Genomic DNA, 72089 nt, shown 5'->3' on the forward strand with positions numbered 1-72089 from the left:
CGCCGGCGACCACCGCCCCCACCCTAAACCCTAAGATAGATAGTGGGGTACCTCTCCGGCGAGCCCCCCTCCCTGTTGCGGCTGGTTCTTCCTTAACTCCGGCGAGCCCCCCCCCCCCCCCACCCGCTGAAAATCGACTGACCCAAAAGTCGATTCAGTCGACTGAAGTGTAGCTAAATCGGAGCAGCATCGCAAGCAAGAGCAAGAGCGAGAGCAGCAGCGCAAGCAAGAGCAAGAGCAGACCAGGAAGGGGACCGAGAGCAAGAGTAGAGCAGCAACGCGAGCGAGAGATAAAGCAGCAGCAGCTCCTACTGATGTGGACGTCGCTGCCGAGGAAGCGACGTCGTGGAGGAAGTGGCCGGCGACGCCGCCGTGGATGGAGCCGTGCCATGTCGGCTTGGGACCGAGCGCCGGCAGCACCGTGAGATCGAATCAAGAAGAAAATGCAACGATTAGTGTACAACCTCTTTGGTGGCGCCGATTAGGCCTCAGCTTCATCCGAGGAAACGGTGATGATGATGCTCTTTCGGTGGTGCAGGTGAAGACAGCGGTGTGGGAATGGAGGTGGTGCGAAAGACGAGGGGAACGTAGGGGCAGCTCCTTGGAGGTGGAGGACGGGGTGGCTAAACCGGCGGGATGACGAGATCGATGACGGATCCTCATCCGGTATGGTGGATGAGGGACGTCAAGGTGTTGCTACGGACGACGTCGTCGGGGAAGAGGCTCCGGCTGGGTGGCGGACGGAGGAGGCTGTGGGGCTTCGCGGGTTTTCGTGGCCTCGGTGTACGAATGGGTGGGCGGATGAGATGGGAGTGGGGAACCATGGCTTAGGGACGCGCTTGTCCGAAATGTGGGGTAAGTTACGAAAGTACCCCCACCGATTTGAGCTAGGAGGTTCTTTCGGTTTAGGGGTATCACGGGCATTTCGTGTGTCGGGATTTCTCAGGAGGTGGGAGTTTACACGCACGTTGTAATTTTGGGATAGCAAGGCGCGGGTTGAGATGGAGGAAGTTTTCGGAGCACAACGAGACAAAGATATATCTTAAATATTTCGGGGTAACAAGGCGCGGGTTGAAGAGGTGGGAGTTTTGCAGCACGATAGACAGAGATGCTAGCTTGAAATTTCGGCATAACAAGGCGCGACTTGAAATTTTGGGAGAACAGGCTTAACGTGTAAAAAAAAAGACAATTCGCACCTCATCACTAGAGAGAGCCATGTCCCGTTTTACTATATTACTAGAAATGCATTCAAATACAACAACAACAACAAAAAACTAAAAAAATGGGACAACAAACATAACGTGTACAGTACCAAAACAATATGCACTTCCCTCAACAATAAAAAAGCAATGTGTGTTGTCTAGCATATGGACTAAATTTGAGTACATTTTCCCTGTTTGAATGGGATTGTACTCGGGTTAGTTATACAACCATCTAAATATTATCTTCACAACACATGACATGAATATAGGAGAAGTAAATTCCTATATAAATACGAACTACATGTACATACGATCTCAAATTCAAATATATGTATCCATTTTATGTTGAATTCAAATCATAGTACATGTATGCTCTAGCTAGATGTTCGGAATCTAAATCATGTATGATACTACGTACAATGTGTTTAACACGCACAACACACACAAACACCATTTAGACTAGTAAGGTACACGTGCATTGCACGCATGAGATTTGGCAACCAAATTATGAATAAATATCACATTATAGAATGTAAGCTTTGAGTCATATATGCATGATGTAGATGTTCGTTTAATTCTTATAGTTCATTTCATTCAAAATCATCTAGTTTTTATAAGAAAACTAATCTATTTTAAGATTCATGGAATTGTGCGTTGTAAAGCATGAAGTTAAAACAAATAATGGCAAATCATGTAGAAACACATTTGGGCAATTCTGATACGGAAGATTCTAGAACAAAGAAGAAGTGCTTGTGTTTTGAGGTTTGTGCATTATGCTTAAGTTCAACCATGGAGTCTTCTAGATTGTACATGTGGCAAAATCTGGTGGAATCTAGATGATATCCAATGGCCAATAATGCTCGAATTTGCCATCTCTGCACCATCGGATTGGCTTCATCCAACGACCATCTTTCAAAGTTAAAGTTATCCGCACACTATATAAAAATATAAAATATAATATATAGGGTTATAGATATAGATATGTGATGCGAAAGACACCGATCGTCTCCAATTAGAATAGTGTGTCCATGCACGGATGCAATGTGGCCAAGCGCTGTCTGCCATCGGTATCTCGAATTCAAATCAGTCTGACCTTGTTCAATGTGTATACAGTACAACATGCTCATTTCCAAACCACACCGCGCACTCAGTTATATTCATGCATGTATGGGTTTCAAACATCATGATCTCTTATTCAAATATTTGAATTCAACTTTTCATTGATTATGACCTCACCTAGTCTTTTACACCCACACAGTCATCTTCTCTTTATAATTGTACCACTAACTTTCTCTCGTGCATGCATGCACACACACTACCACTCGGCATTATCCATCGCACACATGCAATCTTTTTCTTTAGGTCGGTCTCCCATGCATGCACACACACACACCTCCCCCTCTTCATCATATTGGGCATTCTTTATCTCTCACGTGAATGCGCAACGATCAATGTTCCTCTATGTGTGTGTATATATAGCTAGGTCTTTCCCAGTTTTCCACACAAACCGATCAATCTATATATCTAGTGAGGTGATACGTCTCCAACGTATCTATAATTTTTAATTGTTCCATGCTATTATATTATCCATCTAGGATGTTTTATATGCATTTATATGTTGTTTTATATGATTTTTGGGACTAACCTATTAACCCAGAGCCCAGTGCCAGTTTCTGTTTTTTCCTTGTTTTTGAGTATCGCAGAAAAGGAAAACCAAACGGAGTCCAATTGACCTGAAATTTGACGGAGATTATTTTTGGACCAGAAGAAGCCCACGGAGCATCGGAGATGGACCAGAAGAGTCCCGGGCTGCCCATGAGGGTGGGGGGGGGCTCCCACCCCCTAGGCGTGCCTCCCTGCCTCGTGGACAGCCCGGAGACCCCCCTGACTTGTTTCCGACGCCAACACCTCTCATATATACCCAAACTTCCAGAAAGAAACCTAGATCGGGAGTTCCGCCGCCGCAAACCTCCAGAGCCACCAAAAACCAATCTAGACCCGTTCCGCCGGAGGGGGGGTCCCTCTCCGGTGGCCATCTGCATCATCCCGGCGCTCTCCATGATGGACGAGGAGGGAGTAGTTCACCCTCGGGGCTGAGGGTATGTACTAGTAGCTATGTGTTTGATCTCTCTCTCGTGTTCTTGAGGTGATACGATCTTGATATATCGCGAGCTTTGCTATTATAGTTGGATCTTATGATGTCTCTCCCCCTCTACTCTCTTGTAATGGATTGAGTTTTCCCTTTGAAGTTATCTTATCGGATTGAGTCTTTAAGGATTTGAGAACACTTGATGTATGTCTTGCCGTGCTTATCTGTGGTGACAATGGGATATTCACGTGACATACTTGATGTATGTTTTGGTGATCAACTTGCGGGTTCAATGAACTTATGCATAGGGGTTGGCACACGTTTTCGTCTTGACTCTCCGGTAGAAACTTTGGGGCACTCTTTGAAGTACTTTGTGTTGGTTGAATAGATGAATCTGAGATTGTGTGATGCATATCGTATAATCATACCCACAGATACTTGAGGTGACATTGGAGTATCTAGGTGACATTAGGGTTTTGGTTGATTTGTGTCTTAAGGTGTTATTCTAGTACGAACTCTATGATAGATCGAACGGAAAGAATAGCTTCGTGTTATTTTACTATGGACTCTTCAATAGATCGATCAGAAAGGATATCTTTGAGGTGGTTTCATACCCTACAATAATCTCTTTGTTTGTTCTCCGCTATTAGTGACTTTGGAGTGACTCTTTGTTGCATGTTGAGGGATAGTTATATGATCTAGTTATGTTATTATTTTTGAGAGAACTTGCACTAGTGAAAGTATGAACCCTAGGCCTTGTTTCCTAGCATTGCAATACCATTTACGCTCACTTTTACTACTTGTTACCTTGCTGTTTTTATATTTTCAGATTACAAAAATCTATATCTACCATCCATATTGCACTTGTATCACCATCTCTTCGCCGAACTAGTGCACCTATACAATTTACCATTGTATTGGGTGTGTTGGGGACACAAGAGACTCTTTGTTATTTGGTTGCAGGGTTGTTTGAGAGAGACCATCTTCATCCTACACCTCCCACGGATTGATAAACCTTAGGTCATCCACTTGAGGGAAATTTGCTACTGTCCTACAAACCTGTGCACTTGGAGGCCCAACAACGTCTACAAGAAGAAGGTTGCGTAGTAGACATCAAGCTCTTTTCTGGCGCCGTTGCCAGGGAGGTGAGTGCTTGAAGGTATATCTTTAGATCTTGCAATCTAATCTTTTTGTTTCTTGTTTTATCACTAGTTTAGTCTATAAAAGAAAACTACAAAAAAATGGAATTGAGGGTGCCTCATATGCTTCATCTTTTTAATGTCTTCCGTGAAAATAAGGACTCCGATAATTGTGCTCAATTGCTAGAGGAAGAATGCATTAAAATGTTTGGTACTAAATCTTTGAATGATGAGCATGATTGCAATGTTCTTAGTATGAATTCTTTGAATACCCATGATGCTAATGATATGCAAAGCCACAAGCTTAGGGATGCTATGTTTGATGAAGATGATATTTTTTGTCCCCCAAGTTTTGATGAGCAAATCTATTATGATGAAAGAATGCCTCCTATTTATGATGATTATTGTGATGACACGTATGCTATAAAGAATAAAGATAACCATGAAACTTGTCATCATGATTTTAATTTTCAATTGGATTATGCTTCACATGATAGCTATTTCGTTGAGTTTGCTCCCACTACTATTCATGAGAATAAATTTGCTTATGTGGAGAGTAGTAAAATTTCTATGCTTGTGCGTCATGAAAATAATGCTTTATGTGATGGTTATATTGTTTAATTCATTCATGATGCTACTGAAAATTATTATGAGGGAGGAACATATGCTTGTAGGAATTGCAATAATGTCAAGTTTCCTCTCTATGTGTTGAAAATCTTGAAGCTATGCTTGTTTTACCTTCCTATGCTAGTTGATTCTTGTTCCCATAAGTTGTTTGCTCACAAAATCCCTATGCATAGGAAGTGGGTTAGGCTTAAATGTGCTAGTCATATGCTTCATGATGCTCCCGTTATGTTTCAATTCTTATCTTTTATGTGAGCATCATTGTCATCATCTTGCCTAGCTAGAAAGGCATTAAAGAAAAGTGCTTGTTGGGAGACAACCAAATATTTACCTTTACTGTTTTTGTGTGTTCACATGATTATGATACTGTAGTAATCATGTTTTATAGCTTTTGTTTCAATAAAGTGCCAAGTAAGACCTTTAGGATAGCTTACGGTGATAGTTGTGTTGATCCTGCTGAAAATCAGAAACTTTTGCGCGCACGAGATTAGTTTTCATAAATCACAGAAACGTGATTTGCAGTTGATTATTTTTGAAGAAGATTAATAAACAAATTTCTTAGGACTTCCTAATTTGGTAGAATTTTTGGAGTTCCAGAAGTATACGTTTGATACAGATTACTACAGATTGTTCTGTTTTTGACAGATTCTGTTTTCTATGTGTTGTTTGCTTATTTTGATGAATCTATGAGTAGTATCGGAGGGTATGAACCATAGAGAAGTTGGAATACAGTAGATATTACACCAATATGAATTTAGAATGAGTTCACAACAGTACCAAAAGTGGTGATTTATTTTCTTATACTAACGGAGCTTACGAGTTTTCTGTTGAGTTTTGTGTTGTGAAGTTTTCAAGTTTTGGGTAAAGATTCGATGGACTATGGAATAAGGAGTGGCAAGAGCCTAAGCTTGGGGATTCCCAAGGAACCCCAAGGTAATATTCAAGGACAACCAAAAGCCTAAGCTTGGGGATGCCCCGGAAGGCATCCCCTCTTTCGTCTTCGTTCATCGGTAACTTTACTCGGAGCTATATTTTTATTCACCACATGATATGTGTTTTGCTTAGAGCGTCATGTCATTTTATTTTGTTTTGCCTGCTGTTTGAATAAAATACCAAGATCTTAAATACTTAAATGTTAGAGAGTCTTCACATAGTTACATAATTATTCGAGTACTCATTGATCTTCACTTATATCTTTCGGAGTAGTTTTTCTTTTGCTCTAGTGCTTCACTTATATCTTTTTAGAGCATGATGGTAATTTTATTTTGAAGAAATAGTTGAACTCTCATGCTTCACTTATATTATTTTGAGAGTCTTAAACAGCATGGTAATTTGCTTTGGTTATGAATTTAGTCCTAATATGATGGGCATCCAAGAGGGATATAATAAAAACTTTCATATAAAGTGCATTGAATACTATGAGAAGTTTGATACTTGATGATTGTTTTGAGATATGAAGATGGTGATATTAGAGTCATGCTAGCAGGGTAATTATGAATTTGAGAAATACTTGTGTTGAGTTTTGCAAGTCCCGTAGCATGCACGTGTTGGAAATATGCCCTAGAGGAAATAATAAATAGGTTATTATTATATTTCCTTGTTCATGATAATCGTTTATTATCCATGCTAGAATTGTATTGATAGGAAACTCATATACATGTGTGGATACATAGACAACACCATGTCCCTAGTAAGCCTCTAGGAGACTAGCTCGTTGATCAATAGATGGTTACGGTTTCCTGACCATGGACATTGGATGTCGTTGATAACGGGATCACATCATTAGGAGAATGATGTGATGGACAAGACCCAATCCTAATCCTAGCACAAGATCGTGTAGTTCGTTTGCTCAGAACTTTTCTAATGTCAAGTATCATTTCCTTAGACCATGAGATTGTGCAACTCCCGGATACCGTAGGAATGCTTTGGGTGTACCAAACGTCACAACGTAACTAGGTGGCTATAAAGGTGCACTACAGGTATCTCCGAAAGTGTCTGTTGGGTTGGCACGAATCGAGACTGGGATTTGTCACTCCGTGTAAACGGAGAGGTATCTCTGGGCCCACTCGGTAGGACATCATCATAATGTGCACAATGTGACCAAGGAGTTGATCATGGGATGATGTGAGTTATGGAACGAGTAAAGAGACTTGCCGGTAACGAGATTGAACAAGGTATCGGGATACCGACGATCGAATCTCGGGCAAGTAACATATCGATAGACAAAGGGAATTGTATACGGGATTGATTGAATCCCCGACATCGTGGTTCATCCGATGAGATCATCGTGGAACATGTGGGAGCCAACATGGGTATCCAGATCCCGCTGTTGGTTATTGACCGGAGAACGTCTCGGTCATGTCTGCATGGTTCCCGAACCCGTAGGGTCTACACGCTTAAGGTTCGATGACGCTAGGGTTATAGGGAAAGCATGTACGTGGTTACCGAATGTTGTTCGGAGTCCCAGATGAGATCCCGGACGTCACGAGGAGTTCCGGAATGGTCCGGAGGTAAAGATTTATATATGGGAAGTCCTGTTTTGGTCACCGGAAAAGTTTCGGGTGATATCGGTAATGTACCGGGACCACCGGGAGGGTCCCGGGGGTCCACCAAGTGGGGCCACCAGCCCCAGAAGGCTGCGTGGGCCAAGTGTGGGAGGGGACCAGCCCCAGGTGGGTTGGTGCTCCCCCCCACCAAGGCCCAAGGCGCATGGGAGAGTGGGAGGGGCCAAACCCTAGGTCCAGATGGGCCTTAAGGCCCACCCTAGTGGCGCCCCCCCCCCTCTCCTCCCCTTGGCCGCCCCCTTAGATGGGATCTAGGGCTGGCCGCCAGCCCTTGGGGGTGGAAACCCTAGAGGGGGCGCAGCCCCTCCCCCCCCCCCCCCCCCCTATATATAGTTGAGGTTTGGGGCTGCCCAAGACAAGAGAACGTCTCTCTTTCGGCGCAGCCATACCCCTCTCCCTCCTCCTCCTCTCCCGCGGTGCTTGGCGAAGCCCTGCGGGATTGCCACTCTCCTTCATCACCACCACGCCGTCGTGCTGCTGCTGGATGGAGTCTTCCCCAACCTCTCCCTCTCTCCTTGCTGGATCAAGGCGTGGGAGGCGTCACCGGGCTGCATGTGTGTTGAACGCGGAGGCACCGTTCTTCGGTGCTTAGATCGGAATCAACCGCGATCTGAATCGCTACGAGTACGACTCCTTCATCCGCGTTCTTGCAACGCTTCCGCATCGCGATCTACAATGGTATGTAGATGCACTCCCCTTCCCCTCGTTGCTATATTACTCCATAGATTGATCTTGGTGATGCGTAGAAAATTTTGAATTTCTGCTACGTTCCCCAATAGTGGCATCATGAGCTAGGTCTATGCGTAGTTTCTATGCACGAGTAGAACACAAAGCAGTTGTGGGCGTAGATGTTGCCAATTCTTCTTGCCGCTACTAGTCTTATCTTGTTTCGGCGGCATTGTGGGATGAAGCAGCTCGGACCGACCTTACACGTACGCTTACGTGAGACAGGTTCCACCGACTGACATGCACTAGTTGCATAAGGTGGCTAGCGGGTGTCTGTCTCTCCCACTTTAGTCGGAACGGATTCGATGAAAAGGGTCCTTATGAAGGGTAAATAGAAATTGGCATATCACGTTGTGGTGTTACGTAGGTAAGAAACGTTCTTGCTAGAAACCTATACAAGCCACGTAAAAACTTGCAACAACAATTAGAGGACGTCTAACTTGTTTTTGCAGCATGTGCTATGTGATGTGATATGGCCAGAAGATGTGATGAATGATATATGTGATGTATGAGATTGATCATATTCTTGTAATAGGAATCACGACTTGCATGTCGATGAGTATGACAACCGGCAGGAGCCATAGGAGTTGTCTTTATTTTTTGTATGACCTGCGTGTCATTGAATAACACCATGTAAATTACTTTACTTTATTGCTAAGCGCGTTAGCCATAGAAGTAGAAGTAATCGTTGGCGTGACAACTTCATGAAGACACAATGATGGAGATCATGATGATGGAGATCATGGTGTCATGCCGGTGACAAAGATGATCATGGTGCTCCGAAGATGGAGATCAAAGGAGCAAAATGATATTGGCCATATCATGTCACTATTTGATTGCATGTGATGTTTATCATGTTATGCATCTTATTTGCTTAGAACGACGGTAGTAAGTAAGATGATCCCTTATAATAATTTCAAGAAAGTGTTCCCCCTAACTGTGCACCGTTGCGAAGGTTCGTTGTTTCGAAGCACCACGTGATGATCGGGTGTGATAGATTCTAATGTTCGAATACAACGGGTGTTGACGAGCCTAGCATGTACAGACATGGCCTCGGAACACATGCGAAACACTTAGGTTGACTTGACGAGCCTAGCATGTACAGACATGGCCTCGGAACACAAGAGACCGAAAGGTCGAACATGAGTCGTATAGTAGATACGATCAACATGGAGATGTTCACCGATGATGACTAGTCCGTCTCACGTGATGATCGGACACGGCCTAGTTTGACTCGGATCATGTATCACTTAGATGACTAGAGGGATGTCTATCTGAGTGGGAGTTCAATAATCAGATGAAATTCATTATCATGAACATAGTCAAAAAGTCTTTGCAAATTATGTCATAGCTTGCGCTTTAGTTCTACTGTTTACGATATGTTCCTAGAGAAAATTTAGTTGAAAGTTAATAGTAGCAATTATGCAGACTGGGTCCGTAAACTGAGGAGTGTCCTCATTGCTGCACAGAGGGCTTATGTCCTTAATGCACCGCTCGGTGTGCTGAACCTCAGCGTCGTCTGTAGATGTTGGGAAACATCTGACATACACGTTTTGATGACTATGTGATAGTTCAGTGAGTAATGCTACCGGTTTAGAATTGAGGCACCAAAGACGGTTTTTTGAAAATGTCGCAGAACATATGAGATGTTCCGAAGACTTAAATTGGGATTTCGGACTAGTGCCCATGTCAAGAGGTATGAGACCTCTGACAAGTTTCTTAAGCCTGCAAACTAAGGGAGAAAAGCTCAATCGTTGAGCATGTGCTCAGATTGTCTGAGTACTACAATCACTTGAATCGAGTGGGAGTTATTCTCCCAGATGAGATAGTGATGGTTCTCCATAGTCACTGCCACCAAGCTAGTAGAGCTTTGTGATGAACTATAACATATCAGGGGTAGACATGATGATCCTTGAGCTATTCGCGATGTTTGACACCGCGAAAGTAGAAATCAAGAAGGAGCATCAATTGTTGATGGTTAGTAAAACCACTAGTTTAAGAAGGGCAAGGGCAAAAGGGATACTTCATGAAACAGCAAGTCATTTGCTGCTCTAGTGAAGAATCCCAAGGTTGAACCCAAACCCAAGACTAAGTGCTTCTGTAATGAGGGGAACGGTCACTGAAGCAGAACTACCCTAGATACTTGGTAGATGAGAAGGCAGGCAAGGTCGACAGAAGTATATTGGATATACATTATATGAATGTGTACTTTACTAGTACTCCTAGAAGCACCAGGGTATTAGATACCGGTTTGGTTGCTAAGTGTTAGTAACTCGAAATAAAAGCTGCGGAATAAACGGAGACTAGCTAAAGGTGAGATGACGATATGTGTTGGAAGTGTTTCCAAGGTTCATGTGATCAAGCATCGCATGCTCCCTCTACCATCGAGATTTGGTGTTTGCGTTGAGCATGATTGGATTATGTTTATCGCAATACGGTTATTCATTTAAGGAGAATAATGGTTACTCTGTTTATTTGAATAATACCTTCAATGGTCTTGCACCTAAAATGAATATCGATCGCAGTGATACACATGTTCGTGCCAAAAGATATAAAATAGTAATGATAGTACCACATACTTGTGGCACTGCCATTTGAGTCATATTGGTATAGAACGCATGAAGAAGCTCCATGTAGATGGATCTTTGGACTCAGTCATTTTGGAAAAGATTGAGACATGCGAACCATGTCTGTTGGTATATATGCATGAAGAAACTCCATGCAGATGGATCGTTTGGACTCACTTGATTTTGAATCACTTGAGACATGCAAATCATACCACATGGGCAAGATGACTGAAAGTCCTCGTTTTCAGTAAGATGGAACAAGAGAGCAACTTATTGGAAGTAATACATTTTGATGTATGCAGTCCAATGAGTGTTGAGGCATGCAGTGAATATCGTTATGTTCTTACTTCACAGATGATTTGAGTAGATGCTGAGTGTATTTACTTGATGAAACACAAGTCTGAATTATTGAAAGGTTCAAGTAATTTCAGAGTGAAGTTGAAGATCGTCGTGACAAGAGGATAAAATGTCTGTGATATGATCATAGAGATGAGTATCTGAGTTACAAGTTTGGCACACAATTAAGACATTGTGGAAAGTGTTTCACAAGTAATACCGCCTGGAACACCATAGTGTGATGGTGTGTCCGAACATCATAACTGCACCCTATTGGATATGGTGCATACCATGATGTCTCGTATCGAATTACCACTATCATTTATGGGTTAGGCATTAGAGACAACCGCATTCACTTTAAAAGGGGCACCACGCAATTCCGTTGAGACGACACCGTTTAGAGAAACCTAAGTTGTCGTTTCTTAAAAGTTTGGGGCTGCGATGCTTATGTGAGAAAAAGTTTCAGGCTGATAAGCTCGAACCCAAAGCGGATATATGCATCTTCATAGAATACCCAAAACAGTTGGGTGTACCTCCTATTTTAGATCTGGAAGCAAAAGTAATTGCTTCTAGGAACAGGTCCTTTCTCGAGAAAAAGTTTCTCTCAAAAGAATTGAGTGGGAGGATGGTGGAGACTTGATAAGGTTATTGAACCGTCACTTCAACTAGGGTGTAGCAGGGCACAGGAAGTTGTTCCTGTGGCACCTACACCAATTGAAGTGGAAGCTTATGATAGTGATCATGAAACTTCGGATCAAGTCACTACCAATCCTCGTAGGACGACAAGGATGCGTGCTACTTCAGAGTGGTACGTGATCCTGTCTGAGATATCATGTTGTTGGACAATACTGAACCTACGAGCTATGGAGAAGCGATGGTGGGCCCATATTCCGACAAATGGTTAGAAGCCATGAAATCCGAGATAAATGGATCTTTGAGAAGAAGACGGACGTGGACGGTAATGTTACCGTCTATGAAGCACGACTTGTGGCAAAGAGTATTTCCACAAGTTCAAGGAGTTGACTACGATGAGATTTTCTCATCTGTAGCGATGCTTAAGTCCGTCGGAATCATGTTAGCATTAGCTGCATTTGTGAAATCTGGCAGATGGATGTCAAAACAAGTTTCCTTACCAGTTTTCGTAAGGAAAGGTTGTATGTGATACAATCAGAAAGGTTTTGTCGATCCTAAGGATGCTAAAAGGTATGCTAGCTCCAGCGATCCTTCCATGGACTAGAGCAAGCATCTCGGTGTCAGAATATACGCTTTGATGAAGTGATCAAAGTTTTTGGGTTTATACAAAGTTTGTTAGAAACAGTTGGGAATCGTAGCATAATTTAAAATTTTCCTACGCTCACCAAGATGCATCTATGGAGTCTACTAGCAACGAGGGGAAAGGAGTGCATCTACATACCCTTGTAGATCGCGAGCGGAAGCGTTCCAATGAACGTGGATGACGGAGTCGTACTCGCCGTGATCCAAATCACCGATGACCGAGTGCCGAATGGACGGCACCTCCGTGTTCAACACACGTACGGTGCAGCGACGTCTCCTCCTTCTTGATCCAGCAAGGGGAAGGAGAGGTTGATGGAGATCCAGCAGCACGACGGCGTGATGGTGGATGTAGCGGGTCTCCGGCAGGGCTTCGCCGAGCTTCTGCGAGAGAGAGAGAGGTGTAGCAGGGAGGAGGGAGGCGCCCAAGGCTGTAGGTTGCTGCCCTCCCTCCCTCCCCCTTTATATAGGCCCCCTGGGGGGGCGCCGGCCCCAAGAGATGGGGGGGCGGCAGCCAAAGGGGGGAAGGGGTTGCCTTGCCCCCCAAGGCAAGGGGGAAGTCCCCCCACCCTAGGGTTCCCAACCCTAGGCGCATGGGGGAGGCCCATGGGGGGGCGTCCAGCCCACTAGGGACTGGTTCCCTTCCACTTTCAGCCCATGGGGCCCTCCGGGATAGGTGGCCCCACCCGGTGGACCCCCGGGACCCTTCCGGTGGTCCCGGTACAATATCGGTAACCCCCAAAACTTTCCCGGTGGCCGAAACTGGACTTCCTATATATAATTCTTCACCTCCGGACCATTCCGGAACCTCTCGTGACGTCCGGGATCTCATCTGGGACTCCGAACAACTTTCGGGTTTCCGCATACATATATCTCTACAACCCTAGCGTCACCGAACCTTAAGTGCGTAGACCCTACGGGTTCGGGAGACATGCAGACATGACCGAGACGCCTCTCCGGTCAATAACCAACAGCGGGATCTGGATACCCATGTTGGCTCCCACATGTTCCACGATGATCTCATCGGATGAACCACGGTGTCGAGGATTCAATCAATCCCGTATGCAATTCCCTTTGTCAATCGGTATGTTACTTGCCCGAGATTCGATCGGCGGTATCCCAATACCTTGTTCAATCTCGTTACCGGCAAGTCTCTTTACTCGTACCGCAATGCATGATCCCGTGACTAACGCCTTAGTCACATTGAGCTCATTATGATGATGCATTACCGAGTGGGCCCAGAGATACCTCTCCGTCACACGGAGTGACAAATCCCAGTCTCGATACGTGCCAACCCAACAGACACTTTCGGAGATACTCGTAGTGCACCTTTATAGTCACCCAGTTACGTTGTGACGTTTGGCACACCCAAAGCACTCCTACGGTATCCGGGAGTTGCACGATCTCATGGTCTAAGGAAAAGATACTTGACATTGGAAAAGCTCTGGCAAACGAAACTACACGATCTTTTATGCTATGCTTAGGATTGGGTCTTGTCCATCACATCATTCTCCTAATGATGTGATCCCGTTATCAATGACATCCAATGTCCATAGTCAGGAAACCATGACTATCTGTTGATCAACGAGCTAGTCAACTAGAGGCTTACTAGGGACACGTTGTGGTCTATGTATTCACACATGTATTACGATTTCCGGACAATACAATTATAGCATGAACAATAGACAATTACCATGAACAAAGAAATATAATAATAACCATTTATTATTGCCTCTAGGGCATATTTCCAACAGAAACTTGTATTTACAATAAAGTGAGTGGGAGCGCTGCAACATTTCTGATAAGTATATGTGAATGACATATTGTTGATCCGAAATGATGTAGAATTTCTGGAAAGCATAAAGGGTTGTTTGAAAGGAGTTTTTCAAAGGAAGACCTGGATAAAGTTGCTTACATATTGGGCATCAAGATCTATAGAGATAGATCAAGACGCCTGATGATACTTTCAAAGAACGCACACCTTGACATGATTTTGAAAGAGTTCAAAATAGATCAGCAAAGAAGGAGTTCTTGGCTGTGTTACAAGGTGTGAGTATTGAGTAAGACTCAAGACCTGACCATAGTAGAAGAAAGAGAAAGGACGAAGGTCGTCCCCTATGCTTCAGACGTAGGCTCTACAGTATGCTATGCTGTGTACCACACATGAAGTGTGCCTTGCCATGAGTTGGTCAAGGGGTACAATAGTGATCCGGGAATGGATCACATGACAGCGGTCGAACTTATCCTTAGTATCTAGTGGACTAAGGATTTTCTCGATTATGGAGGTGAAAAGGAGTTCGTCGTAAAGGGTTACGTTGATGCGAACTTTGACACAAATCCGGATGACTCTGAGTAGTAAACCGGATTCGTATAGTAGAGCAGTTATTTGAAATGGCTCCAAGTAGCGCGTGGTAGCATCCACAAGATGACATAGATATTCGTAAAGCACACATGGATCTGAAAGGTTCAGACCCGTCGACTAATAACCTCTCTCACAAGCATAACATGATCGAACCAGAACTCATTGAGTGTTAATCACATAGTGATGTGAACTAGACTGTTGACTCTAGTAAACTCTTTGGATGTTGGTCACATGGTGATGTGACCTATGAGTGTTAATCACATGGTGATGTGAACTAGATTATTGACTCTAGTGCAAGTGGGAGACTGTTGGAAATATGCCCTAGAGGCAATAATAAATAGGTTATTATTATATTTCCTTGTTCATGATAATCGTTTATTATCCATGCTAGAATTGTATTGATAGGAAACTCATATACATGTGTGGATACATAGACAACACCATGTCCCTAGTAAGCCTCTAGGAGACTAGCTCGTTGATCAATAGATGGTTACGGTTTCCTGACCATGGACATTGGATGTCGTTGATAACGGGATCACATCATTAGGAGAATGATGTGATGGACAAGACCCAATCCTAAGCCTAGCACAAGATCGTGTAGTTCGTTTGCTCAGAGCTTTTCTAATGTCAAGTATCATTTCCTTAGACCATGAGATTGTGCAACTCCCGGATACCGTAGGAATGCTTTGGGTGTACCAAACGTCACAACGTAACTAGGTGGCTATAAAGGTGCACTACAGGTATCTCCGAAAGTGTCTGTTGGGTTGGCACGAATCGAGACTGGGATTTGTCACTCCGTGTAAACGGAGAGGTATCTCTGGGCCCACTCGGTAGGACATCATCATAATGTGCACAATGTGACCAAGGAATTGATCACGGGATGATGTGAGTTACGGAACGAGTAAAGAGACTTGCCGGTAACGAGATTGAACAAGGTATCGGGATACCGACGATCGAATCTCGGGCAAGTAACATACCGATAGACAAAGGGAATTGTATACGGGATTGATTGAATCCCCGACATCGTGGTTCATCCGATGAGATCATCGTGGAACATGTGGGAGCCAACATGGGTATCCAGATCCCGCTGTTGGTTATTGACCGGAGACGTCTCGGTCATGTCTGCATGGTTCCCGAACCCGTAGGGTCTACACGCTTAAGGTTCGATGACGCTAGGGTTATAGGGAAAGCATGTACGTGGTTACCGAATGTTGTTCGGAGTCCCAGATGAGATCTCGGACGTCACGAGGAGTTCCGGAATGGTCCGGAGGTAAAGATTTATATGTGGGAAGTCCTGTTTTGGTCACCGGAAAAGTTTCGGGTGATATCGGTAATGTACCGGGACCACCGGGAGGGTCCCGGGGGTCCACCAAGTGGGGCCACCAGCCCCAGAAGGCTGCGTGGGCCAAGTGTGGGAGGGGACCAGCCCCAGGTGGGCTGGTGCTCCCCCCCACCAAGGCCCAAGGCGCATGGGAGAGTGGGAGGGGCCAAACCCTAGGTCCAGATGGGCCTTAAGGCCCACCCTAGTGGCGCCCCCCCTCCTCCCCTTGGCCGCCCCCTTAGATGGGATCTAGGGCTGGCCGCCAGCCCTTGGGGGTGGAAACCCTAGAGGGGGCGCAGCCCCTCCCCCCCCCCCCTATATATAGTTGAGGTTTGGGGCTGCCCAAGACATGAGAACGTCTCTCTTTCGGCGCAGCCATACCCCTCTCCCTCCTCCTCCTCTCCCGCGGTGCTTGGCGAAGCCCTGCGGGATTGCCACGCTCCTTCATCACCACCACGCCGTCGTGCTGCTGCTGGATGGAGTCTTCCCCAACCTCTCCCTCTCTCCTTGCTGGATCAAGGCATGGGAGACGTCACCGGGCTGCACGTGTGTTGAACGCGGAGGCACCGTTCTTCGGTGCTTAGATCGGAATCAACCGCGATTTGAATCGCTGTGAGTACGACTCCTTCATCCGCGTTCTTGCAACGCTTCCGCATCGCGATCTACAATGGTATGTAGATGCACTCCCCTTCCCCTCGTTGCTAGATTACTCCATAGATTGATCTTGGTGATGCGTAGAAAATTTTGAATTTCTGCTACGTTCCCCAACAGCACGTATGGTAACCGTTGTGTGACAAATTGGAAGCATGAGATATTTCTTTGATTGTATTCCTTTGTGTGGAGGTCGGGGGCGCTCGATGGTTAACTCCTACCAACCTCCCCCCTAGGAGCATGCGTGTAGTGCTTGGTTTTGATGACTTGTAGATTTTTGCAATAAGTATGTGAGTTCTTTATGACTAATGTTGAGTCCATGGATTATATGCACTCTCACCCTTCCATCATTGCTAGCCTCTTCAGTATGGTGCATTGCCCCCTCTCACCTTGAGAGTTGGTGCAAACTTCGCCGGTGCATCCAAACCCCGTGATATGTTACGCTCTATCACACATAAACCTCATTATATCTTCCTCAAAACAGCCACCATACCAACCTATTATGGCATTTCCATAGCCATTCCAAGATATATTGCCATGCAACTTTCCACCGTTTCATTTATCATGACACGTTCCATCATTGTCATATTGCTTGCATGATCATGTAGTTGACATCGTATTTGTGGCAAAGCCATCGTTCATAATTTTTCATACATGTCACTCTTGATTCATCGCATATCCCGGTACACCGCCGGAGGCATTCATATAGAGTCATATCTTGTTCTAGTATCGAGTTGTAAATGAATAGAAGTGTGATGTTCATCATTCATAGAGCATTGTCCCAATAAAAAAAAGAAAAAAAGGAAAGGCCAAATAAAAAAGAAAGGCCCCAAAAAAAGAAGGAAAAAAAGAAAATAAATAAAAAGGGACAATGCTACTATCCTTTTTCCACACTTGTGCTTCAAAGTAGCACCATGATCTTTATGATAGAGAGTCTCTTGCTTTGTCACTTTCATATACTAGTGGGGATTTTTCATTATAGAACTTGGCTTGTATATTCCAACGATGGGCTTCCTCAAATGCCCTAGGTCTTCGTGAGCAAGCAAGTTGGATGCACGCCCACTTACTTTCTTTTGTTGAGCTTTCATACATTTATAGCTCTAGTGCATCCGTTGCATGGCAATCCCTACTCCTCACATTGATATCTATTAATGGGCATCTCCATAGCCCGTTGATACGCCTAGTTGATGTGAGACTATCTTCTCCTTTTTGTCTTCTCCACATAACCCCCATCACTATATTCTTTTCCACCCATAGTGCTATGTCCATGGCTCACGCTCATGTATTGCGTGAAAGTTGAAAAAGTTTGAAAATTCTAAAGTATGAAACAATTGCTTGGCTGAAACCGGGGTTGTGCATGATTTGGATATTTTTGTGTGGAGAAGATGGAGCATAGCCAAAGTATATGATTTTGTAGGGATGAACTTTCTTTGGCCATGTTATTTTGAGAAGACATGATTGCTTTGTTAGTATGCTTGAAGTATTATTGTTTTCATGTCAATATTAAACTTTTATCTTGAATCTTTCGGATCCGAACATTCATGCCACAATAAAGATTACATTGATAAATATGTTAGGTAGCATTCCACATCAAAAATTCTGTTTTTATCATTTACCTACTCGAGGACGAGCAGGAATTAAGCTTGGGGATGCTTGATACGTCTCCAACGTATCTATAATTTTTTATTGTTCCATGCTATTATATTATCCATCTAGGATGTTTTATATGCATTTATATGCTGTTTTATATGATTTTTGGGACTAACCTATTAACCCAGAGCCCAGTGCCAGTTTCTGTTTTTTCCTTGTTTTTGAGTATCGCAGAAAAAGAAAACCAAACGGAGTCCAATTGACCTGAAATTTGACGGAGACTATTTTTGGACCAGAAGAAGCCCACAGAGCATCGGAGATGGACCAGAAGAGTCCCGGGCTGCCCACGAGGGTGGGGGGGGCGCCCACCCCCCTGGGCACGCCTCCCTGCCTCGTGGACATCCCGGAGACCCCCTGACTTGTTTCCGACGCCAACACCTCTCATATATACCCAAACTTCCAGAAAGAAACCTAGATCGGGAGTTCCGCCGCCGCAAACCTCCAGAGCCATCGAAAACCAATCTAGACCCGTTCCGGCACCCTGCCGGAGGGGGGGGATCCCTCTCCGGTGGCCATCTTCATCATCCCGACGCTCTCCATGACGAGGAGGGAGTAGTCCACCCTCAGGGTTGAGGGTATGTACCAGTAGCTATGTGTTTGATCTCTCTCTCTCTCTCTCTCTCTCGTGTTCTTGAGGTGATACGATCTTGATGTATCACGAGCTTTGCTATTATAGTTGGATCTTATGATGTTTCTCCCCCTCTACTCTCTTGTAATGGATTGAGTTTTCCCTTTGAAGTTATCTTATCGGATTGAGTCTTTAAGGATTTGAGAACACTTGATGTATGTCTTGCCGTGCTTATCTGTGGTGACAATGGGATATTCTCGTGACCTACTTGATGTATGTTTTGGTGATCAACTTGCGGGTTCAATGAACTTATGCATATGGGTTGGCACACGTTTTCGTCTTGACTCTCCGGTAGAAACTTTGGGGCACTCTTTGAAGTACTTTGTGTTGGTTGAATAGATGAATCTGAGATTGTATGATGCATATCGTATAATCATACCCACGGATACTTGAGGTGACATTGGATGGTTTAGTGATGAATCTAATTATAGTAAAGTAATGCACCCCTTCCAATTAGAAACAGTCTGAAAAAACGAGTCATGTGAAAAAACAGAACACCAGGTGTGATACCTCCTAGATAACACTACTTGATATATCAGATGAGATCAGATTCCCCACTAATTAACTGCTGGTACTAGCTAGAATTTTGCACTCAAAAGCAAAAGCTACAATTTCAAGATAAAATCATCTCAAACTTAACTTGTTTCACCCCTAAAACATGCATATAATATACTCCCTTCTGTTCCTAAATATAAGTATTTGTAGTGATTTCACTATGAACCACATACGGGTGTATATAGATGCATTTAGAGTGTAGATTCACTCATTTTGCTTCGTATGTGGTCTATAGTAGAACCTCCCCAAAGACTTATACTCCCCAAAGACTTATATTTAGGAACGGAGGAAATATATGGGGAAGGAATTAACACTAGTACAAATTCTAATTGGTGTCGTCGATGGCAACGACTGAAGCTGCTGCAGGAGGTGCTGTGGCCTTGTACTTGTACCACTTTGCTATCCAGAGGTAGACGATGAAGTTGAGGGCGCTGAGCACGGCCAGCACCCAGTAGAAGTAGTCGAGGTGCCCCCGGTTGAGGTTGTCATCCGGGATCCACCCGAGGCCGCCGTTCCTCGTCGAGATGGCCGTCACGATCACCACCAGCAGCGTGCTCAGGTAGTTGCCCAGCGCGTTGGACGTGAGCGACAGCGCCGACCCCATGCTCCTCATGGCGTCCGGCGACTGGTCGTAGAAGAACTCGATCTGCCCCACGAACGTGAACACCTCCGCCGCCCCCACGATGAAGTACTGCGGCACCTGCCAGAAGATGGACATGGGCAGGTACTCCTTGGAGTCCAGCATGCCGTGTGTGGCGGCGACGTGGAGCCTGACAACTTCCAGCACCCCGGCGGCCACCATGGAGAAGATGGATATCACCAGGCCGATGCCCATGCGCTGGAGCTGCGTGAAGCCGCGCGGGTGGCCCGTGATCCGGCGCGCGGCGGGCACGATGAGCCGGTCGTAGGCCAGCGCCCAGACGATGACGGCGATGGTGTCGAAGATGGAGAGCGAGGCGGCGGGGATCTTGAAGGAGGCGCCCATGCGCGGGTCGAGGGTGTTGCCCTGGAGCACGAACATGGTGCTCATCTGGCTGTACACCGCCGACATGACGATGCCGCTCGCCCACACCGGCAGCAGCCGCACCATGCTCTTGAGCTCCTCCACCTGCGTCACCGTGCACAGCCTCCACGGGCCCTCGTCCTCTTCTTCAGCGCCGCCGGGCGTCGTCACCACGGCGGCCTTGTCCAGGCACCTCAGCTGCTCCGTGTGCTCCAGCCTCCTGCTGCCCTCGATGGCGGCCTTGCCGTCCGGCGACGCCACCTCGTGCAGCAGGGAGGGGTCGGCGGGGAGAGGAACGTGCGACTTCCTGCAGGCGGCGACCACGACCTGCAGCATCCTGGTGAGCGGGCTGCCCCCGGGCTTCTGGTACCTGTAGAGCCTGCTCCCCATGAGGAAGCTGACGACGGCGACGGCCATGGCGGCGGCGGGGATGCCGAATCCCCAGCCCCAGCCGACGTTCATCTGGACCCAGACGAGCACCGAGGAGGCGACGAGGGCGCCGACGTTGATGGACATGTAGAACCAGTTGAAGAAGGAGCTCTTGCTGCGCATCTCGCGCGGGTCGGCGTCGTCGAACTGGTCGGCGCCGAAGGAGGAGACGCAGGGCTTGATGCCGCCGGTGCCGACGGCGATGAGGTAGAGCGCGGTGAAGAAGGCGGCGGTCTGGCCGGCGGCGGGCTTGCAGCCGGCGCAGTCGGGCGGGCGGAGGCCGGGCACGGTGGCGGTGAGGGTGAGGAGGGCGAGGCCGGCGATGTAGAGGGACATGAAGGCGGCGATGGTGCGGAAGCGGCCGAGGTAGGCGTCGGCGATGAAGGCGCCGAGGAGGGGCATGACGTAGCAGGTGCCGGACCAGTTGTTGACGTTGGTGGCGGCGGCGGCGTTGCCCTGGTGGAGGCGGTCGATCATGTAGTTGACCAGATTGGAGCTCATGCCGTAGTAGGCGAGGCGCTCGCAGCACTCGTTGGCCAGGATGAAGGGGCACGCCCTCCAACCCCCCGTCTTGCCCCTCACCGCCGGCTCGCCGGAGAGATTCACGGTCCCATCCATCGTCGTCGCACCCGCCGCCATCTCGCCGGCCGGGGGATCCAATAATGCGAGCTTTTGTTTTGTTGTCGAGGGATATACTGTACGTGGTAGATAGATAGATATAGGGTAAGTCGCAGCAGGTATTCCAAGATCCACACGTATCGGAGTCTGAATTTGATTCTGCACGTATCCAACGTCAACTCCTCTTGGGCCCGAGCCTCCACGACAAGCGTGTATTACCTGGCCATGCAAAAAAAAAACATGTATTACTGATACGGAGGCGCTTGGTAATTCACGTGATAAATAGGTTCCTTTTTTCAGCACATAAACCTATTTATTAAAACTTTTGGAAAGCTACAAACGAATCTGTCTCTCATCCCTGCGTCTCTCCTCCAAGAAAAAATGGCTAGGGTTTCTGTCTCCCGTCAGCAACGTTGTCAATCTGCCACGTCTCCTGTGGCCGTAGAGCCATGGGTGAGCCGTGGATCCCGGTCCTTGCCAGTGGGCCGGAGGGCTTCATTTTTAGATTCTTCTTCAAGTTTTGTTAGGGCTTGTGTCCTGGTCAGAAAGTGGCTTCTTGAAGATGGAATAAGGTTCTCCCCGCCTAGCCCCGTTTCGATGGTCCGTATAGCATCGTTGGAGGGCGTGTGGAGGTGTGTCTCCGACGGATCTCGCGAGATTCGGTCAGTGGTTGTCTTTGATGGATCTACTCGGATCCGTTATTTCTTCATCTTTGTTCTTGTGTCTTCGGTTGGATCCTTCTGATATAAACTTCTCTTCATCGGTGGCGGTTGCTTTTCTGTTGTGTTGGTCCTATGTGGCCTTAGCACGACGACTTCCCAACTGTCCACTACGACAAGTTGTGCCCGGCTATACTGAGGGAGGGGCGATGATGGTGGCGCATTTTTGGCTCGCTTCAGTGATTGTAGTCGTCTCTAGATGGTCTACGAATATTGATGTAATTGTTTATTATTTCTGGTGTTCATTATACTGTCATGATTGAAGATGAATAGATTAAAAGTTTTTCGGAAAAAGAAATGTCATGCATCGGCGGCAACTTATGCATGACGGTGGCGGCGGATCGACGGGTGACACGCAACAAATTCGTATGTGGAGGGGTGCTAGCTGGAGGAAGGCGCTTGTTTAGGTGAGTTTTAATCGCCGAATTATAATTACGGATAGTAATAATTACATGACAATGATACTATTTGGATAGTAATAATTACAGGACAACTATAATTGGATAGTAATAATTACCACAATAATTATATATAGTATTGTGGGTGCTAAACACGTTTTGGCCCTAAACATTCACCAAGGTCACTAATAACTGTAGCAAAATTTCATGCGTGCAGTTTTGCTTCCATGGGAAGCAAACTTTATTTCCAATGCTATTCAAATTTGCTTCCATCGCAACTAAGATTTGCATCAATTCATAAGGAAATTATTTCCAAATAGTTTCTTTTCAACACGTCAAACCGCGCTTCCATATCGACTTAGATTTTGATTCCATGGTTAATGGAATTTGCTTGAATGTATACACAGAAATTTATGTAGGGATATACATCCGTAAAACATTGGGACGTTGGCAGCATGAAATTAAATTTGAATGGTTAAAGCAGAATGCACTAACATTATTCTTTTTTACACAGTATAGACGCAAGTGCTCATACATACGCGTATACACTCACTCCTATGCACACACGCACACCCTACCCCTATGAGCACCTCTGAGAGACTGGGCCGGCATATCATCTTGAGATTTACAAAGTCACCGTAGGCGCCTCATCGTCGACGGGAACGTCTCCTCCCATTGAAAGCATAAGTTATTACAGTGTGTTAGAAGCTTTTTTCTGTGGGAAAGAAGCTTTATTCAACTGTCTACGAAGCACAATGCACTAAATCTTAGAGCATGTTTAGTTGTAACAAAAACTTCAGCCAAGTTGGATACAAAATGAATAAACAGTCGTAATGTATTCCATGTGCGACAATGGCGAGCCCATGGGGTGAGGTTGCTAGAGCATGTCGATGAGGCAACTTAAATTAATTTGCTTCTAACCTAACATAAATTTATTTCCGTGATTCATCCATTCAAACAACATATTTGCCAATAGTACAATGCTTCCTAAGTTCGCATTGTATGTTTCCTAAATACTAGAGACCCGCTTCCCTTTATTAGCCTTTGGTTAACTTCACTGTGAGATACATCCAAGTACTTGCTGTTGAAATATGCCCTAGAGGCAATAATAAATGGTTATTATTATATTTCTTTGTTCATGATAATTGTCTATTGTTCATGCTATAATTGTATTGTCCGGAAATCGTAATACATGTGTGAATACATAGACCACAACGTGTCCCTAGTAAGCCTCTAGTTGACTAGCTCGTTGATCAACAGATAGTCATGGTTTTCTGACTATGGACATGGGATGTCGTTGATAACGGGATCACATCATTAGGAGAATGATGTGATGGACAAGACCCAATCCTAAGCATAGCATAAAAGATCGTGTAGTTTCGTTTGCTAGAGCTTTTCCAATGTCAGGTATCTTTTCCTTAGACCATGAGATCGTGCAACTCCCGGATACCGTAGGAGTGCTTTGGGTGTGCCAAACGTCACAACGTAACTGGGTGACTATAAAGGTGCACTACGGGTATCTCCGAAAGTGTCTGTTGGGTTGGCACGGATCGAGACTGGGATTTGTCACTCCGTGTGACGGAGAGGTATCTCTGGGCCCACTCGGTAATGCATCATCATAATGAGCTCAATGTGACTAAGGCGTTAGTCACGGGATCATGCATTGCGGTACGAGTAAAGAGACTTGCCGGTAACGAGATTGAACAAGGTATTGGGATACCGACGATCGAATCTCGGGCAAGTAACATACCGATTGACAAAGGGAATTGTATACGGGATTGACTGAATCCTCGACATCGTGGTTCATCCGATGAGATCATCGTGGAACATGTGGGAGCCAACATGGGTATCCAGATCCCGCTGTTGGTTATTGACCGGAGAGGCGTCTCGGTCATGTCTGCATGTCTCCCGAACCCGTAGGGTCTACACACTTAAGGTTCGGTGACGCTAGGGTTGTAGAGATATGTGTATGCGGAAACCCGAAAGTTGTTCGGAGTCCCGGATGAGATCCCGGACGTCACGAGAGGTTCCGGAATGGTCCGGAGGTGAAGAATTATATATAGGAAGTCAAGTTTCGGCCACCGGAAAAGTTTCGGGGGTTACCGGTATTGTACCGGGACCACCGGAAGGGTCTCGGGGGTCCACCGGGTGGGGCCACCTATCCCGGAGGGCCCCGTGGGCTGAAGTGGGAAGGAAACCAGCCCCTAGTGGGCTGGGCGCCCCCCATGGGCCTCCCCCCATGCGCCTAGGGTTGGGAACCCTAGGGTGGGGGGCTTCCCACTTGCCTTGGGGGGCAAGGCACCCCTTCCCCCCTTTGGCCGCCGCCCCCCACCCTAGATGGGATCTGGCCGGCGCCCCCCCCCCCTCCCAGGGGGCCTATATAAAGGGGGGAGGGCAGCACCCTACAGCCTTGGGCGCCTCCCTCCTCCCCTGCTACACCTCTCCGTCTCGCAGAAGCTCGGCGAAGCCCTGCCGAGACCCGCTACATCCACCACCACGCCGTCGTGCTGCTGGATCTCCATCAACCTCTCCTTCCCCCTTGCTGGATCAAGAAGGAGGAGACGTCGCTGCACCGTACGTGTGTTGAACGCGGAGGTGCCGTCCGTTCGGCACTCGGTCATCGGTGATTTGGATCATGGCGAGTACGACTCCGTCATCCACGTTCATTGGAACGCTTCCACTCGCGATCTACAAGGGTATGTAGATGCACTCCTTTCCCCTCGTTGCTAGTATACTCCATAGATGCATCTTGGTGAGCGTAGGAAAATTTTAAAATTATGCTACGATTCCCAACACTTGCATGCTTCTTAGTGCTTGCACTGATCGCCTTCATATATACCTGTCTTGCCGACACCTATCTACCCTGAAGCCAGCACCCACCTTCTTGAAGAATATATCAGTTAGGCATGATGTGTAAGTATCCAAGGTAGGAAGCAACAGTTGGTACTACATGTACGGCGAGTTGGCTGATGTGCATGAGGTGCGCCCGTATCGTCACGGGTGCGTCTGAAGAGGCTGCACGAACACAACATGTTTACTTTCAGGGGTTCAATTTCACCGACACTTTCAGGGGAACATAACATGTTTACTTTTAGGGCATCAGTAACAATTTCAATTTATTACTCCCTCTGTTCCTAAATATAAGTCTTTTTAGATATTCCAATATGGATTACATACGAAGCAAAATGAGTGAATCTACACTTTAAACTATGTCTATATACATCCGTATGTAATCTATATTGAAATCTCTAGAAAGACATACATTTAGGAACTGGGGGAGTATGTGATAATGTTGGATTGCAACACTTTGTGTATCAGGGATATGTGACGTATCATTGGTTGACGCTTGATGACGCTTGAGTTTCTTAGTACTCTATGGCACAACGTTGGGTTAAACCCAGGTTGAGAAGATGAACGGACCACCTTCCGTCTCATGGACCAATACTTCAACATCATTCTCACAGCGTGGTGCAACTACTTTGGTTTTGACAACAACGATGAGCACATCCTCTATGTCTCTTACTACCTCAAACCACATTCAACTGATTCATTTGGTCAAATGAATTACCAAGGCTACAGGTTTGGGGTAAGTTGCATCGAGTGTCCTGCTATTTGATATTTCTATTATGTTATCACTAACTCGTTGCATGCACTAGGAGTAGTTTTAAAGGTCAATGAAGAGAATATGCTTATTCTTGGGAAGGCCGTGAACCCCGTCCCCTACTCGCCCAACGAAGGGGCAATTCTTCTGTTCCACCTTGCACACCAAGCAAATTGCGCACAAGGAGACATCGCGTGTGACGGAGTGATCACCATGTTAGCCAACTCCCTTGGCTTGAACTTCACCACCCTTCCCCCCATTGTTCATAACACCCTTGCCAATATTGTTCTTACTAGTGTTGGAATGGCAATGGTTCGCCGTGGTCGTCATTGTATTCAAATTCTGGAGTAGGACACTTGTTCTCTACTCCCATGCCTAACCGTTTGTCATAGAGAAAGGAATTTTGCATTATATGCAACAGGAAGGAGATGCAACATTCAAACAAGTTGACGAAGATTAACTAGCGACTGATGAGAAGGACGAACAATCCGAAGAAGATGCACAAGAGAAAGTGCCCTACACCACGTACGCCGACATCCAAAACCTCGAGGGCTCCATCAACAATTTACACTAAAGTAAGCACTAAATAGGATATAGCAAGATACTTCTGAAAAAGGTATCCTGAATTCCTACATACTGATAGCAGGAAGTTAAGGAAACTTCGGCTAAGATCTTCCATTGCCAGAGCCGAATATGTGAACGATGCATTTTTTTTTCACTTGTGTTTTTTATTTGGATTCTTTTTTTTAATACTACCTCCGATCTAAAATAAGTGTCACACATTTGATAGTTCAAAATTGCGACATTGGCCAGATTTTTTTAGGAAACTAAATTTTGCTTGAAGGAAACTAATAACTGTGGCGTTTGCTGGAGATTACCAGATATCCAACATTGGCCGTTAGCTCTTCCAAATTTTATTTTACTTTTTTGAGATTCCAAATTTTATTTCTGATGCTATTTCAAATTTGCTTCCATCGCAACTAAATTTCAAATTAATCTGTCCACCCATCCAAATTCTGTCCTGAAGAATAAGCCAATAGATATAAAAAATCTAATCAATCTTATCTTGGGTGGTGAGCCCAAACCTTCCACACAAACCTTGGCATGTCGGACTTGATCAGGCCCACAAATCGGCAGTGAATGCCATCATAGCCAATGTTTATTAAGAATCGGAAAGCAGTTACAAAATGGCCAGGCCACCAAGTTACACACAGAGCAGCAAAGGCTACGAGAATAGCCTCAGAAGCACCCTAAACAACAACAACAAACACATCTAGGCGCGAGGGCCGCCAAATGCCTAGAGAACTCCAGCAGGGTCCTGAGATGCTTCGGAGCCGATTTCATGGCGCTCAACCACCATGGGTATGCTGCTGTCGTCGCTGCCAGTGCCAGGGATGGGGAATGCCACGTCCACCCTGGTTCTGAACAAGACACTTTTAACATGCAGTATATATGAAGAGACCAGGGCCAGTCTCGACAAATCAATCAGCCCAGCTTCATTGATGCTATCTGGGTAGCAAGCTCCATGGCCTCCTTGACCCGGGAACCATCACTTCCCTGCATTAAAATATGAGATTGCATTGCAGGATTATTCACAGATTGTATTAGCTAGTAACCATAATTACTACTAGTACTAGACTTTGACCAAAGTTTAGATGCCTAAACAATGAATGATGCCTCCTCACCTGGCCCTGGGCAAGACCATTCTTGCCGCCGCCTCCTTTCCCCTTGAGTGGTGCGATTGAAGGCGTAAGCCAATCCAACACCTTGAACCCATTGGGTGCGTCCGGAGGTACACCCGCATAAATGACAGCCTTGTTCGATGCCTCGTCTGTGCTGAATACCATTATCGGCAGACCCTGGTGGCACCAGCACATCCAAAGATTTGATTGACAAAAAGAATACAACAAATTTAATGTTGTAATCATTCATAAAATAAATAAATAAAATTGTTGGAGCAAGTTGGAAATTATGTTGAATCTATAGCTATTTTTAGATGATGGGAATGCTACTAGACAGAAACGGATTCGAGTACCGACCTTGAAACGGTCCATGGCTTTCACAACTGCTTCCCGGACAGCAGTGGTATCAAGACCCACATCGGCATGAATAACACAGAAGGGTTTTCCTTCAGAAACAGCAGCTTCTGCGGCATCTATGGCAGTCTTGACAGCCTTTTGGATATTTTCTTTGCCCATTTTCTTCTTCGCCTCCCTAAGTTGATCCTGATATATGCAACACCTATAATCAGCTTTCTTCATTTTAACTACCAATACTAGAATACCAAATATATCTTAAATATTCTCTCTTTGACAAGATGTGATAAATGAACTGAAGCAATTACAGACCTCCAACTTTGAGACATTGCCTTTTAGATCAGCTTTTCTTGCAGCTGGGATAGCAGCTGCATCCAGTGTATTCTTGATGGACCCAATTTTCTGATGAAGAAATGTCATTCTTAGATACAATCTAATATAAAGCAGATCAGCAGAAAATGGGTATAAAGTACAACTGACATCGTCTATTCATATAAAGGTTAAGGACATCATATTTCTAAGAAAACAAACAAAAAACACAATAACTTCTAATAATATCCAATTTAGCAGAGTATCGCAACCATATAGCTCACACTAAGAGACATAAGCACAAATGGGGAAAGCCTAGTACCTTTTCTAATGTCGCTCCGTCCAGTTTAGATGCTTCATTGATATCAGTCTCGATAGATGATGCCAACTTCATAGCCTGTGAGGCGCACTCAGCAGTAACGGCTGTTATCCTCCGAACACCTTTTGCGATACCCTCTTCAGATATGAGGGCAAATGCTGTAGCATCTCTAGTGTTCGAAATGTGTGTACCTGATATACATAATCTTTAGATGGCATAAACACACAAATGTAGAATTACATAGTAGAACAGAGTAGTAAAATATACCTCCACACAGCTCAGTTGATATGGATAACCACTCTTTGCTTTCAGGGTTTGCAAGCACATCTTCCACTTTGCGGCCAATCGATACAACTCTTACAGGATCAGGGTAGATCTACGAAGTCCATATGTAAAATGAATTACACAAAACAACAGGGCAGGCAAACGAGATATGACAACATGGTATGTCAAGCTGGGTAAGAGAACGCACTTCACCAAACACAGCTCGCAGACCATTTATGCGCTTTGCGTCAGCTAATTTTATTTCTTGTGCAGATACCTCCAGCTCATCCTCTATTTGCTTCTTCACTATATCCTCGATTTTTCTCAAATCTTCAGGCTGAACAGGTTTCCCTGTTATGTACTAACAGTTGAGTTGACAAGCCGAGGAAAAGCAAAAGGTGGATGCAATATAAAAAGAATCACGGCATACCATGGGAGAAATCAAATCTCAGCTTCTCTGGAAGAACAATGGAACCTTTCTGGTCAATATGGTCACCAAGTACTTCCTACACTTGCAATAGTGAAACCATCATGAATACAAAAAAAGGCATGCACTGTAAAATCTGAGAGGCTTGAAAACATACCCTTAGAGCAAAGTTCAGCATATGGGTACATGTGTGGTTTGGAGCAATGAGAGTACCCCGTGTGTAATCAACCTACCAAGAGTAACAGAAGTATCTCAATATAATCTAGCAAATTTAACAGGTTAACTGATCGGTATAAAGAAATTAATCAGTAAAGAATGTTACTTTGCATTTCACTTCATCGCCAACAGACAATGCCTTGGAGTCAGGCCCTTCCAGAAATGAACCGATGTGCAGGACATAGCCAGCAAACACTTGGACATTGTTCACAGTAAAAGATCCAGATGGCCCCTCTATACTCCCAGTGTCATAGATCTAATCCAGAAATATCATATGGCATGTCAAAAGAGATTCATACAATGCACGACGCAACTCTCGAACATGCATGAGAGCTCCGTATCGTTCACTAAAAAGAGGAAAAGTTCATATATACAACCCCAAACCCCACACGGGATAGAGGTTACATGCACGCATTTGAAGTAGAACAAGAAACGACCATAGCAGCACGGTGACTTCAAATAAACGAGAAAACATCCATGGTTGTTGAACGCAAATTGCAATGTTTGTTATGCAATGTACGGGTATTAACCTGTCAGATTTTGATTGAAAATTTGAAGCCAATGTATTGTATGGGCAACTTTGAAGCCCTCAACACTATTTTCCTCAGAGTGAGACTGGATACAACCATAATGTGGTGTTTGAAATGGTGTAATGACAAAAACATTACTTCAACCATTTATTTAAGAGTGCTGTAGATTACTAGGATGACATAAAAGAAACAACAAAGAATACCAATCAGGTTTCAACCAACGGGAGGTATCACTCCAGGGTGCACTAAATCATTTTTTTTTGTTCTGGTTAGAATCAAAGAATAACTTTCAAACAGAAATTATGTGTCACTTTACAAATGAACCAACCAAAATAATTATGTTAAAATTAACAAAATTATTGTCATGTGGGGCCATTGCTACAAAAGGACACCCCATTAGACATCAGCTCAATAGTTACTATAGAAAATATCTAACTCACAAACTAAGGTAACAATCAAGCTGATGTCAGATAAGGTTTCTTCCTGTAGTAATGGCCCCACATGAAAATTACATTAAAAAAATTGAATGTCGTGCTTATTCAGTAGCTGAGCTGACAATTCATTGCATGATTGCAACTCAAGAGGTGATTGCACTTGACATTTTCATTCAACTACACCAACATGACACTGTTGAAAGTGAAGTTGTACCTGACCACCCTGTTCTGCATAGAAGCTTGTGCTTTCCAAAACAAGACCAAAATCTTCATCACCAGATGCAGAGGCTATGAACTCTGAGCCAGTATAGATAGCTTTCACCACACTGCTATGTACCTGCAAAATGTTTTAGGTACATCAGCCATAATCAATATACAAGTGTTTAACCACAAGGCAAAATATGAACAGTGCAAGAACAATCAAAGCTAGTAGCCAGGTAAATTCAGAACTTGAAGGTGATTCGAAGAGGGGGATCGCTTTGTAAATTTTTGGGCCAAAGTAGAATGAAATTCTACAAAATCCCAAACAGGCACTGAATATTGGAAGGAACTGTGCTTAATAGCCAAACCATAAATAAATAATCTAACCTCGTGTTGGAATTTCGGGCTATCATTTGTGCTGGCAAGCCCCTGATTGCGCAGCTGCGATGTAGCATTAGCATCCAGGATAATAGATTTGCCGCCAGCCTGCAAGAAAAACATATATAACAAAATCAGAAATAAGTATGATATATAAACCGTAACAGACAAGAGTTGCCCAATCAATTGAGTATCAGTGGCATATAAGAGATGCTCAGTTTAGTTAATTACAACATTATTAAACAAAAAAGAGCAGGAATATTACTTGGATATCATAAAAGACCACAAGTGAAGAATTAGGTTATACTCCCTCCGTCCCATAATATAAGAACGTTTTTAACACTAGTGTAGTGCCAGAAACGTTCTTATATTTTGGGACAGAGGGAGTACTATTTAAGAAGGAATAAATACAACCTTGTAGCGAGCATTCCTAGCCTTTTGCCTTGCTTCTTCCATAGAAACATTAAAACCCTCCATGTCAACAGATAGCCCAAAGTCAACTGCCATGACCTATGAGATAGGAAACAACGACGATACCAAGAAAAACAGACAATAAAAGCTTTAACAACAGCATAAGCATGAAAATATAGCACTGTCAAATTAATTTGATAAGATTTACTGATGAAAACATGAAGAACAAACCTCAGTCAAATCAATTGGATAGCCATAGGTGTCCCACAGAACAAATGCATCCTGAAAGTACAAATAACTGTTGCAAACTTGCAATACATGAAAGATAGCAATATAAACTTGAAAACTTCAGCAGGATGTAACAGAACATTGATAAACATAACCGAAGTATGATCTAAGAGACATGTTTCTATGCAGTCAACTCAATTCTTAAAATAAGGACAAGGAAAAGAATTATTCCACATTACTGATCAAGTTTACCAAACAGTCAAATTCCTTAGTTTTTGACATGTTTCTCGAATACGAAGGAACGAATAGAAATTAGAATGACACGATAGAGAATATGATCAAGTTAACCGGATAGTGCCTCCTACACAAAATTTGAAACAACATCCAAGAATAACTACCGACATATCCGACAGACATCCAAGTTCTGGTTCCTAATGTCATTTTAAGGGGTTCGGTCAGTTTGTGTTGCCCGTGAACTATCCGAACCATTTTCACCCCTGACAGCAAACCATTTTCATGACAGGATAGTTAGATTCTCAGGCATTGTTCTTAAGGCGGTAAGGCGACCTAAGGTGAGCACCCACTGCCCTGAAACCTAAGCGCTTAAGGTGGGCAAAACTGCAATGCACTATCAGGGCGCCTTGCCACCTAAGCGTCCAAGGTGGGAAGCCTTAAAAATAATGCTCTGAGGCCTACTGGAGAGGGAGGAAAGGCTAGAGATATTCAGATCAATCTTCACTTAATGAAAATGGATGACAATGCTATCTAGCAAGGATAAGAACCTATTCCAACTATTTTAATATGAAATGTATGCATCTTATTAATCAGGATACCTTGTCTCAAACTTCATAATTTATATCATCTCCTAACTATTTTCACTTGTCAATGGACATCAACATGAGATAACACAACACATGCTCAGACAACAAATAAACTAAAGTCTGCTTAGGTGCAAACATCTTCTAGTGAAAACAACATAAATCAAGTAATACGGTGGTAATTCAAAACCAAAGCACTTGCCTGGCCACTAAGTACTGCCCCACCATTCTCCTTGACAGCATCCGCAGCTTTCTTAAATCTCTCATATCCCTGAAAATTACACCAACAGCACAATCAGTTAACCACCTGAACCGCCACAAGAACAGACAATACATATTATGACGGTTCTAAGAAAAGAACGGTCAACTAAACTTCAACTGTAAGCTTTCTTAGTCTCTGTTGCTATAATGAAACACAATAGCAAGGCACCTAGGAAAATTCAAAAAAAAAAGCAAGGCACCTAGTAGGAACCAACCTTAAAATATAAGCATGATAAACAGAATCATGCCCATGTGGAAACCAAATAAATTGGATTACTAATGGTCATTTCATTGAAAAGATGAGAACAATTTATCATGTATGCTAATTATTGTGATTGAACTAAGCTGATGTAAACCAAGATTGAAACTATCACCCTGGATGTGTTCCTTAATGTGTTGCCTCAAAACAAGACACTACCTGGTTACTCAGCACAACACGTTAACATATTATATATATAAAGCCTTTAGCAGTATCGCACGAGCAAAACAGTGGTACAGAATATACAAGGTATAAACTGGCCCAGAGCCTCCGGCAACAACAGAAATTTAGGTTATCTGATAACAAACTAGCTAAATTACTTTGAGACTAACACATGTTTACAAGGATAAAACACTGCCTAAGAGTGTGCAAACACTCGGATTTGATTGCAATGAGCCAATGAAATTACTTCAACAAACATCACTTGGGCCAAATTGATGCACTGATATGCAAATACTCCTGGCAACCAATATTACCTTCGCTAGAGTGTTCTCAAAGCTTGCCTCTTCTTCTTTAATTATACCTTTAATCTTCTTTTCATTGTCCTTCAGCTCAGGAAACACATCACCCATCACTCGGACAAAAACATCTACAAGGCTGTACAAGAAAGATACAAAATAATGGCATATCAAATACCAGATTCAAGAACATAGTTTAAATTAGCTAGAATCCTGTGTGGCATAGTTTTCTTTTCTTGTTGTCATATGACATCTCTACAGTCATCCTCATAAGCCTTACATTGCATGTTTAGCATCCCGAGTAAACAAAAGGCTATCCAAAGTATACCATTAACGAAAAAGTACAGAATACAACGGATGCAGGTTACAGTTCTTACGAGCTAAAAAATCCTTGCTTTGCCATCAATTTTTGATGACCAAAGTGAACAGCACGTCTAAGTATACGCCTTAGAACATACTCTCTTCCCTCATTTCCTACAGCAAAACTCCTATTAGAACAAAGAAACATCATTGTATAACACAAAACAAAGCCCTGAAACATTGTAAAAATACTGCTAAACAACATTCCTCGGTAGGGGCCCATCTGAAATCTAAAAGAGATAGTTCGCAATGAACTAAACCCACAAAAATTTAGCATCTATGACTTCATATTTACAGGAAGGGCATTAATGCATTTCTTCTAAAACAGGAAATGCAACTCAGGTCTCCAAACTAGTGATTTAGACACATGGATGCCTAAACTAAAATTAATCAGTCAGGTTCAAAACAACTAGCCTCCGTAGAGTGACTAATCATTTTGGCTGACAATGGGCCGTACAGTGATCTATCTTTTTTCATTCAAATTCTTCAAAATTGGAAATGTCAAACAATTGGTGACTTTATTATGTCCATAAACTCCATTTTATTCCAGTGCCACATCCATATCTTGAATAAAAATGATCTTACATATGTAACAGAAAATTTGGGAGCATGATAAATTTCAAATGAACTTATATTTGAGGAACCAAAATAACACAAGCGCACAAGCTTATTATGCTCACTTGTGGACATATATGAGATAGAGCTACTTAAACATCCTATTGTGTAGGATGTAATGCAGCAAGCAACTTAACAAGGCATTTAGATGTATTGTTATTATTATCCATCTGTTTACACAATTAAATAATACTTATATGGATCGCAATCGTTTTAGATAATGTGTCCCCAACCAAAACAATATGAGCTCACCAGGTTGAGAACCATCAGCAATAGCAAAAGAAAGGGTTCTTATGTGATCTGCAACAACCCTATATGCCATATCAACTTTCCCAACATCATCGGATCCTACTTTACCAGAGTATGGTTGAATTCCAGCGCCTGCCAGCTGCATTCATAATGCATAACGAATTGACAATGAATATCATTTACTTTAGGCAACAATTTATTGCTTCAGCAAAATACTCTAGTCACAACTCACAAGCACAAAAGAAGCTGCAAGTGCGCATCTGGGAAAAAATACCTTGTGGATGGCATCAAACAATGGCATGAATACATCTGTGTCGTAATTGCTCATTTTATTCTGAAGGATAGACGTTAAACGCTCAAGCCCATTCCGGTGTCAACGTGTTTTGCTGGCAAGGATCTCAAAGTAGCGTCTGATTCCCTGTTGAACTGGGTATTAAAATAGCCAAATGTCAGTGCATAGTAGAAGAGATAAAAAGCAAATAGGAGTGTTGCACGCAGAAAACAGAGTAACTGGCATGTTAACCTGAATAAACACGAGATTCCATATCTCAATACATGTAGGGTCATCATTATTCACTAGTGAAGCTGCGTCACGGTTGCCAATACGATCAAAATGAATCTCTGTGCATGGTCCACAAGGACCTGTGTCGCCCATCTCCCAAAAGTTATCCTGCTCAAAGAATGCATTGTTGTAATACTCTTCTTGTTTAATAGCTAGGGACATTCAGACAGCAGTATACGCCCAACAGAAACGAAGATACAACATAATAATGTGCAAAACAGCCAGGAGCTGGACCAAGAAAGCAAGCATATCTAGAATACCTTGCAACCGAAAGGCAGAACTCTTTCATTCGGTAGATACTTGAGCCATATGTCTTTCGACTCGGTATCAGGAGCGAGACCAGCCTTGTCATCGCCACCAAAGTATGTTGCATAAATCCTATCAGTGGGCAATTTGTAGACCTGCACATACATACATACATATGAAATAGCAATTCCTATCAGTCTTTCATCATTCTTCTTATTTCTGCTTGTGAAATAGCAATTTGATTGATTGATTGATTGGTTGATTGATAGCAAGAGGCAAGAGTAGGTAGGTAACCTGTGTGAGTAGTTGCCATGCGTATGCGATGGCCCCGTCCTTGAAGTAGTCCCCGAAGGACCAGTTGCCGAGCATCTCGAAGAAGGTGTGGTGGTAGGTGTCCTTGCCGACGTCGTCGAGGTCGTTGTGCTTGCCGCCGGCGCGGATGCACTTCTGGGTGTTGCAGGCGCGGCGCAGGCGGCCGAGCGGCGAGTCCGGGGCGGCCGTGCCCAGGAAGACCGGCTTGAACTGGTTCATCCCGGCGTTGGCGAAGAGGAGCGTGGGGTCATCCACGGGCACCACGGGGCTCGACGGCCACGGCGTGTGCGCCTTGGACTCGAAGAAGCCGATGAACTCCTCCCGGACCCGGGCGGACGGCCAGTCCGGCGGCGCCTCCATCGGCGAGCCGGCGGCCGTGGATGGTCGTCGGAAGGAGGAGAGGTGGGCGGCGGCGGCGGCGGCGGGCAGAACCCTATCCCTAGCGCTTGGCTTGGGGTTGAGGAGCGCTGTCAGGGACAAGTGTTGCAACATACTCTTTCATTTAATGAAAGAAGGAAAATATGAGGCAGGGAACGAATGCCAAGTTTGTGTGTGTGTGTGTGTGTGTTTGCAAAAACCATATTTAAAATTTTCAAAAAAATCGAAAATAATTCTGCACAAACTTTTTTCGCGGGTGATAAATTGTATTACTCAAATCATAGTGTCCATACATTCAGCAAAAGCTAGCTCAACACCAACATCTGGACCAGAACCAACCCAAGTCATGGTTCGTCCTTCTAATTTAGCAAATCTAGCTAAGCAGCCGCTAACTTTATTTTGAGAGCGATCTATATGAGTAATACAAGAACCACGAATTCCCAAAACATACTTGATCACCTTAACTATCCAAGAATAAATAGATCTGTCCAAATCCCTCGGTTGGATCAGATTGACTGCAAGAATAGAGTCCATCTCGACAATGATAGGTAAGTCACTCCTCTGAAGTGCACATGATCGCCCTTCCATGCACGCACACAGTTCAGTTGATGAAAGAAAGGGAAATACAGATACATTCATTGGGCGTTTTTCTTCTCTGCTTCTTCATTCGCTCGATTTCCTTTTTTTCACCTTTTTACTAAAAAATTAAAAACATTTATTTTAAAAAATAATTTCCTTAAAGTTTTAAAATGTTCAAAGTGAAATAGAAAAGTATAAACATTGTGTAAAAAATTATCACCGCTGCTTAGCTAAATTTGCAGGTATGAGGCAGGGAGCGCCATACATTTGGCCGGCCTTCGTTTTTCTTCTCTGCTTCTTCATTCGCTCCATTTTTTCACATTTTTTAAACAATATTCGAAATACATTTATTCCAAATACACAATAGAGTTTAACAAATAAAAGATGTTCAAAGTGAAATATAAAAGTATAAACATCATGTACAAAATTGTACTCTCTATGATCCATATTAATTGTCACTAACTTAGTTTAAACCAATATAGACCAAAGGCAGCAGCATGATTTAAAAAATGTTTATAGCATTCAGAAATAGGTTCAAGTGTTTTAAAAAAAATAGGTGACATATTTAGAAAATGTTATACAACGTAGAAAGGATGCTCACGTAATTCAAGAAAACAAATAGTGCCTTTCAGCAAAATGTACATGGCAATTAAAAAACGGTTCACGCATTCAAAAAATAGGTTTATGCCAATTAATAAAATATTTAGACAATTTAGACATTTTACAGTATGTATTTAGAAAAATTGACATGTATTGAGAAAGAAAGAAAATCCATAAAGAAACACATAAGACAGAAAACCAAAAAAATTGATGAAATTTGGCTCAGAAAACACACAAGACGAAAAGGAAAAAAAACTGTGCAGGAACCCATATTGGGAAAGCCCATCTAGGGTCTACAGCAGGCGAGAAGGACATAGTAAAAATGACATGCCATTAAAAATAAAATTGCCATGCTCTTAATAGTAAAGCTGCCATGTTTTGAATAATAAGATCTCCATGTTAATCATAATAAAATTGCCATGTGTAAAAGTAGGGAAAAAAATCCCTAAATCACCATGAAAATTGATTAAAAATCCCATAGTTTGCCACAAGAGCACTACAAAATGACTTAAATTTGTCATGTTTGAAAGACAAAAAGTTATGAATTATCCATGGGGTCATGAGATTTTTTTATTCGGAAAATGTTGCCATGTGTACAAAACACCTTGGCGTGTGAACATTAAAAAAAAAATTGCCATGTGTCCAGTTCAGAAAATTATAAATCTGCCGTGTTTTTTTTTAAATTGGCATGTACCTAAAAACAAAAAAAAATACTTGCATATTTTTGCCGCATAGTAAAAATGTCCGCCGTAATCTCTTGTTGGGCACCAGCTAGCTAAATAGCCCACCCGTGATTTACCACGTCAATCAATCAAACTAGGCAAGGTACCCGTGATTTTCCGATTTCTTTTCTTTTCTCGTCGGAGGAGAGGAGAAGAGGACCCCCAGTGGAGGAATAAACAATTCAGGACCAGCACATGGACGGTCGGTCCCCAGCCCACTCCACTCCACGCGTCGGCCGAGGGCCTGGGCCGTACTGCTGTTAATTACACACGGGGGTAGGTGGGCCCGTCCGTTTGGGCGTACGAGCGTACCCGGCCGTGGTACCCGCCGGAATGCCGACGACGCTGGTCCGCTCCGGCTCCACACTAGCACGGATCCTCTGTGCTCGCCCGGTGAGCTGTACACTCATCTGATGATGCCCACGCGGCAAACCATTTTTTTCTAACACAACAACAATCAAAGTCGCTCTCATACACAAACATACATGAGCGCACACACGCACACTCTACCCATACGAGCACCTTCGAGAGACTGTGTCGGCATAGCATTTTGATATTTTACAAAGTCATCACAGGCGCCTCGCAGCAGACGAGAACGTTTCCTCCCACTTTAGGAAAACATCGCTCGAAGCCTGAAATAAATCCAGAAATAATACGAGCACCAATGTCAAGCCTAAGAATTGAACCATGATAGGCTGAGGATACCACTGTCCTCCTAACCATCCAACCACAGGTTGGTTCGCACGCGACAGATCATATATAGTATATAGTAGTATGTTTTGGAGAATTATCATAAAAAACCAGTGTGCAGTGAATTCTGCTTTTTAGGAGATTTTGCACCCATGTCAAGTATAGATTGAAAGGATCCAACCTGTAGACGTAGGAACGAAGATTGAATAGAGCAGATCCATCAAAAACCAGCACCGATCAAATCCCGTAAGATTCGTCTGAGACACACTTCTACACGCCCTTCAGTGACGCGAGACCCACCACCACAACGGTGTCTAGGCGGGAGCCCCTTATTTCATCTTTAGAAAAGCGTTGCCATTTTGTCTTCCTGAATAAGACACGAACCCTAAACAAAAACTAGAAAAACACTTGAAAGAGGAGTAAGATCCCTCCCACCGGTAATTAAAGGGCCAAGGTTCACCACGCCTCCATGGCCCTAGGCGGACCGGCGGGAGGCACAAAAACCCTAATCTTTTTTATGGAGAGGACGTGGTGTGGCTGTGTTCAGATCTGTAGATTGATCTCTTGTGCATCAGAAAAATGTTTTGGAATTGCCATGAATTGTGTTTTTATATGTCCATGGTGACATATCCATGGATTCAACCCAACAATTGCACCATGCCTAAAATAGTAAACCTATTATTTGTTCCTACATATGTTTGTTTGACATTTATAAAAGTCGACACGTCTAAATTTATGTAACAAATGGAGTATTGTCATCTTTTTGTGGTAACTATTTTTGATCAAGTGGAAGGACCTCTGCCTTTTTTTTATCACGCGGTGGTAGAGAAAATCGATGCAACAGAGCCCGCCAGACCAATCCTAGGCGCCTACGATGAGTTTGTAAATCTGAAAATGATATGTCAGCTTAGTCTCTTGAAGGTGCTCATAGCGATAGGATGTGCATGTGTTTGTTTATAGGAGTGAGTGTATACGCGTATGTATGAGTGCTTGCATCTGTACTGTGTGTTTTTTTTTAAATCTGGTGGTGTTTCCATGGCGCAGACGATCACCACTCACAGAGTCACACAGACCGACAGACGAGACGATCGGGGCGGGGGGCGGAGATCCCTCTCTCTCTCTCGGATATGATATCTACCGCCCGCTCCCACAGCCACGCCGCTCGCCCCCACTGTCAAACGGGCCCCACAAAGAAGGGGGCCCACAGGTCATCGTCGGTTCCGCCAAGAGCACCTCGCGTCCCTCGCCCGCCACGTCGCGCCGAAAACGATTTACCCCGCTCCCTTTTTTCCCCAGACAGAAAAATCCATCCCCTCCCCTCTCCTCTCCTCTCCTCTCTGGGAAAAAAGAGGGAAGGGAAGGTCTCGCACTCCCGACACGAGTCAACGAGCACGGTAGACGACGGCGTTGGTCTACCCACTATAAAGTAAATTATAGCCATAATACTGAGAAATTTGGTCAGTGCAATTCAGGTTTTGGTTGTTTAAATTCCATAGGAGTAGTTTTTGCATATGGATGTCCTTTTGCATCACTATCTTTTTCTGGTATCGAGTCACAAAAGCAGTTCTATTTTATCAGATTTATTCACAATAAAATGTCTACGATATTCAGATAAATCGAAAGAAGACACGGAGATAGAAGAGTAGAACATGATGACATACCATCGTCAATGCTAAGCACTGATAAGTCTCATTTCGTCCTATTATGTCATTGCGTACTGTATTTATGACCATCCTCAGAAAATCGTTATTCTCGTTAAGTAAACAAGATGTCACGATGTATCCAACCTGCAGCACAATGAAAAGGTAGCAATTAGGAAACAAGTTGTACTACTGGAAAGGAGTAATAATTGAGGATTTCAAAGATGTGGCTTTCACCTGTTTCTCGGGATACTTCAGCGCGGATATCAAAGAAACAGTTTCCATATGCCCAAAGTCAACATCGTAACCCAGCATATGTATGTAAAGCATTTTCCAAACATACTTTTTCTTCTCATAATGCGACAATCCCTGCAAGATGACAGATCGTGGTGCTTTTTAGTAAGACTGATTTCTCTGTGTCGCCTTAACTGTTGCACTGCGTGCATACAGTGGCGGTGCCAGCAATACAGCCCTATGGGGTCAAATGCACAATTAGCAATACATTTTACTGTATTTTAAGTATTAATTTCACAAAATTTCCACCAGCATAACTTGGTTTTGCAAAAAAGCTGTTGGTCAGAAGACCCTGCATGCCTAACGAGGCCAGTACCATTTTGTAATTACAATCGTACATTTCTATATACAGCTGGCCTGACATAAAGTAAGATGGTATGTCAAAAAATATGGCAGATCTTTATTATGCGACTGTACAAACACCTGATATGCGCAAGATGTATGCACATGTCCATCTGTATATGGATGAGTACCATACTGTTAGGAAAGTAGGGACTAATAACTAATTGCTATATATATTATTTGGCAGTTTCCGTATGCTTAGGGAGAACTCCCGCCTCATGGGGGCCATCACGCCTTTTGTAATCCAACATGAATTAATCAAGTTAATAGAGTATATTTCTTAGTCTAGCTTAGGAGTATTTACCATAATGAACGAGCATGCATTACAACGCCTTGATGCGCACAGCCATACGGTCGTTTCTTTAGTGGATCAGGCATGCCATCATTGTTTGCTGCAGCAGTTTCATATGTAGCATTGCCACTTTGCCACAAAACATTTAACTAACACAACCATGGTGTGGAGCTTTACTTTGTAATTTATAGTGTTTGCATTCGAATTATATTCACAAGCAACAAACGTCCAAAATTTTGAATACTCATATACACAACAGTATTTCGTGGAGAGCATAAATATGTTATTCGTAGATTTGTTGTCAAAAGTAGCGGCATAATTTCTGTGGCTAACATTTTTTTTTTGAGAAAACGCAAAAGATTTGTGTTTCTTTGTATTGAAAAGATAGTTTGTTACAGCCTCCAAAGAGGAGCGACATTTATCAAGAAATACCATTGTCGGTAGTGTGCATAGGATGGGAGGCTATGTCGTTGTCTATGAGATGTGATTAATAGCAGAGTGGGTAGGATGCAGAGCTGATCCCAGCTAGCTAGTCCAACATACAGAAGTGAAATGCAAAACTGAGAAATTAGCTCATAGCATCGAACCTAATAGTGCACTCTGCAGCCATCACCTCTAATATAAGGGGGCCAACCTTCCACTGTCAGTTTAGGAGGGGGGTTGCATAGTAGTAAAGTGTTAGCGGGTGGTGATGACACAACACCAGGGCCATTGAGCTTCAGAATGTCTGCCCCAGCAGCTCAATTCGCTTCACATAGTTGTGCCCCAGCAGCTCAATTCCAACCCCAAACTAGTTACTGGAGGCAATCGTTGCCCACCAGTATTTCACACTTGCATCCGAGACGCGACGCTGGCCAGACCGTTGCAGGACTTGGTTCTTCGGAGTTGGGGGAACATTGGACCCTGTAACAGGGAAGTGCGTTTGGACGAACGAGCAGCTAAATACACCCATCGAGAAGCTTCGGGACTTGATCGAAAAAGCGCAGCAAGGGACGTTCGTTCCGGACAGAGAGAACGACGAGCTCACAGAGGCCCTCAGAAATCCTGAGCACCCCGGACGGACACGAGGCCGCCAGGCTCCCTTCCGTGGAAGGCTGGTTTTTCGGACGCAGGCGGCTACAAAAGCCAGGAGAGGAGGAAGAAAGTGGAGCATACCCAACTGCAAGCGCTGCACGCAAGGGTACAAGCGATAGAGGAACGAGAAGCAGATCGCAGCAAACGACCTGCCGAAGCTTCCCCGAAGCTACCCCGCCATCTCAGCGGAGAAGCAGCGTGGCTTCCACCGAGCTGCTTCAGCAGGAGCCTGTCTTCACGACTCCTGCTAGCTACCCCGTGGATGCTATCATGGAGTCTCAACATTGCCACCTTATGACGCAATGGCAGACATTCAAAGTCAAGGCGGTTGTTGGCTCTGTTGCACCTCTTGAACCTGGCGCAACTTTTCACTGCCGGCCGATTTCAGAAGGATATGCTAGGGTGATGGTGGACGAAATCACTGACGTATTTGAGGAGCTCGAGCTTGACCACCCTACGGGTGATAGGGAGACTCGTCTAGGTTCTTGTCTGAAGACTCCATGCCTATGGCGGAAGGAGCTCATCAACCTTCCGAACTAGACGCCTCCGCCTCCTCCTCCTGCTCCGGCAAGTCAGGGCACTCCGCCTCCTCCTCCGGCGAGTTATCTCACCATGGGAGTAACTATTCATTACTTCAGGAGTTCAGGCTCGATCCAACGGCCGAGATCAATCCGGAGCGAGATCCGACGGCCAGAATCTTATTTCTGGATTTCTGGATGGATCACCGGATCAATATGTTCTTACGAGGGTGAAACTGCCCTGGTTATCACTCATCAGAAATGACCATCCAAGGACAGAGCCACTAAAACAAGAACGTGATCAAAACAACTCAAAGAAACGAGGGAGGATCCAAATTAATACCCAGAAGTGCCTCGATTGCTCGAGAGCATGCCTATATCATCCATAACTGATCATCATAGCCCTGGCCATGTCCCATATAGTAGCCGAAGCAGAGCAGGGGAAGATGGAGCTCACAGAGGGAGGTTGTAGCCGAGGCAGTACTCAGTGGGCACTGGGGTTGTGCCTGAATGCCGTCCAACCAATGAGGAACCACGTCGGAGTTGCGCCTTGCACCATCCCGCCGACGAGCACGAAAGCCACGGGCACCGAAACGGCCAAGGAGGTGAGGAGGTGATGTATAGCACATCTAGGAGCACCATCAGAGACGACCGGGGCAACGAGCAGGCAGGGAGAGAGGCGAGGCGGCATGGAGAGGATAGGGCGCGACGCGAGTGCAGGCCTGCGGGAGGAGCGATGGACAGGGGCTTACGCCCTACCGCCATTGAATATTGTCCCAGGCACTTGAAGTGATGAAAATGCCCTCGGCGGGCTCTAGGAATTACACGCGGTGGCATCCCAGCTATAACACTATTCATTGCAATAGTGTTTCAATCTGAACCGACAGCTGAGGTGATTTCTGAGGAAGATCCGACGGCCCAGATCACATCAAGCAAGCGAAGTGGACGGCTGGATCGGTCAAATCGCTGAGAGCAGCTCTAGCTCGACTCGTCTCATCTTTCTGGATAATTTTCTCCATATTCAATCTAAAGAAAGAAAAGCACAATATGTAAGTGACATGACATAATCATATGGTTAATCAGAAGAGCAGGTAAGAACAACAAGCTAACTGAGCAACAAAGAAAGAAAAAGGTCCCCAAAATTATTATACACTGCATTATTCAACATTGGCTGAGTTTTGTTAGTCAGCTCTTTTTCCTTTCGGAGTATATAGAAACTATCAAACATATAGTATAAGTGCAATCATCTTTGATAATATAAGAGAGCATACAAATCACAGAGCTTGTTTAAGATATTTTGTCACATCAAATAGTTTAGATAAGAAAAGCCTAACCCAGAATTACAAATAATTGGAGCGAGTGATAGATTTATTATTCTGATAATTTGGTAGTAGCTATACATAAATAATTTATTTGCCAACAGTAAATTATGCGATGCATTATTTACACAAAACAATATTTTTTGTATAGGGTCAGAAAGAAAATTCAGCGTTCAAATCAATAAAGCTGAAATAATCTAAGAGTATTATCACTACAGAGCAACAATTTATGAACTTGTTGGCAGTCAAAAGTAATAATATATGGAAATCTATCTTGAAGTGCAAGAGTTCAATTTAGCAGATCTGACACACCAGACATGAATGTGCTTACCTGCTTTCCCAGGCGGGCCTAGTCAGCTCTCTTTTAGCTGCAATCAAAGATAAGATTTGTTAGGACATTCTTGTGGTCAAAATTTATCATCATCCAAGCAATGGGCTGCTTGTAGTGCCTAAGGTAAAATCGAAAGGCCTTTTACTGCCACCTTGCATGAAGAGTTTCTACTCACACATGTGTACTGCTATATGAACCTGCACATGCTGACTAATTAAACAACAAAAGCTACAGAGGTGAACTGACCTTTCTCTCATCAGACTCTCTGGACAAACCAAGAAGCACAGATAAATACGCTGCTGGGCAGAACACATAATCTAATACGGTATAACACTGACTAAGCCTAGGTTTGTGAACAGAGACAAATTATAAAATAGTATGGTAGACCGGAAGGAGAGACCAGAAAGCTATATAAAGCACATGCCCAAAGAAACTAAAACTGAGCAGAGCATTGACTGAATAGGTAGCAAAGGCACGTATATCCAAATTCCATAAAAAACAAAGGAGGTACGGGTCTGTCTAGGACACATCTAACCTTGTGTCCACTATGTTTGTGGTTTATATTCTTTTGGCCCAGATTTTTTTTGTTCCTTGTTGTTGTGTTATGTATGAGAGTTTAGATGTGACATCCTTAGAAAACATCTAGATGTGAATTAGACAAACTGTAATCACTAAATTTAAAATCTAATTAACTTAGTAAACAAACATAAATTAAGCAGCCTAACTCAAATGAACAACAGTAAATTGAAGCCTACATGCCTCAATATCACAACAGAGGACGAGCAGGACCAACCGACAAATCAGCAGGCTATTGGTATAGAGCCAAAAATAAATAGTAAACAAAACAAAGAAAAGAACAAAAACACCCAGAATCATGTGCAAATGAACAAAAAAAACCTAGGGCCTAGCACGATCCAGACATGGAACAAGAAGCACAAACCTATAATCCAGGAAAAAACAATCAAGGAAGATAGGACACCACATAAATCCAACCAGGGAATAATACCCTTTGCCTCTCATTGGCCAGCCTACACACAATAGACCGAATCTAGCAGCGTACTCATATAGAAAAGACAAGGAATATACACTACTTCACAAATGTAACCCTAGGTCTGGAAAGAAGAGAAGCACAAAGAAGGAGAGGAAAAGCAATCGACCTGTACATCCCTGGATGAAGACGCAGCAGGCAGGCACAGATCAAGCGAGGAACTGACGAAAAGAACGAGCACCTGCAAACGATGGATCAATCCGCAGCAAAATCAGAGACAAAATCATGGTTAAGCTGCAGGGAATGACAACGGGGCAAAATAAATGCCTACCCACAAATTGGTGAAGGCACCATCAGATCTAGCGCAACGACGGCAATAACAAGGAATACTGGCGTCGCACAGCGAATCCATCACAGTTGACGCGAAGACCAACCTTGGGAACGAGGGGGCCATCTTCTTCCTCCCCCATAGCCTCATGTTCCTCTCCCTCATAGTTTCAGTTTATGCCAGAATGTTCTAGCTCTGTTTGGATAGGTAACAATATTTTTTGGGATCCTAAAATATTTGTGCACAACACTTAACCTGCAGCTGCTGATTAATGTTCTAGTCATATGTGCTGCTTTCCAGCTCTGTTGTTTGGATAGGTATTTGGTTATCGTTTGGGTTTATTTATTATATGTGATACTAATATTTGCCAATGATGATGTATCTTTTGCCAACCAATCTCTAGTCTTCTTCTTGAGGACTGTAAATGCTGGTTTGGTTTTCTGTGCTCACTATGCCCTTGCACATGGGATGCAATTTTTTATTAGCAATTATTTCCCAGCTGTTTAGTTATTGTTTCCTTTGATGGTGAGGCATTAATTCTGGAGATGCAATTTTCTTGCTCACACAATAATACAATGAATGATGGGATCTCTATCTACTTTGAACCAAATTATATTATATTCCCTCTGTTAATTATTTTTCTGTTTTGGGTGATTGAGTGTATTCATTCTTTTTGTTTAGTTGCCTATCAGAATACATGGTTGAATTGCTTTCACTTCATATTAATAACTATTCTGTCGCACAATGCAAATATGCTGCTGTCCTAACTAATTAAGTAGAAGCTTGGTGCTGTATGGTCTCTTCCTGACATTAAATCCTCCTCTGTTTGTGCTGTACCAGCTGGTAGCGGCAACTCTTCTGCTGCAGTCCGCCAAAAGGAAATGACGAAGCTCTACAAAATCCACTCCCATGCCCACATCCAAGCCCTGCAGGCCCGCGCCAATGAGCTGGGCCACTCCAATAAGTCCATGCTTGTGAATGTTGTCTCTCTGGAGTCGGTGCGCATAGCGCGCGAGTCGTATGCACTCCTCCGCCCGCTGATCAAGGATTCGTGGATCTGGGCATGCCCGGAGCTGGAAAACCTCTCGGTCGTGGCAGGCTTGTCGCTGGAAATCCAAAAGCTCGAGCATGATGTGTTACCCCAGCTCATGGTTCAGGAGGCCAAGCTGGAACGGGGCGCCCTGGAAGCCCTCCTGCTCATGCAGAACTCAGCAATTACGCTCTTAGATCTGAGGAAGTGCTTTATCTTAGCCTTGGGCGTATTGCTTGCCGATGAGGATCTGGTCTCAGCCCGAGTCAAAAAGCTGAGCATAATGCTAAAGGATACTGCTGATGATGTACTCAAAGGTAATTGCGACATTGTCTGGCTTCAGGAGCGTGCCCCGTTGCTGCTCCAGCTGGTCACCGATGTGTTGGAGACCCCGGTTTGTTTATGTGATCCTGATGAGTTTCTGTGATGAGTAGACTTATCAGCCAGCTCGAGGCTGTTGTGATGAGTATTTCTTAGGGGCGTGGCAAACAGTTTAGAATCAAATGTTGCGATGTATTTCTTGGACCCTCCTTTATGTTTGGATGTGTTACTAATGGATTTTAAATGATATGTATCTTGGGTAGTGTTTTCTCATTCTGTGCTAGTAGGGTACAACTTGCAATTACTTTCAGTTTTTTTTGTTGAGAAACATCCATTCTGTATTTTACTGTACAGTCACATGGAGGTATTCGCTCTTTTTGGGGAATATATGCCAAAAGAATATAGCAGCACCACCGCATCGAGCCGCGTCCACCCGAGCCCCTCCCCATCCCCAAGACTCCCCGAGCGCCAAATCTGTTGAACCCAAATCTAATCTCGTCTGTTTGTTTCAATCCAACAGCTCACGCACGCACTCACTTACCAAATCGGTACCGGCCAATCATGTCTTGACACATGTCCCACCTTATCCAAAACATTATTCAGAACAATTTCCGTTTAATTGAGTTATTTGGTAGTTTTATAGAAAACCCCTAGAACTTCAAACATTGTAACTTTTATCTATAAATGCTAATTTAGTGAACTTTTTGCAGAACGATACTTAAGAAATACACTTTCAGCTAGTCCAAAAATATTTAGCCTTTGAATAGTATAAAATTCAGATTCAAACAGAATGAATTTAAATTTAAATTGGTCATAACTTGCAATTTCTAAATCCAATTAAATTGAATCCTTTTACTGAATAAACTTAGTAAAACATAGTTTCAAATTATCTCAGTGAAAATGAAATTTGAATAATTAAAAAAAATTGAATTTAAGTACAATTCAGGGGATGCCAGAATTCAAAAGAAATTTGGAACTATTTGTGTTGACTTTAAATAAAAGACATAAATGGATTAATTCCTTTTGCAACGAAGTTCAGAAACTTAAAATGAACTTTATTAATAGTTTTGGATCATAATTTGACTTAAGGAAATTCAAAGTAATATTTGGATTCGGTTCAAATTCAACTTCGTTATAACCTTGGAAGCATGAACTCAAATTGAATAAAGCATTTTGCAATATAATTGGGAAACTTAAAATTTACTTAGTAATATTTTGGAGTTAAATTAATTTTAGAAAAATAAATTTAAATTGAATTTAGTCCGAGCACATATAAGACTTGAATTGAACTGTAGCAAATAACTTTAGGATTAATACTTGACCTTAGTCTAAACTGGGGGTTGAAAAAATGAACTTTAGTAATTATATTGGATTTGTATTTGATTTTACAAAAAGAATAAATAAATTGAGTAGGGCTTGAACTGCCGTCAAAGTAGGAGTAGTAGTAGAATCGGATATCATCTCAAAAAATATATATATAAATATATAGTAACGTAATATAGGCCGCCGCCGCCGCCGAAACCATCGATCCGTGGGGTGCCAGTGCCATGCCGACAGACCACGCAGAGGCAGAGGAAGAGCCAGAGCCCGCCGGCGCCGGCGTCAGCCTGTCGCCGGATGTGCTGGCCAACATCCACGCCCGCCTGGCCTTCCCCGAGCGCCTCGCCTTCGCCGCCGTCTTCCGCGCCGAGCGCCACGCCTTCAGGCCCGAGGCGCCGTACCTCCTCCTCCCCGGCCGGACCCCGGACATCGGCACGCTCTACTCCGTTGCCGACCGCCGCGCCGCCGCCGTGCGCTCCCCGGCCCACGCCTTCATCGGCTCCTCCCGCGGGTGGCTCGTCACCATCAACACTGCCGCCGCCGCCACGCTGCGCCTCATCAACCCGGTGACCGGCGAGCAGCGCGGGCTCCCGGCCATCACCACCATCCCCTGCGTACACGCGCTCCACAGGGGCTCCCACTTGGAGTTCACGCTGGAGCCCTTCACCTGGGGCCCGCCGTACCCCGGCGGCCGCCAGCCGGTTGGCACCTTCACGCTGGAGGTCGAGCAGACGCGCGGCTTCCTCTACCGCAAGGTCGTCCGCGCCCCTGCCGCCGCCGCGGCCATGCTGATCACGGGCCCGTGCTTGGGCATGCCGGCCTTTGCGATGACGGAAGAGGTCGCGTGGAGGCTGGCTCCCTCGCGCGACGGCGTGGAGGACGCCATCCACCACGACGGCAGGTTCTACTCCCTAGGGTACTCGGGCGCCGTGGCGGCGTGGGAGCGCGACCCCGACACCGGCGAGTTCGGCAGCACGACCATCACGCCAAGGCTGACTAATGAGGACAGCCAACCGTGGCGCCGACGCAAGTACCTCGTGGCGGCACCGGGGCCGGCCGGGCGGCTGATGGTGGTGCTCAAGGAGACGACGACGGGCTGGTGTGGACACACCGACTTACTCACCTGTGGCTCGACTGACCACTATTCGAGTTCTACTTTCACTAGCTGCCTCGCATGGTCTTCTCGTTCATCAAATGGATGTTAAGACTGCTTTCCTAAATGGAGAGTTGGACGAGGAAATTTATATGGAACAACCAGATGGGTTTGTACTAGATGGTCAGGAAGGAAAAGTGTGCAAGTTGCTGAAGTCTTTGTATGGACTCAAGCAAGCACCCAAACAGTGGCATGAGAAGTTTGAAAGAACTTTAACAGCTGCAGGCTTTGTTGTACATGAAGCTGACAAATGTGTGTACTATCGCCATGGTGGGGGCGAGGGAGTTATCCTTTGCTTGTATGTTGATGACATACTGATTTTCGGAACAAATCTGAATGTTAATAAGGAGGTCAAGAATTTCCTATCTCGCTGTTTTGAGATGAAGGATTTAGGAGTGGCTGATGTCATTCTGAACATCAAGTTGTTGAGAGACGATGATGGTGGGATTACATTGCTTCAATCTCACTATGTGGAAAAGATCTTGAGTTGCTTTGGCTATAGTGACTGCAAGCCCTCTCCAACACCATATGATGCGAGTGTGTTACTTCGAAAGAATCGAAGAATTGCTAGAGATCAATTGAAATATTCTCAGATTATTGGCTCGCTTATGTACTTAGCCAGTGCTACAAGACCTGACATCTCTTTTGCTGTTAGCAAACTGAGTCGGTTTGTCTCAAAACCAGGAGATGTGCATTGGAAAGCTCTAGAGAGAGTTTTGCGTTATTTGAAAGGCACTGTGAATTATGGAATTCACTACACCGGGCACCCAAAGGTGCTTGAAGGGTATAGTGACTCAAACTGGATCTCAGATGCTGATGAGATAAAGGCCACGAGCGGATATGTATTCACTCATGGAGGTGGTGCTGTTTCTTGGAAGTCTTGCAAGCAGACCATCTTAACGAGGTCAACAATGGAAGTAGAACTCACAACACTAGATACAACTACGGTCAAAGCAGATTGGCTTCGTCGGCTCTTGAATGACTTGTCGGTTGTTGAGAAACCTGTACCGGGTATCCTTATGAACTACGACAATCAAACTGTGATCACGAAAGTGAGCAGCTCAAAGGATAACATGAAGTCATCAAGACACGTTCAGAGAAGGTTAAAGTCTGTCAGGAAAATGAGAAACTCCGGAGTTATTGCATTGGATTATATCCAAACGTCTAAAAATCTGGCAGATCCTTTTACTAAGGGTCTATCACGTAATGTGATAGATAATGCATCGAGAGAGATGGGTATGAGACCCACAATATGAGTTGTTCACAGTGGTAACCTATTCTTTGTGATCGGAGATCCCGTGAATTAGATGTGGAAGACAAGCTGTTGGTCAACTGAGAGGAGAGTATCCTTACTATTCACAATACCACTCCATGAAGATGCAATACTCTCCTAATCTGCATGGAAGGTTGATGTATATCTTAATGTGTTCTAAGTGGCTCATTTAAGTAGAGATGTTATCCTGCAGAACATCTTTTGAAGAACACACCTATATGAGTCTGATTGTCAAACGTCGCAATCTATGAGAGTAGGGTTCTCTCTAGTAAACTCATGAAAGGTCACGCAGTATGATGCATAAGCTCCACCCGTGGGGAAGACCCACGGTAGCCACGTATCGGTCAAGGCTTTATGTGAAGCTAGATTCGCAGAAAACTTGCAGTTCAAGGCCCAGTCCACTGTTCAAGTTGCTTACTAGTGTAGCATAGAGTTCTAGGTGGAAGTTCAACTTAACAGTCTCCACTGCAGTACCGGTATCTAAAACAGTGTTTTGGAACCAAAGGCAAATTTCTGTGTGCCTTTGGGATCTGGTGGGGGATTGCTGGAATTTAGTCTATTTTGGGCAGCCCAATAACTATTTCAGAAATTCCTAATAAATCCTAGAGGCCCGCTTAGCCCATTTGTGCAAGGCAAGGGATACTACTAAAGTTTAGTCCCACATTGCTAGTTTAGTGGGAGTTGGACCTCCTTATAAGGGAGGTTCTTTCCCCACTTATATGAGCATGAGAACAAGAGCGATAACCACGCGCGCTCCTCCTCCGCCGCCCGCCTCGTCACGACGCGACGCGACGCGGGTTGCGGGGATGAGCCGAGCCGATATCTAAATTTTTGCCACGCACTACGGGTATACGAAAGGTCACACGAAAGCTGAAAAGAATTTTGCGAAAGTGGAGTTCGAATGCGAACGGTGCAGCCCTTCGGCTGCTGGCTGTTCGCTTCATCTCCGTCTCTTCGTTTCGCCTCCCGTCGTTGCCCTCTCGCCTCCTTCTCTTGCGCCTATAAAAGAGAGGTCGCTCCTCCCAGAGAGACGCACCAGAACTACTCCTTCCCTCGCCATCGGTTCCATCTCTGAGCTGCTGCTGTCTTCCTCATCCCGGCTTGCGGCGTGCACCGCACGTCGGGACAGTAGGCCTCCGAGACCGCACCTTTTGAGTCCTGTACAGGAGAAGGGTGATAAGGTTTTTGGGGAGCGCTCAACGCGACTACTGGCTGCTTCATCACGGACGATCTGGTCGCCGACGACTACTTCCCCGACGACGACTTCTTCCCCGACGTCCACGACCTCCTCGACGACATGGCAGGCGAGGACACCAACCCCAAGTCCAGTGCTTCTGTTGCTGCTATCCCGTACGTGTTCTTCTCCTTTCTACTAGAGGTCCTGCTACAGTTCCTTGTTCTAGTATTTTCCCTAGATATGTTAGACTCTATTTCATATATGCAACTTGCTATACTGTCTGCTCTAGATATGTTTAGTTACAGTTCATATATGAAGATGTTGTTTACCTTCTCTTTGTCAAATCGCATGGCTTGTTTTATCACTACTATTCTGATAATGCTTTATCTAGTATTTCTGTTAATAAAATCATTTGGTAAATTGCTCATATTTCCAACAATCCAAAAACCTTATTATAGGAAATTTACCCCGAGTGGTTTTGCTTCTTCCATGAGACCTCCTATGTTTGAGGGTATCCACTATAAGAGGTGGTGCGTGAGAGCAGTCTTATGGTTTCAAACCATGAGTTGCTATGACGCCACTCTCGGCAAACCTGAAGGAGAGCTTGATGCTCAACAGGCACAAGCTTTTCAGAAAATGGATACTCTGTTTAAGGCTGCTCTCTTGAGTGTTCTTGGTGAGAACATAGTGTTGGGGAACGTAGCAGAAATTCAAAATTTTCTACGCATCACCAAGATCAATCTATGGAGTTTACTAGCAACGAGAGGGAAGGAGTGCATCTACATACCCTTGTAGATCGCGAGCGGAAGCGTTCAAGAGAACGGGGTTGATGGAGTCGTACTCGTCGTGATCCAAATCACCGATGATCCTAGCGCCGAACGGACGGCACCTCCGCGTTCAACACACGTACGGAGTAGCGACGTCTCCTCCTTCTTGATCCAGCAAGGGGGGAGGAGAGGTTGATGGAGATCCAGCAGCACGACGTCGTGGTGGTGGAAGTAGCGGGGATCCCGGTAGGGCTTCGCCAAGCACTAACGGGAGGGAGAGGGAGGCGCCAGGGGCTAGGATCTTGCTGCCCTCCCTCCCCCCACTATATATAGGGCCAAGGGAGAGGGGGGCGCAGCCTTGGCCCTTCCTCCAAGGAAGGGTGCGGCCAGGGAGGAGTCCTTCCTCCCCAAGGCACCTCGGAGGTGCCTTCCCCCTTTAGGACTCTCCGTTTTTCTTATCTCTTGGCGCATGGGCCTCTTGGGGCTGGTGCCCTTGGCCCATATAGGCCAAGGCGCACCCCCTACAGCCCATGTGCCCCCCCCGGGGCTGGTGGACCCCCTTGGTGGACCCCCGGACCCCTTTCGGCACTCCCGGTACAATACCGATAAAGTGCGAAACTTTTCCGGCGACCAAAATAAGACTTCCCATATATAAATCTTTACCTCCGGACCATTCCGGAACTCCTCGTGACGTCCGGGATCTCATCCGGGACTCCGAACAACTTTCGGGTTACCGCATACTAATATCTCTACAACCCTAGCGTCACCGAACCTTAAGTGTGTAGACCCTACGGGTTCGGGAGACAAGCAGACATGACCGAGACGACTCTCCGGTCAATAACCAACAGCGGGATCTAGATACCCATGTTGGCTCCCACATGCTCCTCGATGATCTCATCGGATGAACCACGATGTTGAGGATTCAATCAATCCCGTATACAATTCCCTTTGTCTACCGGTATGGTACTTGCCCGAGATTCGATCGTCGGTATCCCGATACCTTGTTCAATCTCGTTACCGGCAAGTCTCTTTACTCGTTCCGTAACACATCATCCCGTGATCAACTCCTTGGTCACATTGTGCACATTATGATGATGTCCTACCGAGTGGGCCCAGAGATACCTCTTCGTTTACACGGAGTGACAAATCCCAGTCTCGATTCGTGCCAACCCAACAGACACTTTCGGAGATACCTGTAGTGCACCTTTATAGCCACCCAGTTACGTTGTGACGTTTGGTACACCCAAAGCATTTCTACGGTATCCGGGAGTTGCACAATCTCATGGTCTAAGGAAATGATACTTGACATTAGAAAAGCTCTTAGCAAACGAACTACACGATCTTGTGCTAGGCTTAAGATTGGGTCTTGTCCATCACATCATTCTCCTAATGATGTGATCCCGTCATCAACGACATCCAATGTCCATGGTCAGGAAACCGTAACCATCTATTGATCAACGAGCTAGTCAACTAGAGGCTTACTAGGGACATGGTGTTGTCTATGTATCCACACATGTATCTGAGTTTCCTATCAATACAATTCTAGCATGGATAATAAACGATTATCATGAACAAGCAAATATAATAATAACCAATTTATTATTGCCTCTAGGGCATATTTCCAACAGTCTCCCACTTGCACTAGAGTCAATAATCTAGTTCACATCACCATGTGATTAACACTCACAGGTCACATCACCATGTGACCAACATCAAAGAGTTTACTAGAGTCAACAATCTAGTTCACATCACTATGTGATTAACACTCAATGAGTTCTGGTTTGATCATGTTATGCTTGTGAGAGAGGTTATTAGTCAACGGGTCTGAACCTTTCAGATCCGTGCGTGCTTTACGAATATCTATGTCATCTTGTGGATGCTACCACGCGCTACTTGGAGCCATTTCAAATAACTGCTCTACTATACGAATCCGGTCTACTACTTAGAGTCATCCAGATTAGTGTCAAAGTTCGCATCGACGTAACCCTTTACGACGAACTCCTTTTCACCTCCATAATCGAGAAAATTCCTTAGTCCACTAGATACTAAGGATAAGTTCGACCGCTGTCATGTGATCCATTCCCGGATCACTATTGTACCCCTTGACCAACTCATGGCAAGGCACACTTCATGTGCGGTACACAGCATAGCATACTGTAGAGCCTACGTCTAAAGCATAGGGGACGACCTTCGTCCTTTCTCTCTCTTCTGCTGTGGTCAGGTCTTGAGTCTTACTCAATACTCACACCTTGTAACACAGCCAAGAACTCCTTCTTTGCTGATCTATTTTGAACTCTTTCAAAATCATGTCAAGGTGTGCGTTCTTTGAAAGTATCATCGGGCGTCTTGATCTATCTCTATAGATCTTGATGCCCAATATGTAAGCAGCTTTTATCCAGGTCTTCCTTTGAAAAACTCCTTTCAAACAACCCTTTATGCTTTCCAGAAATTTTACATCATTTCGGATCAACAATATGTCATTCACATATACTTATCAGAAATGTTGTAGCGCTCCCACTCACTTTATTGGAAATACAAGTTTGTAATAAACTTTGTATAAACCCAAAAACTTTGATCACTCCATCAAAGTGTATATTCTGACTCCGAGATGCTTGCTCTAATCCATGGAAAGATCGCTGGAGCTAGCATACATCTTAGCATCCTTAGGATCGACAAAACCTTTCTGATTGTATCACATACAATCTTTCCTTACGAAAACTGGTAAGGAAACTTGTTTTGACATCCATCTGCCAGATTTCACAAATGCAGCTAATGCTAACATGATTCCGACAGACTTAAACATCGCTACGGATGAGAAAATCTCATCGTAGTCAACTCCTTGAACTCGTGGAAATACTCTTTTCCACAAGTCGAGCTTCATAGACGGTAACATTACCGTCCATGTCCGTCTTCTTCTTAAAGATCCATTTATCTCGGATTTCATGGCTTCTAACCATTTGTCGGAATATGGGCCCACCATCGCTTCTCCATAGCTCGTAGGTTCATTGTTGTCTAACAACATGACTTTCAAGACAGGATCACGTACCACTCTGAAGTAGCACGCATCCTCGTCGTCCTATGAGGTTTGGTAGTGACTTGATCCGAAGTTTCATGATCACTATCATAAGCTTCCACTTCAATTGGTGTAGGTGCCGCAGGAACAACTTCCTGTGCCCTGCTACACACTAGTTGAAGCGACGGTTCAATAACCTTATCAAGTCTCCACCATCCTCCCACTCAATTCTTTCGAGAGAAACTTTTCCTCGAGAAAGGACTCATTTCTAGAAGCAATTACTTTTGCTTCCAGATCTGAAATGGGAGGTATACCCAACTGTTTTGGGTATTCTATGAAGATGCATTTATCCGCTTTGGGTTCGAGCTTATCAGCCTGAAACTTTTTCACATAAGCGTCGCAGCCCCAAACTTTTAAGAAACGACAACTTAGGTTTCTCTAAACGGTGTCATCTCAATGGAAATAGCGTGGTGCCCTATTTAAAGTGAATGCGGTTGTCTCTAATGCCTAACCCATAAACGATAGTGGTAAAGAGACATCATGGTATGCACCATATCCAATAGGGTGCAGTTATGATGTTCGGACACACCATCACACTGTGGTGTTCCAGGCGGCATTAATTGTGAAACACTTTCCACAATGTCTTAATTGTGTGCCAAACTCGTAACTCAGATACTCATCTCTATGATCATATCACAGACATTTTATCCTCTTGTCACGACGATCTTCAACTTCACTCTGAAATTACTTGAACCTTTCAACAATTCAGACTTGTGTTTCATCAAGTAAATACACTCAGCATCTACTCAAATCATCTGTGAAGTAAGTACATAACGATATCCACTGCATGCCTCAGCACTCATTGGACTGCACACATCAAAATGTATCACATCCAACAAGTTGCTCTCTTGTTCCATCTTACTGAAAATGAGGCCTTTCAGTCATCTTGCCTATGTGGTATGATTTGCATGTCTCAAGTGATTCAAAATCAAGTGAGTCCAAACGATCCATCTGCATGGAGTATCTTCATGCATATATACCAATAGACATGGTTCGCATGTCTCAATCTTTTCAAAAATGAGTGAGTCCAAAGATCCATCTACATGGAGCTTCTTCATGCGTTTTATACCAATATGACTCAAGTGGCAGTGCCACAAGTATGTGGTACTATCATCACTATCTTATATCTTTTGGCATGAACATGTGTATCACTACGATCGAGATTCATTTTAGGTGCAAGACCATTGAAGGTATTATTCAAATAAACAGAGTAACCATTATTCTCCTTAAATGAATAACCGTATTGCAATAAACATAATCCAATCATGTTTATGCTCAACACCAAATAACAATTATTTAGGTTTAACACCAATCTCGTGGTAGAGGGAGCATGCGATGCTTGATCACATCAACCTTGGAAACACTTCCAACACATATCGTCATCTCACCTTTAGCTAGTCTCCGTTTATTCCGCAGCTTTTATTTCGAGTTACTAACACTTAGCAACCGAACCGGTATCTAATATCCTGGTGCTGCTGGGAGTACTAGTAAAGTACACATTCATATAATGTATATCCAATATACTTCTGTCGACCTTGCCTGCCTTCTCATCTACCAAGTATCTAGGGTAGTTCTGCTTCAGTGACCGTTCCCCTCATTACAGAAGCACTTAGTCTCGGGTTTGGGTTCAACCTTGGGATTTTTCACTAGAGCAGCAAATGATTTGTTGTTTCATGAAGTATCCCTTTTGCCCTTGCCCTTCTAGAAACTAGTGGTTTTACTAACCATCAACAATTGATGCTCCTTCTTGATTTCTACTTTCGCGGTGTCAAACATCGCGAGTTGCTCAAGGATCATCATATCTATCCCTGATATGTTATAGTTCATCATGAAGCTCTAATAGCTTGGTGGCAGTGACTATGGAGAACCATCACTATCTCATCTGGAAGATTAACTCCCACCCGATTCAAGCGATTGTGGCACTCAGACAATCTGAGCACATGCTCAACGATTGAGCTTTTCTCCCTTAGTCTGCAGGCTTAAGAAACTTGTCAGAGGTCTCATACCTCTTGACGTGGGCACTAGTCTGAAATCCCAATTTCAGTCTTCGGAACATCTCATATGTTCTGCGAAGTTTCAAAACGTCCTTGGTGCCACAATTCTAAACCGTTAGCATTACGCACTGAACTATCACGTAGTCATCAAAACGTGTATGTCAGATGTTTTGCAACATCTACAGACGACGCTGAGGTTCAGCACACCGAACGGTGCATTAAGGACATAAGCCTTCTGTGCAGCAATGAGGACAATCCTCAGTTTACGGACCCAGTCCGCATAATTGCTACTACCAACTTTCAACTAAATTTTCTCTAGGAACATATCTTAAACAGTAGAGCTAAAGCGTAAGCTATGACATAATTTGCAAAGACCTTTTGACTATCTTCATGATAATGAAGTTCATCTGATTATTTAATGAACTCCCACTCAGATAGACATCCCTCTAGTCATCTAAGTGATACATGATCCGAGTCAAACTAGGTCGTGTCCGATCATCACGTGAGACGGACTAGTCATCATCGGTGAACATCTCCATGTTGATCGTATCTACTATACGACTCATGTTCGACCTTTCGGTCTCTTGTGTTCCGAGGCCATGTCTGTACATGCTAGGCTCGTCAAGTCAACCTAAGTGTTTCACATGTGTTCCGAGGCCATGTCTGTACATGCTAGGCTCGTCAACACCCGTTGTATTCGAACGTTAGAATCTATCACACCCGATGATCATGTGGTGCTTCGAAACAACGAACCTTCGCAACGGTGCACAGTTAGGGGGAACACGTCTCTTGAAATTTTAGTGAGGGGTCATCTTATTTATGCTACCGTCGTTCTAAGCAAATAAGATGTAAACATGACAAACATCACATGCAAATCATAAAGTGACGTGATATGGCCAATATCATCTTGTGCCTTAGATCTCCATCTTCGAGGCGCGACATGATCACCTTCGTCACCGGCATGACACCATGATCTCCATCATCAAGATCTCCATCATCGTGTCTTCATGAAGTTGTCTCGCCAACTATTACTTCTACTACTATGGCTAATGGTTAGCAATAAAGTAAAGTAATTACATGGCGGTTTCAGTGACACGCAGGTCATACAATAAATTAAGACAACTCCTATGGCTCCTGCCGGTTGTCATACTCATCGACATGCAAGTCGTGATTCCTATTACAAGAACATGATCATTCTCATACATCACATATATCATTCATCACATCCTTTTGACCATATCACATCACATAGCATACCCTGCAAAAACAAGTTAGACGTCCTCTAATTGTTGTTGCATGTTTTACGTGGCTGCTATGGGATTCTAGCAAGAACGTTTCTTACCTACGCAAAAGCCACAACGTGATATGCCAATTTCTATTTACCCTTCATAAGGACCCTTTTCATCGAATCCGATCCGACTAAAGTGGGAGAGACAGACACCCGCTAGCCACCTTATGCAACTAGTGCATGTCAGTCGGTGGAACCTGTCTCACGTAAGTGTACGTGTAAGGTCGGTCCGGGCCGCTTCATCCTACGATGCCGCCGAATCAAGATAAGACTAGTAACGGCAAGTAAATTGACAAAATCGACGCCCACAACTACTTTGTGTTCTACTCGTGCATAGAAACTACGCATAGACCTAGCTCATGATGCCACTGTTGGGGAACGTAGCAGAAATTCAAAATTTTCTACGCATCACCAAGATCAATCTATGGAGTTTACTAGCAACGAGAGGGAAGGAGTGCATTTACATACCCTTGTATATCGCGAGCAGAAGCGTTCAAGAGAATGGGGTTGATGGAGTCGTACTCGTCGTGATCCAAATCACCGATGATCCTAGCGCCGAACGGACGGCACCTCCGCGTTCAACACACGTACGGAGCAGCGACGTCTCCTCCTTCTTGATCCAGCAAGGGGGGAGGAGAGGTTGATGGAGATCCAGCAGCACGACGGCGTGGTGGTGGAAGTAGCGGGGATCCCGGTAGGGCTTCGCCAAGCACTAACGGGAGGGAGAGGTGTCACGGGAGGGAGAGGGAGGCGCCAGGGGCTAGGATCTTGCTGCCCTCCCTCCCCCCACTATATATAGGGCCAAGGGAGAGGGGGGGCGCAGCCTTGGCCCTTCCTCCAAGGAAGGGTGCGGCCAGGGAGGAGTCCTTCCTCCCCAAGGCACCTCGGAGGTGCCTTCCCCCTTTAGGACTCTCCGTTTTTCTTATCTCTTGGCGCATGGGCCTCTTGGGGCTGGTGCCCTTGGCCCATATAGGCCAAGGCGCACCCCCTACAGCCCATGTGGCCCCCCCGGGGCTGGTGGACCCCCTTGGTGGACCCCCGGACCCCTTTCGGCACTCCCGGTACAATACCGATAAAGTGCGAAACTTTTCCGGCGACCAAAATAAGACTTCCCATATATAAATCTTTACCTCCGGACCATTCCGGAACTCCTCGTGACGTCCGGGATCTCATCCAGGACTCCGAACAACTTTCGGGTTACCGCATACTAATATCTCTACAACCCTAGCGTCACCGAACCTTAAGTGTGTAGACCCTACGGGTTCAGGAGACAAGCAGACATGACCGAGACGACTCTCCGGTCAATAACCAACAGCGGGATCTGGATACCCATGTTGGCTCCCACATGCTCCTCGATGATCTCATCGGATGAACCACGATGTTGAGGATTCAAGCAATCCCGTATACAATTCCCTTTGTCTACCGGTATGGTACTTGCCCGAGATTCGATCGTCGGTATCCCGATACCTTGTTCAATCTTGTTACCGGCAAGTCTCTTTACTCGTTCCGTAACACATCATCCCGTGATCAACTCCTTGGTCACATTGTGCACATTATGATGATGTCCTACCGAGTGGGCCCAGAGATACCTCTCCGTTTACACGGAGTGACAAATCCCAGTCTCGATTCGTGCCAACCCAACAGACACTTTCGGAGATACCTGTAGTGCACCTTTATAGCCACCCAGTTACGTTGTGACGTTTGGTACACCCAAAGCATTCCTACGGTATCCGGGAGTTGCACAATCTCATGGTCTAAGGAAATGATACTTGACATTAGAAAAGCTCTTAGCAAACGAACTACACGATCTTGTGCTAGGCTTAAGATTGGGTCTTGTCCATCACATCATTCTCCTAATGATGTGATCCCGTCATCAACGACATCCAATGTCCATGGTCAGGAAACCGTAACCATCTATTGATCAACGAGCTAGTCAATTAGAGGCTTACTAGGGACATGGTGTTGTCTATGTATCCACACATGTATCTGAGTTTCCTATCAATACAATTCTAGCATGGATAATAAACGATTATCATGAACAAGGAAATATAATAATAACCAATTTATTATTGCCTCTAGGGCATATTTCCAACACATAGTTGATGCTTATGCGTCAATTGATAATGGAAAAGATATGTGGGATGCACTCGAGGCCAAGTTTGGGGTCTCGGATGCTGGCACTGAGCTGTACATCATGGAGCAATTCTATGATTACAGGATGACTGAAGAGCGCTCCGTGGTTGAGCAAGCTCATGAGATACAGTCATTTGCTAGAGAACTTGAGCACTTCAGTTGTATGCTACCGGACAAGTTTGTTGCCGGAGGTATCATCACTAAGCTTCCTCCTTCGTGGAGGAACTTTGCTACCTTACTGAAGCATAAGAGACAGGAGTTTTCCGTCCCGGATCTCATTGGCACTCTTGATGTGGAAGAAAAGGCGAGAGCAAAGGATACACGTGCTTGAGGTATTGAGGGAGGATCTAGTGCCAATCTGGTACAGAAGAAGAACTTCCAGCCCCACAAGTTTAAGAACAAGGGCAAGATTGATGGTAAAGCAAAGTTTGATGGGAAGAACAAAGCTGTGCAGCACACGAACTTCAAGAAGAAGAATGACAAGAAGAAAGGTGCTTGTCATGTGTGTGGCGATCCTGATCATTGGGCTCCTAGTTGCCCTAATCGTTATGACAGGCGTCACCCTGGGAAAGGCGGCAAGACCGCTAATGTTGTCATTGGAGACACTGATGGGTATGGTATATTTCGCACTATTCTTTCAGTATGTCATTCTCCTGATTGGTTGATTGACACGGGTGCTAATGTGCATGTATGCGGTGATATTTCCATGTTTTCGTCTTATCAGACCGCGGGGACTTCAACCGTGCTGATGGGCAACGGTTCAAGTGCTTCTGTTCGTGGTGTTGGCACGGTCGATCTGAAGTTTACTTCGGGGAAGATCGTGCGGCTGAAGATTATGTCCCCTCCGTCAATAAAAATCTTGTCAGCGGATCTCTTCTGTGTAGAGATGGCTACAAGCTTGTCTTTGAGTCGAATAAATTTGTAATATCCAAGTATGGAACCTTTGTTGGTAAAGGCTATGAGTCAGGAGGCCTGTTTCGTTTATCCTTATCAGACGTTTGCAATAAAGTTGTTAATCATATTTGCAACAATAGTGAATCAAATGTGTGGCATTCATGTCTTTTTCATGTTAACTTTGGTTGCATGTCGCGACTAGCAAAGTTGAACTTAATCCCTAGTTTCACCACTGTCAAGGGATCCAAGTGTCAAGTGTGTGTGCAAGCTAAGCAACCTCGTAAGTCTCATGTGACTGCGGAAACAAGAAATCTTGCACCACTAGAACTCATACATTCAGATCTATGTGAAATGAATGGTGTTTTTGTTGGAAATATGCCCTAGAGGCAATAATAAATGGTTATTATTATATTTCTTTGTTCATGGTAATTGTCTATTGTTCATGCTATAATTGTATTGTCCGGAAATCGTAATACATGTGTGAATACATAGACCACAACGTGTCCCTAGTAAGCCTCTAGTTGACTAGCTTGTTGATCAACAGATAGTCATGGTTTCCTGACTATGGACATTGGATGTCATTGATAACGGGATCACATCATTAGGAGAATGATGTGATGGACAAGACCCAATCCTAAGCATAGCATAAAAGATCGTGTAGTTTCGTTTGCTAGAGCTTTTCCAATGTCAAGTATCTTTTCCTTAGACCATGAGATCGTGCAATTCCCGGATACCGTAGGAGTGCTTTGGGTGTGCCAAACGTCACAACGTAACTGGGTGACTATAAAGGTGCACTACGGGTATCTCCGAAAGTGTCTGTTGGGTTGGCACGGATCGAGACTGGGATTTGTCACTCCGTGTGACGGAGAGGTATCTCTGGGCCCACTCGGTAATGCATCATCATAATGAGCTCAATGTGACTAAGGCGTTAGTCACGGGATCATGCATTGCGGTACGAGTAAAGAGACTTGCCGGTAACGAGATTGAACAAGGTATTGGGATACCGACGATCGAATCTCGGGCAAGTAACATACCGATTGACAAAGGGAATTGCATACGGGATTGATTGAATCCTCGACACCGTGGTTCATCCGATGAGATCATCGTGGAACATGTGGGAGCCAACATGGGTATCCAGATCCCGCTGTTGGTTATTGACCGGAGAGGCGTCTCGGTCATGTCTGCATGTCTCCCGAACCCGTAGGGTCTACACACTTAAGGTTCGGTGACGCTAGGGTTGTAGAGATATATGTATGCGGAAACCCGAAAGTTGTTCGGAGTCCCGGATGAGATCCCGGACGTCACGAGAGGTTCCGGAATGGTCCGGAGGTGAAGAATTATATATAGGAAGTCCAGTTTCGGCCACCGGGAAAGTTTCGGGGGTTACCGGTATTGTACCGGGACCACCGGAAGGGTCCCGGGGGTCGGGTGGGGCCACCTATCCCGGAGGGCCCCATGGGCTGAAAGTGGAAGGGAACCAGTCCCTAGTGGGCTGGGCGCCCCCCCATGGGCCTCCCCCCATGCGCCTAGGGTTGGGAACCCTAGGGTGGGGGGACTTCCCCCTTGCCTTGGGGGGCAAGGCAACCCCTTCCCCCCTTTGGCCGGCGCCCCCCCCTTGAGATCCCATCCCTTGGGGCCGGCGCCCCCCCAGGGGGCCTATATAAAGGGGGGGGGGAGGGAGGGCAGCAACCTACAGCCTTGGGCGCCTCCCTCCTCCCTGCTACACCTCTCTCTCTCTCGCAGAAGCTCGGCGAAGCCCTGCCGGAGACCCGCTACATCCACCACCACGCCGTCGTGCTGCTGGATCTCCATCAACCTCTCCTTCCCCCTTGCTGGATCAAGAAGGAGGAGACGTCGCTGCACCGTACGTGTGTTGAACGCGGAGGTGCCGTCCGTTCGGCACTCGGTCATCGGTGATTTGGATCACGGCGACTACGACTCCGTCATCCACGTTCATTGGAACGCTTCCGCTCGCGATCTACAAGGGTATGTAGATGCACTCCTTTCCCCTCGTTGCTAGTATACTCCATAGATGCATCTTGGTGAGCGTAGGATTTTTTTTTTAAATTATGCTACGATTCCCAACAGTGGCATCATGAGCCAGGCCTATGCATAGTTACCATGCACGAGTAGAACACAAAGAAGTTGTGGGCGTTGAGTTTGCCAATTCTTCTTGCCGCTACTAGTCTTTTCTTGTTTCGGCGGCATTGTAGGATGAAGCGGCCCGGACCGACCTTACACATACGCTTACGTGAGACAGGTTCCACCGACTGACATGCACTAGATGCATAAGGAGGCTAGCGGGTGTCTGTCTCTCCTACTTTAGTCGGAACGGATTCGATGAAAAGGGTCCTTATGAAGGGTAAATAGAAATTGGCAAATCACGTTGTGGTCATACGTAGGTAAGAAACGTTCTTGCTAGAAACCTACAAACCACGTAAAAACTTGCAACAACAATTAGAGGACGTCTAACTTGTTTTTGCAGCAAGTGATATATGTGATATGATATGGCCAGAAGATGTGATGAATGATATATGTGATGTATGAGATTGATCATATTCTTGTAATAGGAATCACGACTTGCATGTCGATGAGTATGACAACCGGCAGGAGCCATAGGAGTTGTCTTTATTATTTTGTATGACCTGCGTGTCATTGAATAACGCAGTGTAAATTACTTTACTTTGTTGCTAAACGCGTTATCCATAGAAGTAGAAGTAATCGTTGGCGTGACGACTTCATGAAGACACAATGATGGAGATCATGGTGTCATGCCGGTGACGAAGATGATCATGGTGCCCCGAAGATGGAGATCAAAGGAGCATAATGATATTGGCCATATCATGTCACTATTTGATTGCATGTGATGTTTATCATGTTTTTGCATCTTATTTGCTTAGAACGACGGTAGTAAGTAAGATGATCCCTTATAATAATTTCAAGAAAGTGTTCACCCTAACTGTGCACCGTTGCGAAGGTTCGTTGTTTCGAAGCACCACGTGATGATCGGGTGTGATAGATTCTAACGTTCGAATACAACGGGTGTTGACGATCCTAGCATGTACAGACATGGCCTCGGAACACACGCAATACACTTAGGTTGACTTGACGAGCCTAGCATGTACAGACATGGCCTCGGAACATGAAGGGCCTTGGAGAAGCTGCTTATATATTAGGCATCAAGATCTATAGAGATAGATCAAGACGCCTCATTGGTCTTTCACAGAGTACATACCTTGACAAGATATTGAAGAAGTTCAATATGGATCAGTCCAAGAAGGGGTTCTTGCCTGTATTGCAAGGTGTGCAATTGAGCACGGCTCAATGCCCGACCACGACAGAAGATATAGAAAAGATGAGTGTCATCCCCTATGCCTCGGCCATAGGGTCTATTATGTATGCCATGCTGTGTACCAGACCTGATGTAAACCTTGCCGTAAGTTTGGTAGGAAGGTACCAAAGTAATCCCGGCATGGAACACTGGACAGCGGTCAAGAATATCCTGAAGTACCTGAAAAGGACTAAGGATATGTTTCTCGTTTATGGAGGTGATGAAGAGCTCGTCGTAAAGGGTTACGTCGACGCTAGCTTCGACACAGATCTGGATGACTCGAAGTCACAAACCGGATACGTGTATATTTTGAATGGAGGAGCAGTAAGCTGGTGCAGTTGCAAGCAAAGCGTCGTGGCGGGATCTACATGTGAAGCAGAGTACATGGCAGCCTCGGAGGCAGCACAGGAAGCAGTCTGGATGAAGGAGTTCATTACCGACCTAGGGGTGATTCCCAATGCGTCGGGCCCGATGACTCTCTTCTGTAACAACACTGGAGCTATTGCCCTTGCGAAGGAGCCCAGGTTTCACAGGAAGACCAGGCATATCAAGCGTCGCTTCAACTCCATTCGTGAAAGTGTTCAAAATGGAGACATAGATATTTGTAAAGTACATACGGACCTGAATGTTGCAGATCCGTTGACTAAACCTCTCCCTAGGGCAAAACATGATGAACACCAGGACGCAATGGGTGTTCGATTCATCACAATGTAACAAGATTATTGACTCTAGTGCAAGTGGGAGACTGTTGGAAATATGCCCTAGAGGCAATAATAAATGGTTATTATTATATTTCTTTGTTCATGGTAATTGTCTATTGTTCATGCTATAATTGTATTGTCCGGAAATCGTAATACATGTGTGAATACATAGACCACAACGTGTCCCTAGTAAGCCTCTAGTTGACTAGCTTGTTGATCAACAGATAGTCATGGTTTCCTGACTATGGACATTGGATGTCATTGATAACGGGATCACATCATTAGGAGAATGATGTGATGGACAAGACCCAATCGTAAGCATAGCATAAAAGATCGTGTAGTTTCGTTTGCTAGAGCTTTTCCAATGTCAAGTATCTTTTCCTTAGACCATGAGATCGTGCAACTCCCGGATACCGTAGGAGTGCTTTGGGTGTGCCAAACGTCACAACGTAACTGGGTGACTATAAAGGTGCACTACGGGTATCTCCGTAAGTGTCTGTTGGGTTGGCACGGATCGAGACTGGGATTTGTCACTCCGTGTGACGGAGAGGTATCTCTGGGCCCACTCGGTAATGCATCATCATAATGAGCTCAATGTGACTAAGGCGTTAGTCACGGGATCATGCATTGCGGTACGAGTAAAGAGACTTGCCGGTAACGAGATTGAACAAGGTTTTGGGATACCGACGATCGAATCTCGGGCAAGTAACATACCGATTGACAAAGGGAATTGCATACGGGATTGATTGAATCCTCGACACCGTGGTTCATCCGATGAGATCATCGTGGAACATGTGGGAGCCAACATGGGTATCCAGATCCCGCTGTTGGTTATTGACCGGAGAGGCGTCTCGGTCATGTCTGCATGTCTCCCGAACCCGTAGGGTCTACACACTTAAGGTTCGGTGACGCTAGGGTTGTAGAGATATATGTATGCGGAAACCCGAAAGTTGTTCGGAGTCCCGGATGAGATCCCGGACGTCACGAGAGGTTCCGGAATGGTCCGGAGGTGAAGAATTATATATAGGAAGTCCAGTTTCGGCCACCGGGAAAGTTTCGGGGGTTACCGGTATTGTACCGGGACCACCGGAAGGGTCCCGGGGGTCGGGTGGGGCCACCTATCCCGGAGGGCCCCATGGGCTGAAAGTGGAAGGGAACCAGTCCCTAGTGGGCTGGGCGCCCCCCCATGGGCCTCCCCCCATGCGCCTAGGGTTGGGAACCCTAGGGTGGGGGGACTTCCCCCTTGCCTTGGGGGGCAAGGCAACCCCTTCCCCCCTTTGGCCGGCGCCCCCCCCCTTGAGATCCCATCCCTTGGGGCCGGCGCCCCCCCAGGGGGCCTATATAAAGGGGGGGGAGGGAGGGCAGCAACCTACAGCCTTGGGCGCCTCCCTCCTCCCTGCTACACCTCTCTCTCTCTCGCAGAAGCTCGGCGAAGCCCTGCCGGAGACCCGCTACATCCACCACCACGCCGTCGTGCTGCTGGATCTCCATCAACCTCTCCTTCCCCCTTGCTGGATCAAGAAGGAGGAGACGTCGCTGCACCGTACGTGTGTTGAACGCGGAGGTGCCGTCCGTTCGGCACTCGGTCATCGGTGATTTGGATCACGGCGACTACGACTCCGTCATCCACGTTCATTGGAACGCTTCCGCTCGCGATCTACAAGGGTATGTAGATGCACTCCTTTCCCCTCATTGCTAGTATACTCCATAGATGCATCTTGGTGAGCGTAGGAATTTTTTTAAAATTATGCTACGATTCCCAACAGTTTTGACAAAAGGTGGAAAGAAATATTTCATGACGTTAATTGACGACTCCACTAGATGCTGCTGTGTGTATCTTCTGAAATCTAAGGATGAGGCTTTGAACTTTTTCAAGATCTATAAAGCTGAAGTGGAAAACCAACTTGATCGAAAAATCAAGAGGCTTAGGTCCGACCGTGGTGGAGAGTATTTTTCCAATGAATTTGATGCTTTTTGTGCGGAACATGGTATAATCCATGAGAGGACGCCTCCCTATTCACCTCAGTCAAATGGGGTGGCCGAAAGAAAGAACCGTACTCTAACAGATTTGGTTAACGCCACGTTAGACACTTCGGGTCTCTCCAAGGCATGGTGGGGGGAGGCGATATTGACTGCATGTCATGTCCTAAACTGAGTTCCCACAAAGAACAAAGAGATAACTCCATTCGAGGAATGGGAGAAGAAAAGGTTAAAACTCTCTTATCTACGAACATGGGGTTGTTTGGCGAAAGTCAATGTTCCAATTCCAAAGAAGCGGAAGCTGGGACCAAAGACTGTGGATTGTCTTTTCCTGGGATATGCTTTTCATAGCATTGGCTATAGATTCTTGGTTGTAAAATCTGAGGTACCTGACATGCATGTCGGTACGATCATGGAGTCGAATGATGCGACTTTCTTTGAAGATATCTTTCCCATGAAGGATATGGCTACCTCATCTAATCAGGAGATGCCTAGTTCATCGAATCAGGAACTAGTTACAATTACCGAACCTGCCATTTCGATGGAACACGTTGAAAGTCCTGTGGAGGCGAACAATGAAGTTCCTACTAGGAGCAAGAGACAGAGGACTGCAATGTCCTTTGGTGATGATTTTCCTGTGTATCTCATAGATGACACTCCCAGTTCTATTTCAGAGGCCTATGCATCTGAAGATGCTGACTACTGGAAGGAAGCGGTTCGTAGCGAGATGGATTCCATCTTGGCGAATGAAACTTGGGAGATAACTGATCGTCCCTATGGGTGCAAACCTATAGGATGCAAATGGGTTGTCGTGGTATTCTCACGGGGGGCTTGCGAGTCGACAGATGCCACAAGGGCTTAGTGTGAGGGTAAGACTGCTGCTGATAGGACCGGGAGCGGGTATGCGGGTAGCACGCGCTAGTTTACCCAAGTTCGGGGCTCTTCCGAGAGATAACACCCCTACTCCTGCATGTGTGAGTATGTGTGGTATATCTGTAGTACAGAGTGCTCCTGGAGCTGTATCTGAGCTCAGTGCCATAGGCATCTGGCTTTGTATATGTCTCATATATGTGTATGGGCTAGCTAGCATGTGGGCATGAGAGAGCTCCACCGTGAGTGGGCATGGATGCATGCGTGTGTGTGTGAGCCTAGAGTGGATGGATGGATGGGTGGCATATATATAGGTGAGCTAGCTTACTACCTAAGCTAGGTAGTGGCGTGGGGGGCAAGTGGGCATGGGGCACCATGCCCATGATGGTGTGGACGTGATGTGCATGCTTCCTTGTCCCTGGCGCACTTTATAAAACAGTGCCCAGGGACAGATACACTGTAGATGATGTCTTCGCGGTACAGCCGGCGTAGCGGGCGACGCGGCAGCGTGGTCGGAGTGGGAGAAGGGCGGCCGACGTACGTGGGATCGGGCAGGAGCCGGCCTGGGCCAGCGGGAGGCGGCAAGGCGAGGAGGACCCGGCATTGGGGGAGCCGGTCTGGCGAGGCGGAGCCGGCTGGGGGTGCGTGGTGAGGTCGGGGCCACGCGCACGGGATGCGGACAGCGGCGGGGAGCCGGCCCAGGCGGGCGCGGCATGTGGCAGGCGGCGCGGAGCCGGCCGGAAGGCAGGGCGGCCAGCCGGCGCGCCCAGCTGGCGGGCGGGATGCGGCGGCCAAGTGGCGAGGGAGCGGGGGAGCCGGCTAGCGCGCGCGGAGGCGGACTCCAGCTGGCGGGAGGCGAGGCGGGGCCGGCCCGCGGTCGCGAGCCAGCCAGCGGGGACGCAGATGAGCCCCGCGGGGTCGACTGCAGGCACGCGCGAGGAGGAGCGGGGGCGGCACCGGCTGGAACTGCAAGGCGGCGAGCGGGACGCAGCCGCGGCGGTGCGGGCGTGGCGTCATGGAGGAGGCCGGCTGGGTCGCGGACGAAGCCGACCCAGCGCGGGCTGCATCGCGCCGAGGCCACGGGGGCAGAGCCGGGAGCTGGTCAGCATGGTCGAGGCAGCTGGGAGCCGGCGCGGGACAGCTGCGGGAAGCGGAGCCGGCCCACCCACCGAGCGCGCGTGGCCAGGAGCAGGTGGCCGAGCCGAAGGTGCGGCGGTGGGGCCAGCAGGCGCTGGAAGGAGCGCGCTGTGACGCGGCTGAGCGTAGGGTCAGCGGCGCGACGCGGGCGGGAGCATGCGACCCCGGGGAACAGGCAGCGCGGTCGTCCTGCTGGCTGGGCGCGGGCCTCACGCGCGTGAGTGCAGCAGCACCACGGCGCGGGCGGCCGGCCCATGGGCGGAGGTGCGTGCATGAGGCGCTCGGGGGAGCGGTCGGAGTGAGGCGAAGCAGCGCGAGGTCGCAGAAGAGGCCGAGCTCCGACGGGAGGCCGCCCGCGATGTTGTCGTGGTCGAAGTCAAGCCATAGTATGGGTAGCATTCAGCTAGTATGTTATCTGGAACGAGTACGGGCAGTGTACTAGGCATATCCTTCTTGCGTCTGGGAAGTGTACATCCTATGTACGAATGGTGTATGGGTAGTGTATCTGAACAGTGCACGGGTAATGTGTGGAGGAGCAGCCGCATGCTCCGGCCGGAGCGAGACGCGGCGCATAGGGGAGCGGACGGAGTGGCGTGGCCGACCGAAGCAAGGCGGCGCGGCGCGCGCAGACGGACTGCCGGCGCTGCAACGGTGGTGACGAAGAGGCCGAGGCCGACGACAAGGGTGCTCCGACCCGCGCAGCCGCCCGGGGGCTTGCCGGTGTCGAGTCCCCGAGCGCTACCGGAGAGACGGCGCGACGCCGCGGTGGTGATGACGAAGGCGAGGCCGACGGCAAGGACGCGCCGCCCCTCGCGGCCATTCCGAGGGCGTGTCGATGTCGAGCCCCCGACCGCTATCGAAGGGACGGCGCGACGCCGCGGCGGTAAAGACGAAGATGGTCCCGCCCGGACTGCAAAACCAGCAGCAGCGTGGTAGCATAGTAGTAGTACCACACCACGGTGGGCGCCAACTGTCGTGGTATGCTCACGGGGGGCTTGCGAGTCGACAGATGCCACAAGGTCTTAGTGTGAGGGTAAGACTGCTGCTGATAGGACCGAGAGCGGGTATGTGAGTAGCACGCGCTAGTTTACCCAGGTTCGGGGCTCTCCGGAGAGATAACACCCCTACTCCTGCATGTCTGAGTATATGTGGTATATCTGTAGTACAGAGTGCTCCTGGAGCTGTATCTGAGCTCAGTGCCATAG

The 72089-nt window shown here is 45.6% G+C and overlaps 2 protein-coding genes and 1 pseudogene across 2 annotated transcripts; 1 reads left to right on the forward strand and 2 right to left on the reverse strand.

Annotated features, from left to right (window-relative positions):
• Positions 1–20011: 20011 nt before the first annotated feature.
• Positions 20012–21861, reverse strand: LOC120963202 (protein NRT1/ PTR FAMILY 8.2-like). Its single transcript, XM_040387779.2, has one exon. It carries the CDS (start codon positions 21755–21757, stop codon positions 20012–20014), a length of 1746 nt encoding a protein of 581 aa, XP_040243713.2. The 5' UTR covers positions 21758–21861.
• A 5727-nt stretch (positions 21862–27588) lies between these two features.
• LOC109786146 (alanine--tRNA ligase-like) lies at positions 27589–36854 on the reverse strand (annotated as a pseudogene).
• Positions 36855–49340: 12486 nt separating this feature from the next.
• LOC109786145 (uncharacterized) lies at positions 49341–51744 on the forward strand. Its single transcript, XM_020344730.1, has 2 exons — positions 49341–50212; positions 51714–51744. Exons 1-2 carry the CDS (start codon positions 49341–49343, stop codon positions 51742–51744), a joined length of 903 nt encoding a protein of 300 aa, XP_020200319.1.
• Positions 51745–72089: the final 20345 nt, after the last annotated feature.

Source organism: Aegilops tauschii, chromosome 4 (assembly GCF_002575655.3).
Source record: "Aegilops tauschii subsp. strangulata cultivar AL8/78 chromosome 4, Aet v6.0, whole genome shotgun sequence".
In the NCBI taxonomy this organism is placed as follows: domain Eukaryota; kingdom Viridiplantae; phylum Streptophyta; class Magnoliopsida; order Poales; family Poaceae; genus Aegilops; species Aegilops tauschii.

What these genes read in the sequence shown, in the direction of transcription:
- LOC120963202 (XM_040387779.2), bottom strand. Translation starts at nt 21,757, where the DNA reads ATGGCGGCGGGTGCGACGACGATGGATGGGACCGTGAATCTCTCCGGC.
- LOC109786145 (XM_020344730.1), top strand. Translation starts at nt 49,341, where the DNA reads ATGCCGACAGACCACGCAGAGGCAGAGGAAGAGCCAGAGCCCGCCGGC. An exon ending in AAGGAGACGACGACGGGCTG is followed by an intron (nt 50,213 to 51,713) that starts GTGTGGACACAC and finishes GGCTCATTTAAG; the next exon opens with TAGAGATGTTATCCTGCAGA.